Genomic DNA, 72089 nt, shown 5'->3' with positions numbered 1-72089 from the left:
TGATCAAATTCTTCAAGGTGAATGAGAACCACCAATTTTTGTAGCTCCCTGGTTTGCTTTTTTCTGCATCTGTCAGGTACCACCTCTCACTAAAAGTGCTCTATCTCCTTCAAATCTTATCCAAATTCAAAAATTTTTGAATCAAAAGTTTAGCAACTCATAGGACTCTACTTGTACCAAAGGAATTAGGCCAATTTGATATAGACAAGGATTAATGCCTTGATTAAAAATGCTCTGTTTCTGGACAGACTTTCTGCAAACCTACACACCTCTGATAAATGACTTCAATGAGCTCCAAATACATCAAATGAGCTGCAACCAAGCATCACAAGGCCTTAGCAATGTCTTTGCTAAACTCCCCAAGCTTTGAATGGCATCACATGGAGTAGTATTGAGTGAATTACATGAGTTTTATTGAAAACTGTCAGGACTTCAGCTCCAAAATGCGCCGCCTGCTTGTAGGGGTCCTGGGGAGAGGGCTTTACACCATTGACATGATAGGCCTCTTAGCAATGACCTAATGCATCATGGGTATAAGGGGTTTGGCTCAATTCTTCCTCTAACATCTGCAATCGATCCTCCACGGGGGGTATGTCCACTGTTTGTGTAAAAAACCAAAACCTTTTGCATAAATTCACTTCCACTTGATTTTGTTCAAATATGTATGCATCAATCTGCTTCAAGATTCTGTATGTTGCTTGTGCCCACTTTGCTAATACATGTGCTAGTTCAAATACACATGCCTTTGTGTATACATTTGCCAAGAGTACATTCACTTCAAGCTTTCCATGAAAGCTTAGAGAAAAAACCAGAAATTTTTTGCTTGCTTTATGCACTTCAATCTTCACTGAACCTTCTCTTTGTCACCTGGAATCCGCTCAAGGGAGTTTTGCTACTCTTACCAGTTAGGCCAAGCTTCAGATCTGTAACCGAGGTGAGCTCCACAACTTCTCCTTTGCTCCAACCTCCAATGGCTTCCTTCACAGCTTTTTCTTCTTCTTCCCTCTTCTCTCACTCATTCTCACAACACAGCTAATGAGCTCTAGGCTCTGATACCATGATAAAAAACAGAAGCAGGAAGGAGCACACACAAGAGAAGCAAACCCTAATCCATATCCATCAATCATAAAGAAGGAGAGAAGCCATAGTCACCATCTCTCTACACACACAAAGGAGGACACAACATAGTGTTATGTCCACACTACAAAGTAAACCTAATGTAATGTCCACACCACACATGACCAGCTGGACGCGGTCATAAATACACCACACGATATCTATCTACCATACTGTCACTCTGTCAGCACCCATGTGCTATCCTCCAGCTGTATACGAGCTTGACATTTCAACAAGGATATGGGACCCCATCAAAAAACAGACCACACCGACTTGTGCTAGGGAAGCTGCTCTATGTCCACATCACTCTGTGTATGGATTTGGGCACCACAATCAATTCTCCCAGCGCGTCAAAGTTGGGTCCTGCGAGACGAAGATAGTGCAAAATTGCCATAACAAAGTTTCGGATCCAAAATGAGTCCGAATCGCATCTAACACAACAAGAAAGATCCGGGTTGCTTGCCACACATTTGCATGATTCAAATTTCATGCCTCTTTGGCACCGTTTGGGCCACTGTTGGAAGTTTCTGCCATATGCCACGCTCGTGCATCTTTTTCTCGAGAACCCGGATTCACACAGTTAGAAGTTGAGGATCTGGGACCCCATCAGAGAACGTACCACACGGACTTGTGCTAGGGAAGTTGCTCTATGTCCACATCACTCCGTGCATGGATTTGGGCATCGCAATCACTTCTCACAATGCGTCAAAGTTGGGTCCCAGAGCGAAGATAGTGCAAAATCGCCATAACAGAGTTTCGGGTCCGCAATGAGTCCGAATCGCATCTGAACACAATAAGAAAGATCCGGGTTGCTTGCCGCACAATTGTCCATGCATGATTCGAATTTCATGCCTCTTCGGCACTGTTTGGGCCACTGTTGGAAATTTCTGCCATATGCCACGCTCGTGCATCTTTTTCTCGAGAACCCGGATTCAGACATTTAGAAGTTGAGGATTCGGGACTCCATCATAGAACGTACCACACGGAATTGTGCTAGGGAAGTTTCTCTATGTCCACATCACTCCGTGCATGGATTTGGGCATCGCAATCACTTCTTGTAGCGCATCAAAGTTGGGTCCCAACAGCGAAGATAGTGCAAAATCGCCATAACAGAGTTTCGGGTCCGAAATGAGTCCGAATCGCATCTGAACACAACAAGAAAGATCCGGGTTGCTTGCCACATATTTGTCCATGCATGATTTGAATTTCATGCCTCTTCGGGGCTGTTTGGTGCACGATTGGAAATTTTTGGCCATTTGGCACTCTCGTGCATCTTTTTCGAGAATTTGGATTCGGATAGTTAGAAGTTGAGGATCCGGGATCCCATCAGAGAATGGACCACACGGACTTGTGCTAGGGAAGTTGCTCTATGTCCACATCACTCCGTGCATTGATTTGGGCATCGCAATCAGTTCTCCCAGTACGTCAAAGTTGGGTCCCGGGGCGAAGATAGTGCAAAATCACCATAATAGAGTTTCGGATCCGAAATGAGTCCGAATCGCATCTTAACACAACAAGAATGATCTCGGTTGCTTGCCACACATTTATCCATGCACGATTCGAATTTCATGCCTCTTCGCCACTGTTTGGGCCACGGTAGGAAATTTTTGCCATTTGGCATGCTCATGCATGTTTTTCGAGAACGCGGATTCGGACAGTTAGAAGTTGAGGATCCGGGACCCCATCAGAGAACACACCACATGGACTTGTGCTAGGGAAGTTGCTCTATGTCCACATCACTCCGTGTATGGATTTGGGCATCACAATCAATTCTTCCAACGCGTCAAAGTTGGGTCCTGATGACAAAGATAGTGCAAAATCGGCATAACAGAGTTTCAGATCCAAAATGAGTCCGAATCGCATCTGAACACAACAAGAAAGATCCAGGTTGCTTGCCACACAATTGTCCATGCATGATTCGAATTTCATGCCTCTTCAACACCGTTTGGGCCACTGTTGGAAATTTCCGCCATATGCCATGCTCGTGCATCTTTTTCGAGAACCCGAATTCGGACATTTAGAAGTTGAGGATCCGGGACTCCATCAGATAACGTACCACACGAACTTGTGCTGGGGAAGTTGCTCTATGTGCACATCACTCCGTGCATGGATTTGGGCATCGCAATCACTTCTCGCAGCACGTCAAAGTTGGGTCCCAGCAGCGAAGATAGTGCAAAATCGCCATAACAGAGTTTCGGGTCCGAAATGAGTCTGAATCGCATCTAAACACAACAAGAAAGATCCTGGTTGCTTGCCACATATTTTTCCATGCATGAATTTCATGCCTCTTTGGCGCCGTTTGGCCCATGGTTGGAAATTTCTGCCATTTGGCATGCTCGTGCATCTTTTTCGAGAACCCGGATTCGGACAGCTAGAAGTCGAGGATCTGCGACCCCCTCAGAGAACGGACCACACTGACTTTTGCTAGGGAAGTTGCTCTATGTCCACATCACTCCGTGCATGGATTTGGGCATCACAATCAATTCTCTGAGCGCGTTGTCGTACCATGGCACGCCTATGGTGTGAAACCATGCATATGAGACCATTAAATGCAAATCCAGATGTATGGGATTAAGTGCCGTGACTTGAGTCATTATATGATTCCTAAGTACATATGTTCATATTGTAAATGAGGTTCAATAAGACGAGCTGAGGCTGAGTCAAGACTTGAAGCTTCTGTACATAATCGTGGTGTGAATTATGGAGCTTTATGCTTATGGAAGACCTTGTAATAGGGAACACCCTTCTCAACATGTATGGAAATGTGAAAGCATGTATGATGTGAGGATTGTTTTGAAGAATGCTCCTTTTAAGACATTGTGTCTGAGAATGCCATGATTTCTGTTCTTACTCGGATTGAGCAAAACAAGGAGGACTTCAATAAGATGCTGCTCTTACAATCCTTGCCTTGATGATCATCAGATACCTCGATAGTAGCAAAGAAAATAACTAAGCATAAAGAAAGGATGCTTCATTGTGATTCTATCTTAGAGAGGGCATCTCTGGTACCTCCTTTACCAAAGGCTCAAAGCAATATGATGGCAAAGTTAATCAAAACAAAAACCCCATGTTAGGATGGGAGAAAGAATCAAGAGAAGATTGTGAGGGGGCGGGAATATTCCATCCCCAGTCAGATAGAATATCCCCCTATCCTCACAAGCCCACCGGATCATTGCTTTGGCCGTTGGGTCTACAAAATCATGAAGGTTGACTATCTGCACATGCTCAATGTTAATCGATGGTTTAGCTGGGCTTCGGTTACGCTGTGTGTATGAAGGCAAAGCAATGAGGTTGGGAGTGTGCAGGGGCTGCTGCATGAGAAATTGCGAGAGAGCGTCTAAATCAGCCATGCTCATGATCATGGTAGAGGGAAAGGAGGAGGACGATGCGATCAATGATGTGCTTGCTGCTGCGGCTGTTGAAGTTAATGAACCTTGGCTAACTCTGACCTGGAAGCTGAGGGAACTCCGGCTATAACACAATCCAGTGCACCTTAGCGCAGACGTAAGGTGGCAGCCTACGTGGATTTTTTAAAAAAAAGGAATACCCGATTAATGAGCCAAAATAATGGAGGCCCAGTGTATTCGAATCGGAGGAAACTCGAAATAATAGCTGCAAAAGTAGAGGGCTCCCGAATCTCTTGCGGGAAGAGTAAGAAAAACTGGAAGGAGCGCAATCGAAGACTAGAGGTGTGCAGAAATCATAACCAGGAGGGGATACGACCAGAGTTTTTTATTTCTTGAGGGTGGCAACTGTTTAGGGTGTCTTGGATCTCGATTTGAAGAGGAAATGAAGAGCAATCTGGTGATATGATTTTTATCAAACCTCACGCTACGTGAAGAATTATGAATCCTGCGCTTACAGCAAGGAAGCGAATAAAGAGAAAAGCGAAAATCATAAATTCGCTTCTTTTTTCTTTAAAAAGATAAGTGATTTTTTTTTTTTGTTCAACACTTACGATATTCAAAATCGTAAAGCTTTTAAAAAAAATTACACTATCTTTAAAAGCTTTGGACAAGGCCTTGAGTAAGCTTTTTCTTATTGTTTTGGAGAATCTTGGGGCTTGGATTTAAATTTCTACTCAGCTGGGTTTTGGAATGCTAGATATGGAATTTTCAAAAATCACATGATTATGTGGTACATATGCTGCATGTCATCTTTTGTTTGTGAGTTGTTGGAATTTTAAGGCAGATTTTCAGGTGATAAAGAACATTATGAGATGATGGGAATGGTGACACTGGTGGATGTATGGAGTGTAAAAGGTCACATGTATGTTGGAATTATTTGAAGGTTAAGCTATGCCTACATGTGATTGGCTTGAAGGATTTGGAAAAAGGAGACAGTGAATCTATGCTTGGAAAGGGACAAGCACTGGTACACAGTTTTGTGCAATCATCAGGATGAATTCAAGGATGTATTGAGGTGAATTGATACATGTATATGTCATTAAAAATGGAGATGTCCTATACTCCTTGGGGAATTTTGTGTGTGAGTTTCCTTGTTAGATTTGGTACCTACTCTCACAGCTAGAAGTCTCGTACTTTCCTGGCTATACCGCACACGTCACGATAGCTCTTTGGTGAACCGGATGTGAAACTGCTGGGGTGAGAGTGTGGTGAAATATACAGGGAAGCTATGGCTGAGAATTCTGAGGGTCAGGGGGTTCATTTTGACCCCGGAGTTATGCAGATGTTTCAGATGTTTACCATGTACATGCAACAGCAACAAGCTGCTGAGAGGGGACAAATTTCCACGACCAAAGCATTACAATCAATTGTGAAAAAGGTGGATCAATTTGATGGGAAGGATATCACAAAGTACCTGCGCAATTACATAAAGGAAATGGAGCTAAACAGGGTGACTGAGGAGGATATGGTTCGAAGTTTCGAGCTAGTATGTGTTCCTGAAATAAGAGAGCGCATAAGAGGATTGCAGACAGCACATGGTGGCAGAAATTGGGAGGAGTTCAAGCTTGCTTTAAAGGACGAATATTTCATGGAGGATTCTGAGCGAGTGACCAAACAAACTTTCTTGGAATGGGTCACAAAACCTAAAATGGGAATTTCTGCCACAGAATTGCTAAGAGAGTTTGAGAAGCGCTATGCCCAGCTGTCAAGGATAGAGCGTACAACTTTGGACAGAGAAAAAACAGAGCTCTTCTTACAAGCAGCTGGGAAAGATCTCCAAGAGAAATTGGAAATCCTCCTTGAGGATAAGGATACAGAGCAGGGATTAAAGAGTGATTGGAATGATGTTGAGGATGCAGTCACCATGTTAGCAAAGCGGCAGCGAAGGAGGGATAAAATGGTGATGGGCTCTGCAACCCCCATAACTGCTGTTACCCCTGAGAATCTACCAAAACCAGCTGCTACAATCCCAAAGGTAGAAGGGCCGATGGATGAGCTTATTAAGGGTATGCGTGACCTAAAATTGAAGATGTCCAGGATTGAAGAAAAGGGACTACCATTAGGGCAAGCTTCTATGCAAAGGCCTCAAAGCACAGAAGGGTTTACATACAGATGCATATGGTGTGATGACCCAGAACATGCAAAGAAAGATTGTGTTAGCTATAAAGAGGCTCTTAAAAATCAACTTGTGTTTTTCAAGGATGGGAAAATCCATCTTACAGAGACTGGTCTTCCATTGAGTACAAACTTTGGGAAAGGAGGGATGAAAAAGCTGGTTGAGGATATGGCTGCTAGTCATGCCATCACTATGGTTGAGGCAGCAACCTATGGATTAAAGGCTGGTCAATTAAAGCAGGGATTTGAGAATGATGAAGATTATGAGAATGAGGATTTTTGGCCATCAACAATGGAATTAATTGCGTCAAAGAAGGTGTCTAAGCAAGCTTTGCATGAGGCAGTTGATTGTATACGTCTTGAGACTGGCTGGGAGGAGCCTGTGGATTCTTTATCTGTTCATGCCTACATTGCTAAATGACAAAATAATGAGGCACAGGTAGAGGAGAAGCGAAAAAGGAAAAATGAGGAAGGAGGGCCATCAAAAAGAGTTACACGTGGAAGTGAAAAGAAGGATTCTGGGCCATCACAAATGCCTCCACCGCATAGCAGACCTCCACAGGAAGTATCAATGGAAGAAGTGCCAGCAAAAATGAAGCATGAGAAGGAGAAGGGTAAAGGGAAAAGTCCACTCTACAAGCTTCAATCTGATATTGAAGCTGCAACAGATCTCAAAAAGGTGCTTGAAGAGAGGATTCTAAACAGCAGGGTGGAATTTACACTAAGGGAAGTCTTGGGGATTGCAAAGAAAGAATTTCATGATGAGATAATTGATATTATACGAAGGAAAAGGCAGTCCATAATTGAATCTATTCCATCACAAGGGGAGGCAAGCACTTCCAAGACTCATGGAGTACAGGTACAGAAAAAGGAAGAGAGAGAAAATGTGGTGGAATGTAATCACTCTGCTGATGGGGCACGACAAGTGCGCTTTGTGGAAGAGGATGATGAAAAAGAAATTCTTACAAAGAGTCATTACTCCAGGAGCCATTGGGCAGGAGCAACTACTGAAACCCTTGTCAAGATAGGTGATTTGGAAGAGCCATATGTCACTCTAATTGATCATGGGTCTGAAATAAATCTTATGGCTAAAAATCTCTACAACAAATGTAAGTGGCCAATGGATGTGGATCATGGGTGGATGATTAAAGCAGCTAATAACTCATCTGGAGAGCTCTATGCAGCATGTCCAAATGTAAGGGTAACTATAGGAGATGTGAAAGATGATCAGAACTTCTTTGTTCAGGAGATGTCATCATATCCCCTTATCCTTGGGCAACCCTACATTACAGCTGTAAGGATGGAAACAAAGGTTTTGGATGATGGCTCGGCATATGCGAGAATAAGGAGTAAAGATGGCAAGAAAGCTGTTCAGTTCTTGACAGTTTGCATTAACCATGAAAGGAATCGTGAGTCTCTTCGAGTACAGTCACTCCCAAAGATAAATAGAGAATTTATGAATTACAGGGAGATGAAGGATTTTGGCCAGGTGCCATTGTAAAGCGGGATTCCAATGGTACAAAGGAAAATGAGTTCTCGCAGGACTCAATCAATGTAAATAACTTTTCAGCAAATTTTCAGGGATTCTCTAGCTATGGGTCACTGGTCTTTGTTGAAAGCAAGGATTTGAAGCATGGCATGCGTAGACATGTACAAAATGAACAAAAAAATCTTGAGCAGTGTGGTCTTTTGGAGAAGAATGAGTTTATTTCAGGGGTGCTTGATGAGGTGTCATTTGTAGATACTATGGATGTGCTTTTTGATATGGGAAGAGCATGTTTACAGGGTGGAAATGAGATGATAGAGGTGTCATCTTTGGAGATGTATGATATAATCCGGGAATTTGAGGGGGTGGAATGTAAAAACATGAATTGTGAGATGGATGCTCATGTTGATACAAAGTACAAAACAGTTGCAAAGAAGGTAAGACCAGTTGCCTTGCCTTTGCCGTCAGGAAGCAAAGAGAAATTGGATGAAGCTTCTATGCAACCAAATCTTAGAGATCCGAAGAAAATTGGACATAAGTTTACACAGGAAACTCTAAAAGAGCTGAAGATTGGTGAGAAGGATTTTCTGTTGCCAGTTGAAAAGAAATGCTTTGAGGAAATGCTTGTGAGACATGGGAAAGCCTTTGCTTTTCAGCCACATGAGATAGGCTGTGTTGATCCAAGTGTAACAGCACCAATGGTGATCTTTACTGTTCCACATGTGCCCTGGAACCTGCGGCCAATTCCAGTGCCAAAGGCTCTCTTGCCAAAGTTGATGGAATTACTAAAAGAAAAGATCAAGATGGGAATTTTGGAGCCATCATGTGCTCCATATTCCAACAGATGGTTTACTGTGCCAAAGAAAAATGGGACATTGCGCTTTATTCAAGACATGCAACCTGTAAACAAAGTCACAATCAAGAATGTGGGAGCAGGTCCGATTGTGGATGAATTTGCAGAAGCGTTTGTAGGGAAAGCTATATACTCTATGGGTGATCTGTATTCGGGATATGATCAGTTCCAGCTGGATATACAAAGCAGGGACTTGACCACAATGAGAACTCCTTTGGGATTAGTAAGGAAGTGTACCTTACCACAGGGAGCCACCAACTTGGTGGCACATATGATGAATGGAATGAATAAACTCTTACGAGACTTCATACCACAAATAACTATGCCATTTTTGGATGATGTGCCAATAAAAGGCTGTGATGAGAAAGACAAAGATGAGGATTTGGATTCAAAGAGGTGCCGCAAGTTTGTGGCAGATCATATAAAGGATTGTGATATGATCCTATCCAGACTTGAAGAAGTGAATCTACTTTATCTGGGCTGAAATCAGTATTTGGGGTTGGTGAAGTGCTAATAGTGGGACATCTTTGTAGTACTAGTGGACGCCGACCTTGTCCAGCCAAGATAGATGCAATACAAAGAATGAAAGAGACATGCATTAATGTTACAGAGCTGAGGAGATTTCTTGGAGCATGTGTCTTTTATATTATTTGGATCCCACATTATGCGCATGTAGCAGATCCTCTTTATCAACTCTTGAGGAAGAATCAAAAATTTTTGTGGAATGTAGCACATACTAAAGCTATGCAGAAGCTGAAATATCTGCTTCAATCATCCACATGCTCAATGTTAATCGATGGTTTAGCTGGGCTTCGGTTACGCTGTGTGTATGAAGGCAAAGCAATGAGGTTGGGAGTGTGCAGGGGCTGCTGCATGAGAAATTGCGAGAGAGCGTCTAAATCAGCCATGCTCATGATCATGGTAGAGGGTAAGGAGGAGGACGATGCGATCAATGATGTGCTTGCTGCGGCTGTTGAAGTTAATGAACCTTGGCTAACTCTGACCTGGAAGCTGAGGGAACTCCGGCTATAACACAATCCAGTGCACCTTAGCGCAGACGTAAGGTGGCAGCCTACGTGGATTTTTTTAAAAAAAAGGAATACCCGATTAATGAGCAAAAATAATGGAGGCCCAGTGTATTCGAATCGGAGGAAACTCGAAATAATAGCTGCAAAAGTAGAGGGCTCCCGAATCTCTTGCGGGAAGAGTAAGAAAAACTGGAAGGAGCGCAATCGAAGACTAGAGGTGTGCAGAAATCATAACCAGGAGGGGATACGACCAGAGTTTTTTATTTCTTGAGGGTGGCAACTGTTTAGGGTGTCTTGGATCTCGATTTGAAGAGGAAATGAAGAGCAATCTGGTGATATGATTTTCATCAAACCTCACGCTACGTGAAGAATTATGAATCCTGCGCTTACAGCAAGGAAGCGAATAAAGAGAAAAGCGAAAATCATAAATTCGCTTCTTTTTTCTTTAAAAAGATAAGTGATTTTTTTTTTTTGTTCAACACTTACGATATTCAAAATCGTAAAGCTTTTAAAAAAAATTACACTATCTTTAAAAGCTTTGGACAAGGCCTTGAGTAAGCTTTTTCTTATTGTTTTGGAGAATCTTGGGGCTTGGATTTAAATTTCTACTCAGCTGGGTTTTGGAATGCTAGATATGGAATTTTCAAAAATCACATGATTATGTGGTACATATGCTGCATGTCATCTTTTGTTTGTGAGTTGTTGGAATTTTAAGGCAGATTTTCAGGTGATAAAGAACATTATGAGATGATGGGAATGGTGACACTGGTGGATGTATGGAGTGTAAAAGGTCACATGTATGTTGGAATTATTTGAAGGTTAAGCTATGCCTACATGTGATTGGCTTGAAGGATTTGGAAAAAGGAGACAGTGAATCTATGCTTGGAAAGGGACAAGCACTGGTAGACAGTTTTGTGCAATCATCAGGATGAATTCAAGGATGTATTGAGGTGAATTGATACATGTATATGTCATTAAAAATGGAGATGTCCTATACTCCTTGGGGAATTTTGTGTGTGAGTTTCCTTGTTAGATTTGGTACCTACTCTCACAGCTAGAAGTCTCGTACTTTCCTGGCTATACCGCACACGTCACGACAGCTCTTTGGTGAACCGGATGTGAAACTGCTGGGGTGAGAGTGTGGTGAAATATACAGGGAAGCTATGGCTGAGAATTCTGAGGGTCAGGGGGTTCATTTTGACCCCGGAGTTATGCAGATGTTTCAGATGTTTACCATGTACATGCAACAGCAACAAGCTGCTGAGAGGGGACAAATTTCCACGACCAAAGCATTACAATCAATTGTGAAAAAGGTGGATCAATTTGATGGGAAGGATATCACAAAGTACCTGCGCAATTACATAAAGGAAATGGAGCTAAACAGGGTGACTGAGGAGGATATGGTTCGAAGTTTCGAGCTAGTATGTGTTCCTGAAATAAGAGAGCGCATAAGAGGATTGCAGACAGCACATGGTGGCAGAAATTGGGAGGAGTTCAAGCTTGCTTTAAAGGACGAATATTTCATGGAGGATTCTGAGCGAGTGACCAAACAAACTTTCTTGGAATGGGTCACAAAACCTAAAATGGGAATTTCTGCCACAGAATTGCTAAGAGAGTTTGAGAAGCGCTATGCCCAGCTGTCAAGGATAGAGCGTACAACTTTGGACAGAGAAAAAACAGAGCTCTTCTTACAAGCAGCTGGGAAAGATCTCCAAGAGAAATTGGAAATCCTCCTTGAGGATAAGGATACAGAGCAGGGATTAAAGAGTGATTGGAATGATGTTGAGGATGCAGTCACCATGTTAGCAAAGCGGCAGCGGAGGAGGGATAAAATGGTGATGGGCTCTGCAACCCCCATAACTGCTGTTACCCCTGAGAATCTACCAAAACCAGCTGCTACAATCCCAAAGGTAGAAGGGCCGATGGATGAGCTTATTAAGGGTATGCGTGACCTAAAATTGAAGATGTCCAGGATTGAAGAAAAGGGACTACCATTAGGGCAAGCTTCTATGCAAAGGCCTCAAAGCACAGAAGGGTTTACATACAGATGCATATGTGAAAAGATGCAGGGGGGAAGAGAGCTTGAGCTCTTGCAAGCACACACACACACTCACAAACCCTAATAGAGAACACACAAGGTGAGATGCTGAAAATCTTCTTCTTCTCTACTCAACACTCAACACACCATATACAAGAATAAGAGTACACAATAATATGAAAGGTACTCAACCAATACATACACAGGTTCTCTATAGTGTGAACCCGACTAAATGAGCTGGCGCTATAACTATGCCAGTCTCTAGAGTGGCTGTCACACAGCCTGTCATCCCACTGGCCGCATATCACCCAAGATCTCACCAACCATGCCAGTGGTGTAAGTGTGGGGCCTATCCCCCAGGCGGGTCATCAGTGTCCACCGCCTCACTAGAGCTCGATATCTCAACACTCCCCCTCGAGCTCAACTCCATCTCATGTACACCAAGCGAAGCCCTGAATCTGCGGAGCTTCTCTGTACCCAATGCTTTGGTGAAGATGTCAGCTACCTGATCCTCTGTGCTGACATAAACAAGATCAAGGTCTCCTGCCAAGACCTTCTCTCTCACGAAGTGGTAGTGGACCTCTATGTGCTTCGTACGAGCATGAAAGACTGGGTTCCTGGCTAACTGTATACTACTAATGTTGTCACAGAAAATGACAACTTGTCTATCCACTGATAGACCCAAATCTCCAAGTAGCTTCCTCAACCAAGCTACCTCACATGCTGCCATAGCAGCTCCTCTGTACTCGGCCTCTGTACTCGATAGAGCAACCGTAGGTTGCTTCTTGCTGCTCCAAGTCACAGCAGCACTCCCCAAAGAAAACATGAATCCACTGGTAGATCTTCTATCTGAGATACTACCAGCCTAATCAGCATCTGTGTACCCATGTACACATATCTCTGTCCCAGTCTCATAGAATAGTCCACAATGCAAAGTAGACCTCACATACCTCAGTATGCGTCTCAGTGCATCCAAATGCGGTTTCCGTGGAACCTGCATAAACTGACTCACCAACCCAACAGCATAGCTCAAATCTGGTCTGGTGATCGTCATGTAGATCAAACTTCCTACTATGCTCCTATACATAGTAGGATCCTCCAAGATCTCTCCTGAGTCTGCACTCAATTTGCCATTCTGATCCAATGGCACAGAAATAGGCTTACAGCCTGTCATACCATACTTGGACAACATGTCCAAGCCATACTGTCTCTACAGTAATCCAATGCCATGTGGTGACCTAATCACCTCAATGCCCAAGAAATATCTGAGCTCCCCCAGATCCTTCATCTCGAACTTCTGTCTAAGCAAGATCTTTACTTCAAAGATCTCTGCATCATGGTCCCCCGTAATGATCAAGTCATCTACATAGATGACAACAAGCACAACCCCTCTATCACCATGTCTCACATACAATGAGAAATCTGCATTGGCTACATGAAAGCCAATAGTGACAAGATATTCAGAAATCTTGTCAGACCATGCTCTTGGTGCTTGCTTTAAGCCATACAAGGCTTTCTTCAACCTGCAAACATGCTCAGGGTGACCCACATCCTCATAACCAGGTGGCTGCAACATATACACCTCTTCTTGCAAATCCCCATGCAAGAATGCATTCTTTACATCCATCTGATGTAAAGACCATTGCTTTGATGCAGCCACTGCTATCACAACTCTCACCGTTGCCATCTTGGCAACTGGGCTGAAAGTTTCCTCATAATCAATCCCATATGTCTGCGCATATCCTTTGGCTACTAATCTAGCCTTGTACCTGTTTATGCTTCCATCACTGTTATGTTTAACTTTGTACACCCACTTGCATCCAATGGCTTTCTTGCCTTCAGGCAATTGCACTAAATCCCAAGTTTCATTTCCATATAGTGCATCCATCTCCTCATCCATAGCTTTCTCCCAATTCACATTTCCAACAGCCTCATCAATGCATGTGGGCTCAACGACCTGCACAACCTTTGCCATATATGCATAGTGATGTGCCACATAACCATCATATGTAAATCTCTGCACAGGGTTCTTCACTCTCCCTGATCTTCGTAGCTTTTCATTCATGGCTTCCATAGCCTTCTTTACACCAGGTGTTCTCATAGCTGGGATCCCAAGCTCCTCATCAAGGCTCATATCTGAGCCACTAGACTCTCCATCAACATGAGAATGCCCTGCAGAAATGTCAGGCATACCAAGGGGCTCAACCACTTTCTCTTTTCCTTTTCGTGGTGTAGTAATCACATTTGCAGGACTGGTATTATGACGCAGCCTGCCACTCCATGGTCTATCAACAGACCCACTAGATGAGGACTCTCCTGGTCCACTCAAAGACTGTGATTGCTGACCTGCATTTTGTGCAACCACACTTCCACTCACATCAGCCCCAATAGCTTCTTTCCCAGCAGCATACCAGTTGCTCATCTCATCAAAGACAACATCCCTGCTTACCCTCAACTCACGTGTAGCAGGGTTATAACACCTGTATCCCTTTTGCTCAAGGGAATATCCAATAAACACACATTTTTCTGCTTTTGGATCCAGCTTAGTTCTCAGCTCATCTGGCACATGCACATATGCAATGCATCCAAAGACTTTCAGATGAGACAAATCTGGTTTTCTGCCAGTAAACTTCTCCTCTGGAGTTACATCATGTATGGCTGCAGTTGGAGTCCTGTTCATGATGTATACTGCTGTAGAGACAGCCTCAGCCCAATAGCAATGCGGCATATTCTTCTCTTCCATCAATGCTCGCGCAATCTCTGCAATGTGCCTGTTTTTCCGCTCAGCAACTCCATTTTGCTGCGGAGTGTATCTGCAGGTAAACTGTCTCCGAATACCATTCTTCTTCAAGAATTCAGAGAACTCATTGGAGAAGTACTCTCCCCCTCCATCTGACCTTAGGCACTTTACATATTTTCCTGTTTGCTTTTCAACCAAAAACCTGAAATTCTGAAAGTGAGTGAACACCTCACTCTTCTCCTTCATGAAATATACCCACACTTTTCTTGTGTGGTCATCAATGAAAGTGACATAGTACCTGCAGCCTCCCATAGACACAGTCTTCGTAGGACCCCATACATCTGAATGCACAACATCTAGTGCATTTCTGCTCACATATCTGTTACGTGGAAACACATGCTTTGTTTGCTTCCCAAATTGGCATGCTTCACAGATTTTCTGCATACCTTCCACTTTAAATTTTGGCAGCCCTGTCACAATTCCTTTTGTCTGCATAGACTTCAATCTCTGCACATTCACATGACCAATCCTTTTATGCCATATGTCTGTGTCTGCAACAACTCCTGAACCATTTGCAAACATTGCAGCACTCATTTCAGGCATGTCTACATCCAACGTAAACATTCTGCCCACTCTGTTGCCTTTTGCAACCAACCTGCACTTGTCTTTGAAATCTTCAACATAACACCCATCAGGGTTAAACCGAACCTGCAAACCCTGCTCAATCATCTGGCCAACTGAAACCAGATTCTTTGTTATGTTCGGTACATGAAGTACATCTGCAAGGTACTTCACTTTGCCATCCTGCATAGACAATGGCACATCTCCAACGTGGGCAATTGGATGAGCAGTGTCATCCCCTGTTTCCACAAAACCTAGTCTTTCCGGGTTTTTCATCTCCTTGAACCACTCCCCATGACTCGTCATGTGGTTCGAAGCGCCTGAATCCACATACCATACATTATCTTTTTGTGCTGCATCAACATTTTCAGACATGGCATTCACAACATGCTGCATAACAAACAACCTTTCATTATCCTCATTATTTCTGCTTGAGGATGCATAGTTATTTTGCTGCACTTTCCCATTTTGCATGTCAGCTTGCTTCTTATAACATTCTGACTGCACATGTCCAGGCTTACCACAATAATAGCATTCACGTGCATCATTGTACTGCCTTTGCCAATTTCCACGGCCTCTTTGACTCCCCCTGCCTCTGAATCTGCCTCTTCCACCTGCGTGTTGTTGTTGTTGTTGTTGATTCTGGGACTGTTGTTGTTGTTGCTGCTGCTGGCCATAATTCTGATTACCTGTTCGGCCACCTCCTTGACCGCGTCCACGGCCTCCTCTACCTCGTCCCCTTCCTGAACTCGTGTAGAAGGCCTGTTGCTCTGAACTGTTTTTGCTTTGTGAAGACTGTTGGTCTTCACCCAAGTTCTTCTCTTCGATAATCAGCATAGACACCAAATCTGTAAAGTTGGGAATGTTTTCCCGAGTCTGAATAGACGTCTTGAACGCCTTGTATTGTGGCCCGAGACCACGTAGACAGACTTCCACTTTGTCATCATCATCTACTGACACACCAATAGATGCAAGGGATTCCATAATACCCTTTATCTTCAATGCATAGTCATTCACAGACATGCTCTTTTTCTCCACAGTATGAAGCTCATTCTTCAACTGTATCTTACGTGCCTTGGTATTTGTTTCATAAAGCTTTACCAAGGTGTCCCACGCCTCCTTGGGCGACTTGGCATCCTGAATATGCCCAATCATGGTGTCCTGTATACTAATGGAAAGCCAATACATTACTTTCCTGGCTCCTTGGTTCCAGTCTTTAAACTCTTTCACATCTGCAGCAGTTGGATTTATATCCGGTATCTCCGGTGCCTCTTCATGCTCACCTTCTATGTAGTCCCAATAGCCTTTTCCCATCAGGAAATTTGTCAACCTGAACCTCCAAGCATGGAAGTTATTCTTATCCAGCTTCTCAGCCACAATCTGTGTTATGCCATCATTAGACATCTTGCCAAACACACAATTTCACCAGAACTGCACTCTGGTTTTTCCTGCACAAATGCTGTATTTTCTGCACAGCGGTACTGTTGTACTCTCAAATGTCACAACCAGTGACTTCAATGTGCATACATACACCCAATGGCAATTGTAGACCTCTTTGCAGCACCCACAGTGTCTGCACAGTCAATCTGTCTTCCTGCAGTTCTTAAAACAGAGTTCTGCAGAGAATCGATGACTTACCCGCAGTGCTCGAAATAGCCTGCTTTCTAAAAAACGGAGGTCCAGACGCGCCCGAAACGCGTTTCCGGCCCGGAATTTCAGTCCGAAGGACTGCAGTCCGAAGGACTGTATAGTTGCCCTGTAGCTTCACTCCCGCGAAGAAAGCTCCTCAATCGGAGATCGTTTGCCGGTGCCTCCCGTAGAGCTCCCGACAAGGGTGTAGTCACCAACACAATAGGGAAGAGTAGTTGAAGCTCTTACCCTCGTACCGCTTCCTGTGGTTCTCTTACTTGCAGCTCAGCCCTTAGCACGAACCAGGCTCTGATACCATGAAAAGATGCAGGGGGGAAGAGAGCTTGAGCTCTTGCAAGCACACACACACACTCACAAACCCTAATAGAGAACACACAAGGTGAGAGGCTGAAAATCTTCTTCTTCTCTACTCAACACTCAACACACCATATACAAGAATAAGAGTACACAATAATATGAAAGGTACTCAACCAATACATACACAGGTTCTCTATAGTGTGAACCCGACTAAATGAGCTGGCGCTATAACTATGCCAGTCTCTAGAGTGGCTGTCACACAGCCTGTCATCCCACTGGCCGCATATCACCCAAGATCTCACCAACCATGCCAGTGGTGTAAGTGTGGGGCCTATCCCCCAGGCGGGTCATCAGTGTCCACCGCCTCACTAGAGCTCGATATCTCAACAATATGGTGTGATGACCCAGAACATGCAAAGAAAGATTGTGTTAGCTATAAAGAGGCTCTTAAAAATCAACTTGTGTTTTTCAAGGATGGGAAAATCCATCTTACAGAGACTGGTCTTCCATTGAGTACAAACTTTGGGAAAGGAGGGATGAAAAAGCTGGTTGAGGATATGGCTGCTAGTCATGCCATCTCTATGGTTGAGGCAGCAACCTATGGATTAAAGGCTGGTCAATTAAAGCAGGGATTTGAGAATGATGAATATTATGAGAATGAGGATTTTTGGCCATCAACAATGGAATTAATTGCGTCAAAGAAGGTGTCTAAGCAAGCTTTGCATGAGGCAGTTGATTGTATACGTCTTGAGACTGGCTGGGAGGAGCCTGTGGATTCTTTATCTGTTCATGCCTACATTGCTAAATGCCAAAATAATGAGGCACAGGTAGAGGAGAAGCGAAAAAGGGAAAATGAGGAAGGAGGGCCATCAAAAAGAGTTACACGTGGAAGTGAAAAGAAGGATTCTGGGCCATCACAAATGCCTCCACCGCATAGCAGACCTCCACAGGAAGTATCAATGGAAGAAGTGCCAGCAAAAATGAAGCATGAGAAGGAGAAGGGTAAAGGGAAAAGTCCACTCTACAAGCTTCAATCTGATATTGAAGCTGCAACAGATCTCAAAAAGGTGCTTGAAGAGAGGATTCTAAACAGCAGGGTGGAATTTACACTAAGGGAAGTCTTGGGGATTGCAAAGAAAGAATTTCATGATGAGATAATTGATATTATACAAAGGAAAAGGCAGTCCATAATTGAATCTATTCCATCACAAGGGGAGGCAAGCACTTCCAAGACTCATGGAGTACAGGTACAGAAAAAGGAAGAGAGAGAAAATGTGGTGGAATGTAATCACTCTGCTAATGGGGCACGACAAGTGCGCTTTGTGGAAGAGGATGATGAAAAAGAAATTCTTACAAAGAGTCATTACTCCAGGAGCCATTGGGCAAGAGCAACTACTGAAACCCTTGTCAAGATAGGTGATTTGGAAGAGCCATATGTCGCTCTAATTGATCATGGGTCTGAAATAAATCTTATGGCTAAAAATCTCTACAACAAATGTAAGTGGCCAATGGATGTGGATCATGGGTGGATGATTAAAGCAGCTAATAACTCATCTGGAGAGCTCTATGCAACATGTCCAAATGTAAGGGTAACTATAGGAGATGTGAAAGATGATCAGAACTTCTTTGTTCAGGAGATGTCATCGTATCCCCTTATCCTTGGGCAACCCTACATTACAGCTGTAAGGATGGAAACAAAGGTTTTGGATGATGGCTCGGCATATGCGAGAATAAGGAGTAAAGATGGCAAGAAAGCTGTTCAGTTCTTGACAGTTTGCATTAACCATGAAAGGAATCGTGAGTCTCTTCGAGTACAGTCACTCCCAAAGATAAATAGAGAATTTATGAATTACAGGGAGATGAAGGATTTTGGCCAGGTGCCATTGTAAAGCGGGATTCCAATGGTACAAGGGAAAATGAGTTCTCGCAGGACTCAATCAATGTAAATAACTTTTCAGCAAATTTTCAGGGATTCTCTAGCTATGGGTCACTGGTCTTTGTTGAAAGCAAGGATTTGAAGCATGGCATGCGTAGACATGTACAAAATGAACAAAAAAATCTTGAGCAGTGTGGTCTTTTGGAGAAGAATGAGTTTATTTCAGGGGTGCTTGATGAGGTGTCATTTGTAGATACTATGGATGTGCTTTTTGATATGGGAAGAGCATGTTTACAGGGTGGAAATGAGATGATAGAGGTGTCATCTTTGGAGATGTATGATATAATCCGGGAATTTGAGGGGGTGGAATGTAAAAACATGAATTGTGAGATGGATGCTCATGTTGATACAAAGTACAAAACAGTTGCAAAGAAGGTAAGACCAGTTGCCTTGCCTTTGCCGTCAAGAAGCAAAGAGAAATTGGATGAAGCTTCTATGCAACCAAATCTTAGAGATTCGAAGAAAATTGGACATAAGTTTACACAGGAAACTCTAAAAGAGCTGAAGATTGGTGAGAAGGATTTTCTGTTGCCAGTTGAAAAGAAATGCTTTGAGGAAATGCTTGTGAGACATGGGAAAGCCTTTGCTTTTCAGCCGCATGAGATAGGCTGTGTTGATCCAAGTGTAACAGCACCAATGGTGATCTTTACTGTTCCACATGTGCCCTGGAACCTGCGGCCAATTCCAGTGCCAAAGGCTCTCTTGCCAAAGTTGATGGAATTACTAAAAGAAAAGATCAAGATGGGAATTTTGGAGCCATCATGTGCTCCATATTCCAACAGATGGTTTACTGTGCCAAAGAAAAATGGGACATTGCGCTTTATTCAAGACATGCAACCTGTAAACAAAGTCACAATCAAGAATGTGGGAGCAGGTCCGATTGTGGATGAATTTGCAGAAGCGTTTGTAGGGAAAGCTATATACTCTATGGGTGATCTGTATTCGGGATATGATCAGTTCCAGCTGGATATACAAAGCAGGGACTTGACCACAATGAGAACTCCTTTGGGATTAGTAAGGAAGTGTACCTTACCACAGGGAGCCACCAACTCGGTGGCACATATGATGAATGGAATGAATAAACTCTTACGAGACTTCATACCACAAATAACTATGCCATTTTTGGATGATGTGCCAATAAAAGGCTGTGATGAGAAAGACAAAGATGAGGATTTGGATTCAAAGAGGTGCCGCAAGTTTGTGGCAGATCATATAAAGGATTGTGATATGATTCTATCCAGACTTGAAGAAGTGAATCTACTTTATCTGGGCTGAAATCAGTATTTGGGGTTGGTGAAGTGCTAATAGTGGGACATCTTTGTAGTACTAGTGGACGCCGACCTTGTCCAGCCAAGATAGATGCAATACAAAGAATGAAAGAGACATGCATTAATGTTACAGAGCTGAGGAGATTTCTTGGAGCATGTGTCTTTTATATTATTTGGATCCCACATTATGCGCATGTAGCAGATCCTCTTTATCAACTCTTGAGGAAGAATCAAAAATTTTTGTGGAATGTAGCACATACTAAAGCTATGCAGAAGCTGAAATATCTGCTTCAATCATCACCTACTCTAAGGAAGGCAGATTATGAGTGTGGCAGGCCTGTGATTGTTACAGTTGATACTAGTCCTACTGGGATAGGATGGGCAGTAGGTGATGATTGAAGCTGAAATATCTGCTTCAATCATCACCTACTCTAAGGAAGGCAGATTATGAGTGTGGCAGGCCTGTGATTGTTACAGTTGATACTAGTCCTACTAGTCCTACTGGGATAGGATGGGCAGTAGGGCAAGATGATGAAGATGATCACAGGTATGTAATCAGATTTGGAGCAAAAGTATTAAGCTTTCGACAACGAAAATATCCACATATCAAGAGAGAGTTATGGGGAATAGTCACTGCTCTAAAATGTGAAAAAGAATATCTTATTGGGGCATCTGTACTTGTGGAAACTGATTGCTTGCCACTTCTTGGGATGATAGCAAGTTGTACCACTCCAGATATTGCTATGCTTAGGTGGATTGCCTATATCAAGTCACTAAATCCTGAGTTTGAGCATATTGTGGGAAAAGATAATCCAGTTGCAGATATGCTATCAAGAGCCAGGTATGAAGATGAAAAAGAAATGATTAGTGACATTGATGATGTGGGTACAAAGTTCTACACTGCTGCATTTGCAAAGGGAGACCATATTTGCCTATCAAATACACTTGAGTCTTTTACTGAGGAAATGTATGAAGGAGATTGGTTGCTTATTGGTCAATACTTGAGTACTCTGACAAGACAGGGAAATTGGTCTGACTCAGAATTTAAGAGGATCCGCAGAAAAGCATATGGTTATTTCCTAAAGGATGGGTACCTCTGGAAGCATCCTAAGCAGAGGAATGCTATGCCACAGAGAGTCATATATGATAAAGAGACTCAAGGAAAGCTTGTGAAAGAATTCCATGAGAGTCTCTGGGCTGGACATAGAAGTGTGTGGGCCACCTTTACCAAAATAAAGGAAAAATATTGGTGGAAAGGAATGTACAAGGATATTTCCCAATATGTGGAAACATGTATGGTATGTCAAATGTACTCAAATGTGCGACATCGTGATGGATTGCAACCAACCTACCCACCTGCCACCATGCACTATAAATGGGTAGTGGATCTAGTTACAATGCCTTTGGAAATTTGGCAGATGCGGTATATAGCACTTGCAAGAGAAGATTTGACAAATCAGGTAGAGGGGCGTGCTCTTAGAACAAAGAGTATGGAAACAGTATGCAAATTTCTCTTGGAAGATGTGATCTGCCGGTATGGTTGTGTTGGGAAAATAATAGCTGATAGGGGTGAGCTAGATGTTGAAGAAGCAAGGGAATTCTTCTCTAGAATTGGTATCAAACTGTCCCTAACATGTGCTTACAATCCTGAGGGCAATGGAAAAAGTGAGCGAGGACATCCTCCAATCATTAAAGCTTTGGCTAAGGCATGCAGAGAAAGAATGCGAGAGTGGCCAAAGCTGCTACCATATGCCTTGTGGGCTGACCGTACAACTCATAGCTCAGTGACAGGATACATGCCTGCAGAATTAATGTATGGTCAGAAGCCAGTGATGCCAGTTGAAGAAGTAGTTCTAACTTGGAATGTATCGCCCTGGGTGGAAGGATTGAGCAGAGAAGACCTCCTTGCATTGCGAATAAGACAGTTGGAGAAGCCAGTGATGCCAGTTGAAGAAGTAGTTCTAACTTGGAATGTATTGCCCTGGGTGGAAGGATTGAGCAGAGAAGACCTCCTTGCATTGCGAATAAGACAGTTGGAGAGGAGGCCTGAAGATGTAGAGCTCCTCGCTTGAAAGATGCAAGGTTGAAAAATAAAGAAAGATTTGATAGAAGACACAGACTCCGGCCAAAACCTATTGAAGAAGGTGATTGGGTTCTAATGTATGATAGTAGCCTTGACAACCAATTCACTATTCAAAGAAAATTTGCAAAAAGATGGTTTGGCCCTTACATTGTCAAGCATGTGCATGGAAATGCCACGTATACTCTATGTGAGCTTGATGGAACAGAGATAAAGAATCTTGTGGCAGGCAAAAGAATCAAGATGTTTAAAAGAAGGCATGATAGTGATCCTTTTGATTTGCAGGAGACTCAGGATGAGAGGCTTGACATTGGTAGTATGGATATGGTTGAAGAGGAAGAGGATGATCTTCCTGGTAATGTAGAAGATGAAGACGACATCCAGTTATATGTGAATCTTAATGATGATTTGGCACATACCAGAGGATGTGCAGGTTTAGAGGGGGTGGATGTCGTACCATGGCACGCCTATGGTGTGAAACCATGCATATGAGACCATTAAATGCAAATCCAGATGTATGGGATTAAGTGCCGTGACTTGAGTCATTATATGATGCCTAAGTACATATGTTCATATTGTAAATGAGGTTCAATAAGACGAGATGAGGCTGAGTCAAGACTTGAAGCTTCTGTACATAAGCGTGGTGTGAATTATGGAGCTTTATGCTTATTGTGAGATCCCTGTTCCCACCGAGCAACGGATTCGGGGTACTAGCAACGGAAGTAGCACTTCATGCGCGGGGCAGGGACCCACACTCGGGGCCTCGCCCACGGATATCCGGACAAGAGACTAATCCGTCGATTTGTCCAAAACCGAAACCGGAAGAACTTCCTTTACCCGGAAAGCATGGGCGATTCCACCAGGATAACTCTTTACTCTAACGTAGTCAAGATCATTACGGATCAACTGATCTGACTGCACCTTTAACGGTACTTGGTCAATTCAAGGAAGAAACTTGCACTTGGATCATTGGGATCAACGCTTTTTTCCCCATCAAGAGGCACAGCCGTTGATTCCTATCCATAGAACAATTTCTATCCGGGATTTACTTCATCTATCGTAATAATAGAAATTAAATCTCGATTTACGGATCCATCAGTCCAGCCTAACCCCATCCGATCCCATGGGTTAGCCAACCGCCCAACCACTATAGTGATGGGATCCAATTTGGAATTTGGTTAGGTTTTGTCCCGGGTACCAAGGAAAAGTGTTCCAAGGCCCCCTAGCCGGAAGTTCATGCAAACATAAAACTAGCCACACCACTTACACACCCAATATGAAATTGCCTTTTTCTTAGCATCAGCTAACTTTAAAACAATTCTTTAATGAAACCATAGTACCACTGATCACAATCTTCCAATTTATCCGGTTGATTCATAATTTTCCATCATTCCTTCATCAGAGTATCTATGGCATCATTGGCAACTAGAATGCTCACCACCTGTCCACACAGGGGCCTTTTCAATAGTTCCTAGCCCATAATACTTGGCAATATAATCACTTATAAAAATCAAGATGGACTCTCGTTGAAGATCAGCAAGATCAACCAACAGATCCATATAAAGAGCCATGGACTCATCCATTGAAGACCAGCAAGGTCAATCAACCAGATCCATGCCCGGTTTCACAAAACAACTCTTACTTCTTGTTCCAATATCTTCCACGACGCACGTGTGGGTATCTTCGGCGACCCAGAGCCCGAGCACCGTATGGTCAGCACCCTCTAGGATCCTTCGCAGGTGACCTAGCGCTTCACTCATAGGCCGCTTCCTTGGTCCCTCATCCACCGTACCGGAAGCTCACCATTTAAATCGAACCGAGGCTGGTCAAGACCTCGGTCGACCTTGCTACGCGAGACGTCCTCCATTGACTCTCCGTCAGCAGTTGCAACTTTAACAGTTAGGTCTTCATGACCTTAATCCATAAGACGGTCAAAATGCTTCCCCAGCATTCTTGACATAAAACAGTCATTTACAAACAGTCACAAAATATAGTTTCTAAATCGAACTCTCATCTTTCCACATTATCCCTCCTTAGTCCACATTACTTATTCCACATTCCATTCAATGTGTACTCATTCTCATCCATTTCCTCATATCGACGACACATTAATTCACATACACATTCACCTTCACATCCATACATCCACATTTACATGTATACATCCATTTTCACATCCTCATTTATACGTCCACATCCCATATCCACATTCATACATACACATCCATATCCACATCCAACATCCACATCCACATCCACATTCACATTCACATCCACATTCACATCCTCATTTATACATCCACATCCACATCCACATTCACATCCATACATCCACATCTACATGCATACCTCCATTTTCACATCCTCATTTATACATCCACATCCCTTATCTACATTCATACATACACATCCATATCCACATCCACATCCACATTCATATTCACATCCATATATCCACATCTACATGCATACATCCATTATCCCGTCCTCATTCATACATCCACATCCACATACATACATACATCCACATCCACATTCTCATTCACATCTATACATCCACATCTACATCCACATACATACATACATCCACATCCACATTTCCATTCACATCTATACATCCACATTCATATACATCCACATCCACATTCCCATTCACATCTATACATCCACATCTACATCCACATACATACATACATCCATATCCACATTCCCATTCACATCTATACATCCACATCTACATCTATATCCACATTCACATCTATGCATATACATCTTCATGCATACATCCATTTTCACGTTCATATATCCATTTTCACATTCATACATCCATACTCCCATCTCCACATCCACACATCCACATACATACATCCATTTCCACATTCCCATTCATGTAACCCCATATGCCTTCACATCTAATCTTTTACATCACATCCATTCTCGTCCTATCACAACCCATATGCATCTTATCCTATCACATACACTTCTTACCTCATCCCATACACATCTTATCACATCTTAATTCATCTTATCACCTCTTATCACCTCTTATCATCTCTTATACACCTCTTATCACATCCTATCACATCTCATATCTATTTATAGAATACAAGAGAACTCTTATATTTGATATAAGATTTCTTTACACATTTACTTATGCATAAATTCCATTTAAGGAGATTAATACTTCCGAAGAAAAATCAATCTTTTATGCATCTTCCTATGCATAAATTCATTTTAAATGAAAATGACACTTTTGAATTAAAATTCAATCTTTTATGCATCTTCCTATGCATAAATTCAATTTAGATGAGAATGACACTTTTAAATTAAAAATCATTTTTTTTTAAAATGCATCTTCTTATGCATAAAGTCAATTTGGTAGGAATTACACTTTTAGAATAAAAGAATTTCTCTTATGCATCTAAGTTATGCATAAAATCCATTTATGATGAAAATCACACTTTTAGTATAAAAAGAATATCTTTTATGCATACCTCCATGCATGAATTCCAATTATTATAAAAGTTACACTTTTATAATAAAATAATCAATTTTTATGCATACCTCTATGCATGAAATTCAATTGTGACAAAAGTAACACTTTTTACATTAAAATAATCATCTTTTACCCATACCTCTATACATGAAATCCAATATGATAAAAGTATCACTTTTGATATAAAAAAAATTATCCTTTATGCATACTTCTATGCATGAAAATTAAAAATGATAAAAGTAACACTTTTGATATAAAAATTTTCCTTTATGCATACTTCTATGCATGAAAATTAAAAATGGTAAAAGTAACACTTTTAATATAAAAAAATTATCTTTTATGCATACTTCTATGCATGAAAATTAAAAATGATAAAAGTAACACTTTTGATATAAAAATTTTCCTTTATGCATACTTCTATGCATGAAAATTAAAAATGGTAAAAGTAACACTTTTAATATAAAAAAATTATCTTTTATGCATACTTCTATGCATGAAAATTAAAAATGATAAAAGTAACACTTTTGATATAAAATTTTTTCCTTTATGCATACTTCTATGCATGAAAATTAAAAATGATAAAAGTAACACTTTTGATATAAAAATTTTCCTTTATGCATACTTCTATGCATGAAAATTAAAAATGATAAAAATAACACTTTTGATATAAAAATTTATCCATTATGCATACTTCTATGCATGAAACAAAAATGGTAAAAATAACACTTTTGATATAAAAATTTATCCATTATGCATACTTCTATGCATGAAACAAAAATGGTAAAAATAACACTTTTGATATAAAAATTTATCCATTATGCATAATATTAAAATTCAATTTCTCCATGATTGTAATGAAATTCTTTCAATTAATCTAGGATGATAATTCCTAGAATATGGTAGGAAGTCCTCTTTTTATGCTTTGAATGAGATTATTTTATGCATAATTTTTATAAAAATTTTGCCATAGCTCCGCTGCTATGACTGATAAATCTCAATTTTTCTAAGGGATAATGCTTATCATTAAGAAAATAATTAAAATAATCTCTAATTGGATTATCAATCCATAATGGATTGAATCATTAATATACATAAACTAAAAGCATAGAAAAAAGCCATTAATTTGGCCTCAAGCATAGCTTAATCTTGGGTTAAGAAAAAGCTTTATGAAAAGCTTGATTTGGATTGAGAATGGTTCATGAGTATGACCATTTCTTGAGTGAGAGAGAGAATTTACATAAAAATCATTAGAATTTAAACATAAATGAAAATTAACTTCAATAGAATTATGTAACTCTTCACTACTATTCAAACTTCAATAGCATTAAAAAAAACCATACCAATTAAACTTCTCAAGCTTGAGAGGGGTTGAGAAGAGAGAAACATTGAGAAATTATAGAAAGATCAATATTCACTAATTACCTTACAACTTGCTTGATTCTTTGTTCACGGTAGAGGCCCCCAACCAATCAATTGGTTAAGTATATTGATGGAGCCACTAATGGGGATTGAAGAAAGAGGGAAGCTCCAAAAACTAGTGAATTATTAAATGAATTCACAGTTTCTGGCTTAGGTGGAGTAGAGTAACGATGCATAAACACTATATATTTTTCAACAAGGGGGAGGCTTCTATTTATAGGAAAAATTGAGCTCCTAACCAAACAAACTGATTCTAGAATTTTCTAAATCAGTTTGGTCAATATTTGACCATTTTAAGATCAGTTAAGCTAACTTTTTGGAACTAGACTTGAATGAGGAGAGAGGAGAGATGAAATATCTCAATTTTTATGAGTTTAAAACTCATTCAAGCATGTGAAATATGCACCTCCTTTAAAGAACTCCCCTTCCTTACATATGTGTCAAAATAGAATCATTATACCCAAAATATCTCATATTTTTAATATTGCTCATAGTTTTTTACTAATAAACCTTGTACATTTTCAACTCTTCATCTTATGTGAAATATGCACCTCCTTTAAAGAACTCCCCTTCCTTACATATGTCATACTTTTAATATTGCTCATAGTTTTTTTTTCTAATAAACCTTGTACATTTTCAACTCTTCATCTTATGTGAAATATGCACCTCCTTTAAAGAACTCCCCTTCCTTACATATGTCATACTTTTAATATTGCTCATAATTTTTTACTAATAAACCTTGTACATTTTCAACTCTTCATCTTATGTGAAATATGCACCTCCTTTGAAGAACTCCCCTTCCTTACATATGTCATACTTTTAATATTGCTCATAATTTTTTACTAATAAACCTTGTACATTTTCAACTCTTCATCTTATGTGAGCATTTACTCATTTTTGGGTATCTTCTTTTACAAAATTAGATTTATCTCCTCTCTACACATGGATTGATGCTATTGGCCCATAGGAACCTTAATTGGACCATAGTCTAAAGATTTCTGAAAATCTAGACCCTTAGGCTAAGGTTCTTTATAGCTATTTTCAATTAATTCCAATTGCACATTGGAAAATTCTTTTTGAATTTATGATTCAGGGGAACTCATCTGAATTAGAAGAGATATTTTTCTATCCAAAAATATTCAAAATCTGAATATTCTCTCTCTAGAATATTTTTCTCTCTCTAGGCTAAAACAGATAGAAACAAGGTCTTTATATTTCTGAAGAGGGATTGATTACAGGGAAAGATACTAGACATCAAAAAGGGGGTGGGGGAGGAATCTTACACTTATGGAAGACCTTGTAATAGGGAACACCCTTCTCAACATGTATGGAAATGTGAAAGCATGTATGATGTGAGGATTGTTTTGAAGAATGCTCTTTTTAAGACATTGTGTCTGAGAATGCCATGATTTCTGTTCTTACTCGGATTGAGCAAAACAAGGAGGACTTCAATAAGATGCTGCTCTTACAATCCTTGCCTTGATGATCATCAGATAACTTGATAGTAGCAAAGAAAATAACTAAGCATAAAGAAAGGATGCTTCATTGTGATTCTATCTTAGAGAGGGCATCTCTGGTACCTCCTTTACCAAAGGCTCAAAGCAATATGATGGCAAAGTTAATCAAAACAAAAACCCCATGTTAGGATGGGAGAAAGAATCAAGAGAAGATTGTGAGGGGGCGGGAATATTCCATCCCCAGTCAGATAGAATATCCCCCTATCCTCACAAGCCCACCGGATCATTGCTTTGGCCGTTGGGTCTACAAAATCATGAAGGTTGACTATCTGCACATGCTCAATGTTAATCGATGGTTTAGCTGGGCTTCGGTTACGCTGTGTGTATGAAGGCAAAGCAATGAGGTTGGGAGTGTGCAGGGGCTGCTGCATGAGACATTGCGAGAGAGCGTCTAAATCAGCCATGCTCATGATCATGGTAGAGGGTAAGGAGGAGGACGATGCGATCAATGATGTGCTTGCTGCGGCTGTTGAAGTTGATGAACCTTGGCTAACTCTGACCTCGAAGCTGAGGGAACTCTGGCTATAACACAATCCACAAGTGCACCTTAGCGCAGACGTAAGGTGGCAGCCTACGTGGATTTTTTTAAAAAAAAAGGAATACCCGATTAATGAGCGAAAATAATGGAGGCCCAGTGTATTCGAATCGGAGGAAACTCGAAATAATAGCTGCAAAAGTAGAGGGCTCCCGAATCTCTTGCGGGAAGAGTAAGAAAAACTGGAAGGAGCGCAATCGAAGACTAGAGGTGTGCAGAAATCATAACCAAGAGGGAATACGACCAGAGTTTTTTATTTCTTGAGGGTGGCAACTGTTTAGGGTGTCTTGGATCTCGATTTGAAGAGGAAATAAAGAGCAATCTGGTGATATGATTTTCATCAAACCTCACGCTACGTGAAGAATTCTGAATCCTGCGCTTACAGTAAGGAAGCGAATAAAGAGAAAAGCGAAAATCATAAATTTGCTTTTTTTTTCTTTAAAAAGATAAGTGAATTTTTTTTTTTGTTCAACACTTACGATATTCAATATCGTAAAGCTTTTTAAAAAAATTACACTATCTTTAAAAGCTTTGGACAAGGCCCTGAGTAAGCTTTTTCTTATTGTTTTGGAGAATCTTGGGGCTTGGATTTAAATTTCTACTCAGCTGGGTTTTGGAATGCTAGATATGGAATTTTTAAAAATCACATGATTATGTGGTACATATGCTGCATGTCATCTTTTGTTTGTGAGTTGTTGGAATTTTAAGGCAGATTTTCAGGTGATAAAGAACATTATGAGATGATGGGAATGGTGACACTGGATGTATGGAATGTAAAAGGTCACATGTATGTTGGAATTATTTGAAGGTTAAGCTATGCCTACATGTGATTGGCTTGAAGGATTTGGAAAAAGGAGACAGTGAATCTATGCTTGGAAAGGGAAAAGCACTGGTACACAGTTTTGTGCAATCATCAGGATGAATTCAAGGATGTATTGAGGTGAATTGATACATGTATATGTCATTAAAAATGGAGATGTCCTATACTCCTTGGGGAATTTTGTGTGTGAGTTTCCTTGTTAGATTTGGTACCTACTCTCACAGCTAGAAGTCTCGTACTTTCCTGGCTATACCGCACACGTCACGACAGCGTCAAGGTTGGGCCCCGGCGACGAAGATAGTGCAAAATCGCCATAACAGAGTTTTGGATCCGAAATGAGTTTGAATCACATCTGAACACAACAAGAAAGATCCGGGTTGCTTGCCATATATTTTTCCATGCATGACTCTAATTTCATGGCTCTTCGGCACCGTTTGGACCACTCTTGGAAATTTCTGCCATTTGCCATGCTCGTGCATCTTTTTCGAGAACCCGGATTCGGATAGTTAGAAGTTGAGGATCCGGGACCCCATTAGAGAACGGACCACACGAACTTGTGCTAGGGAAGTTGCTCTATGTCCACATCACTCCGTGCATGGATTTGGGCATCACAATCACTTCTCCTAGTGCGTCAAAGTTGGGTCCCGATGAAGATAGTTCAAAATCGCCATAACAGAGTTTCAGATCACTCCGTGCATGGATTTGGGCATCACAATCACTTCTCCTAGTGCGTCAAAGTTGGGTCCCGACGAAGATAGTTCAAAATCGCCATAACAGAGTTTCAGATCCGAAATGAGTCTGAATCGCATCTGAACACAACAAGAAAGATCCAAGTTGCTTGCCACACATTTGTCCATGCATGATTTGAATTTCATGCCTCTTCGGCGCCGTTTGGGCCACGGTTGGAAATTTTTGCCATTTGGCACGCTGGTGCATCTTTTTCGAGAACCTGGATTCGAACAGTTAGAAGTTGAGGATCCAGGACCCCATTAGAGAACGGACCAAATGGACTTGTGCTACGGAAGTTGCTCTATGTCCACATCACTCTGTGCATGGATTTGGGCATCGCAAAATCAGTTCTCCCAGCCCGTCAAATTTGGGTCCCGGCAAAGATAGTGCAAAATCGCCATAACAGAGTTTCGGATCCGAAATGAGTCCGAATCGCATATGAACACAACAAGAAAGATTTGGGTTGATTTCCACAAATTTGTCCATGCATGATTCGAATTTCATGCCTCTTCCGCGCCGTTTCGGCCACGGTTGGAAATTTTCGCCATTTGGCATGCTCGTGCATCTTTTTCGAGAACCCAAATTCGGACAGTTAGAAGTTGAGGATCCGGGACCCCATCAGAGAACGGACCACACCGACTTGTGCTAGGGAAGTTGCTCTATGTCCACATCACTCCGTGCATGGATTTGGGAATTGCAATCACTTCTCCCAGCACGTCAAAGTTGGGTCCCAGCGCCATTCAACACACTTGTTTATCTCCTTGGTTCTCGTCAGGGTCTCTTCTTGCAGTAATTGGTTTTGTTGATTTGCATGGTACACAGCTCGATCAATGCATTCTAGCTCTACCACATGGTAGACCTAGGTCTCAAATGCAATTCTAGCTCCACCACATGGTAGAGCTAGACCTCAAAGCATTCTAGCTCTACGATGTGGTCTAGGTTGGATACAGCTCTACCACGTGTGGTAGAGCTAGATCAAATGCAATTCTAGCCTCTTGGTTCTTGTCATGTGAAGTAGATCTCTTCTTGGAGTGATTGATTTTGTTGATCTGCATGGTACACAGCTAGATCGATGCATTCTAGCTCACCACATGGTAGAGCTAGATCGAATGCAATTGTAGCCTTGGTTCTCGTCATGTGATGTAGGTCCTTCTTAGAGTAATTGGTTTTGTTGATCTGCATGGTACACAGCTAGATTGGGGTTGCTTGCCACACATTTGTCCATGCATGATTCAAATTTTATGCCTCTTTGGTGCCATTTGGGCCACGGTTGGAAATTTTCACCATTTCGCACGCTCGTGCATCGTTTTGGAGAACCCAGATTTGAACAGTTAGAAGTTGACGATCCGGGACCCCATCAGATAACGGACCACACGGACTTGTGCTAGGAAAGTTGCTCTATATCCACATCACTCCATGCATGGATTTGGCCATCGCAATCACTTCTCCCAGCGCGTCAAAGTTGGGTCCCGGCGGTGAAGATAGTGCAAAATCGCCATAACAGGGTTTTGGATCTGAAATGGGTCCGAATCGCATCTGAACACAACAAGAAAGATTTGGGTTGCTTGCCACACATTTGTCCATGCATGATTCGAATTTCATGCCTCTTCGGCGCCGTTTGGGCCATGGTTGAAAATTTCTGCCATTTGGCACACTCGTGCATCTTTTTCGAGTACCCGAATTCGGACAGTTAGAAGTTGAGGATCCAGGACCCCATCAAAGAACAGACCACACGGACTTATGCTAAGGAAGTTGCTCTATGTCCACCTCACTCTGTGCATGGATTTGGGCATCACAATCAATTCTCCCAGTGCGTCAAAGTTGGGTCCCGGCGGTGGCAAAGATAGTGCAAAATCGCCATAACAGAGTTTCGGATCCGAAACGAGTCCGAATCGCATCTGAACACAACAAGAAAGATCTGGGTTGCTTGCCACACATTTGTCCATGCATGATTCCATTTTCATGCCTCTTCCGCGTCGTTTGGCCACATTTGGAAATTCTGACCATTTGGCACGCTCGTGCATCTTTTTCGAGAACCCGGATTCGGGACCCCATCAAAGAACGGACCACGCTGACCGTTTGGCCACGGTTGGAAATTTCCAACCGTTTGCCCATGGTTGGAAATTTCCGCCATTTAGCACGCTCGTGCATCTTTTTCGAGAACCCGGATTCGGACAGTTAGAAGTTGAGGATCCGGGACCCCATCAGAGAACGGACCACACTGACCTATGCTCTATGTCCACATCACTCTGTGCATGGATTTGGGCATCGCAATCGCTTCTCCAAGCATGTCAAAGTTGGGTCTCGGCGAGAGGATAGTGCAAAATCGACATAAGAGAGTTTCGAATCTGAAATGAGTCCGAATCGCATCTGAACACAACAAGAAAGATTTGGGTTGCTTGCCACACATTTATCCATGCATGATTTGATTTTCATGCCGCTTCGGCGCCGTTGGGCCACGGTTGGAAATTTTTGCCATTTGGCATGCTTGTGCATCTTTTTCGAGAACCCGCATTCGGACAGTTAAAAGTTGAGGATCCGGGAACCCATTAGAGAACGGACCACATGGACTTGTGCTAGGGAAGTTGCTCTATGTCCACATCACTCCGTGCATGGATTTGGACATCGCAATCAGTTCTCCTAGCATGTCAAAGTTGGGTCATGGAGAAGATAGTGCAAAATCTGAACACAACAAGAAAGATGCGAGTTACTTGCTACACATTTTTCCATGCATGATTCAAGTTTCATGCCTCTTCGGCGCCGTTTCGGCCACGGTTGGAAATTTCTGCCATTTGCCAGGCTCGTGCATCTTTTTCGAGAACTTGGATTCAGACAGTTAGAAGTTGAGGATCTGGGACCCCATCAGAGAACGGACCACACGGACTTGTGCTAGGGAAGTTGCTCTATGTCCACATCACTCCGTGCATAGATTTGGGCATCGCAATCACTTCTCCCAGCGCGTCAAAGTTGGGTCCCAGCGCCATTCAACACACTTGTTTTATCTCCTTGGTTCTCGTCATGGTCTCTTCTTGGAGTAATTGGTTTTGTTGATTTGCATGGTACACAGCTCGATCAATGCATTCTAGCTCTACCACATGGTAGAGCTAGGCCTCAAATGCAATTCTAGCTCCACCACATGGTAGAGCTAGATCTCAAAGCTTTCTAGCTCTACGATGTGGTCTAGGTTGGATACAGCTCTACCACGTGGTAGAGCTAGATCAAATGCAATTCTAGCTTCTTGGTTCTTGTCATGTGAAGTAGATCTCTTGTTGGAGTAATTGATTTTGTTGATCTGCATGGTACACAGCTAGATGGATGCATTCTAGCTCCACCACATGGTAGAGCTAGATGGAATGCAATTGTAGCCTTGGTTCTCATCATGTGATGTAGGTCCTTCTTAGAGTAATTGGTTTTGTTGATCTACATGGTACACAGCTAGATTTGGGTTGCTTGCCACACATTTGTCCATGCATGATTCAAATTTCATGCCTCTTCGGTGCCGTTTGGGCCACGGTTGGAAATTTCTGCCATTTGACACGCTCGTGCATATTTTTCGAGAACCCGGATTCGAACAGTTAGAAGTTGACGATCCGGGACCCCATCAAAGAATGGACCATACGGACTTGTGCTAGGAAAGTTGCTCTATGTCCACATCACTCCATGCATGGATTTGGCAATCGCAATCACTTCTCCCATCGCGTCAAAGTTGGGTCCCGGCGAAGATGTGCAAAATCGTCATAACAGGGTTTTGGATGTGAAATAAATCCGAATCGCATCTGAAAACAAGAAGAAAGATCCGGGTTGTTTGCCACACAATTGTCCATGCATGATTTGAATTTCATGCCTTTTCGGCATCGTTTGGGCCATGGTTGAAAATTTTTGCCATTTGGCACACTCGTGAACCCGGATTCGGACAGTTAGAAGTTGAGGATCCGGGACCCCATCAGAGAACGGACCACACGGACTTATGCTAGGGAAGTTGCTCTATATCCACATTACTCCGTGCATGGATTTGGGCATCACAATTAATTCTCCCAGTGCGTCAAAGTTGGTTCTCGGCAGCGGCGAAGATAGTGCAAAATCGCCATAACAGAGTTTTGGATCCGAAATGAGTCCAAATCGCATCTGAACACAACAAGAAAGATCCGGGTTGCTTGCCACACATTTGTCCATGCATGATCCCATTTTCATGCCTCTTCGGCGCCGTTTGTTCACGGTTGGAAATTTTTGCCATTTGGCACGCTCGTGCATCTTTTTTGAGAACCTGGATTCGGATAGTTAGAAGTTGAGGATCCGGGACCCCATCAGAGAACGGACCACACTAACCGTTTGGCCACGATTGGAAATTTCTGCCATTTGGCACGCTCGTGCATCTTTTTCGAGAACGTGGATTTGGACAGTTAGAAGTTGAGGATCCGAGACCCCATCAGAGAACGGACCACACTAACCTGTGCTAGGGAAGTTGCTCTATGTCCACATCACTCCGTGCATGGATTTGGGCATCACAATCAATTCTCCCAGCGAGTCAAAGTTGGGTCCTGACGAAGATAGTGCAAAATTGCTATAACAGTGTTTCGGATCTGAAATGAGTCCAAATCGCATTTGAACACAACAAGAAAGATCCGGGTTGCTTGCCACACATTTGTCCATGCATGATTCGAATTTCATGCCTCTTCGGCACCGTTTGGGCATGGTTGGAAATTTCCGTCATTTGGCACGCTCGTGCATCTTTCTCTCAAGAACCCGGATTCGGACAGTTAGAAGTTGAGGATCGGGGACCCATGAGAGAACGGACCACACGGACTTGTGCTAGGGAAGTTGCTCTATGTCCACATCACTCCGTGCATGGATTTGGGCATCGCAATCACTTCTCCGAGCGTGTCAAAGTTGGGTCCCATCGAGGATAGTGCAAAATCGACATAACAGAGTTTTGGATCCGAAATGAGCCTGAATCGGATCTGAACACAACAAGAAAGATCCGGGTTGCTTGCCACACATTTGTCCATGCATGATTCAATTTTCATGCCTCTTCGGCACCGTTTGGGCCACAGTTGGAAATTTCTACCATTTGGCACGCTCGTGCATCTTTTTCGGAAACCCGCATTCGGACAGTTACAAGTTGAGGATCTAGGAACCCATTAGAGAACGGACCACATCGACTTGTGCTAGGGAAGTTTCTCTATGTCCACATCACTCGGTGCATAGATTTGGGCATCATAACAATCAGTTCTCCCAGCGTGTCAAAGTTGGGTCATGGTGAAGATAGTGCAAAATCGCCATAACAGTTGATCTCGGTTGCTTGCCACACATTTGTCCATGCACGATTCGAATTTCATGCCTCTTCACCACTGTTTGGGCCACGGTAGGAAATTTTCGCCATTTGGCATGCTCCTGCATGTTTTTCGAGAACGCGGACTCGGACAGTTAGAAGTTGAGGATCCGGGACCCCATCAGAGAACACACCACGCGGACTTGTGCTAGGGTAGTTGCTCTATGTCCACATCACTCCGTGTATGGATTTGGGCATCACAATCAATTCTTCCAGTGCGTCAAAGTTGGGTCCTGATGACGAAGATAGTGCAAAATAGCCATAACAGAGTTTCAGATCCAAAATGAGTCCGAATCGCATCTGAACACAACAAGAAAGATCCGGGTTGCTTGCCACACAATTGTCCATGCATGATTCAAATTTCATGCCTCTTCGGCACCGTTTGGGCCACTGTTGGAAATTTCCGCCATATGCCATGCTCGTGCATCTTTTTCGAGAACTCGGATTCGGACATTTAGAAGTTGAGGATCCGGGACTCCATCAGATAACGTACCACACGAACTTGTGCTGGGGAAGTTGCTCTATGTCCACATCACTCCGTGCATGGATTTGGGCATCGCAATCACTTCTCGCAGCATGTCAAAGTTGGGTCCCAGCAGCGAAGATAGTGCAAAATCGCCATAAAACACCATATTGGGGAATATGGGAATTTCCCATAAGTTTGGGACATGTGGTCAAATCTTTGGATTAATCATAACTTGAACACCGTTACTCCAAATTGAGTGCTCTATAGCTTACTAGATTCCATTTTCCAAGCGCTTTCCAACAATAGGTCACATGATATGGTTTCAAAAAACTTAAAGGCATGTTATCCAGGTCCCACCTTTTTAGTATTCAAAAAATGGGAGTTGGGAAATTCCCAAACTCACGAATATAGTGTTATAACAAAGTTTCGGGTCCGAAATGAGTCTCAATCGCATCTAAACACAACAAGAAAGATCCTGGTTGCTTGCCACATATTTGTCCATGCATGAATTTCATGCCTCTTTGGCGCCGTTTGGCCCATGGTTGGAAATTTCTACCATTTGGCACGCTCGTGCATCTTTTTCGAGAACCCGGATTCGGACAGCTAGAAGTTGAGGATCTGCGACCCCCTCAGAGAACGGACCACACAGACTTTTGCTAGGAAAGTTGCTCTATGTCCACATCACTCCGTGCATGGATTTGGGCATCACAATCAATTCTCCGAGCGCGTCAAGGTTGGGTCCCGGCGGCGACGAAGATAGTGCAAAATCGCCATAACAGAGTTTTGGATCCGAAATGAGTTTGAATCACATCTGAACACAACAAGAAAGATCCGGGTTGCTTGCCAGATATTTTTCCATGCATGACTCTAATTTCATGGCTCTTCGGCACCGTTTGGACCACTCTTGGAAATTTCTGCCATTTGCCATGCTCGTGCATCTTTTTCGAGAACCCGGATTCGGATAGTTAGAAGTTGAGGATCCGGGACCCCATCAAAGAACGGACCACACTGACTTGTGCTAGGAAAATTGCTCTATGTCCACAGGACTCCGTGCATGGATTTAGGCATCACAATCAATTCTCCCAGCGCGTCAAAGTTGGGTCCGGGCGAAGATAGTGCAAAATCGCCATAACAGAGTTTCGGATCTGAAATGAGTCCGAATGGCATCTGAACACAACAAGAAAGATACGGGTTGCTTGCCACACATTTGTCCATGCATGATTCAAATTTCATGCCTCTTCGGCGCCGTTTGGACCACTGTTAGAAATTTCCCCCATTTGCCACTCTCGTGCATCTTTTTCGAGAACCCGGATTCGGCCAGTTAGAAGTTGAGGATCCGGGACCCCATCAGAGAACACACCACACAGACTTGTGCTAGGGAAGTTGCTCTATGTCCACAGCACTCTGTGCATGGATTTGGGCATCGCAATCACTTCTCCCAGCATGTCAAAGTTGGGTCCGGCGGGGGCGAAGATAGTGCAAAATCGCCATAACAGAGTTTCGGATCCGAAATGAGTCCAAATCGCATTTGAACACAACAAGAAAGATCCGGGTTGCTTGCTGTCAGGCGTTTTTTTGAGAGGTCTTTTTGGTCAGTGTATATATGGTGTGCATGGCAGTTGTGAAGGGTTGGCTTTGAAATGCGTCTTCAGGTGTTCAGGGTGAACAGTTTGGTGTTGAGCTTGTTGCAGGCTTGTCTGGTGAAAGGTCAGATGGAGGTGGTATCAACCATTTGGCAGCTCTCCGTGTGTACGTGTCCCCAAGGATCGTGGGTTGCATTTGGAATGAGTATGGAGGCATGGGCATTAAAAACTGAAGGGGCCGGTGTTACCTTGAGAAAGAGGTGTGTGGAGCATCGGCGAGCAATTGATGAGCTGGCCTTTAGTTTGGTGTAAAAAGGAAAGTATGGCCATTTTGTAGGCCTTGGGAATTAAATAAAGATAATATTAACGTGCCAGCTGGTAACGAAAGCGTGGAGCGCTAAAGGGCTGCCAGCGTATACCCTCCAGAAGACGGTCGAAGGTGGCGAAGTCGGCAGCTGCAGATAGAAAAAGGTGAGAAGGTTGCGTTGAACAGTGGGGGGTTCCCAGGCGCAGCTGCAGTTTCAAGCCAGAGGGTGCACGGCTGGAAGACAGAGCAAAAGGGGGCTCTGATTGAATGGAAGTGTAGCTGGCGACGCTGCAGGACCAGGGCAAAGAGTGGCTGGCGCAAGGTGAGGCCCCCCTTTGGTGACTGGGTGGCGGCTGCTGGAGCGCACGCGTGTGTGAAAAGGTGAGCAAGGCGTGTGAAGGCGAGTGGGCAGCCGACGGGCTGGTGTAAAGAGTAGCTGACTGTTAGAGCGCTGGTGGCAGAGGAGCCGCCAGCGCATGGTTAGCAGATAGGGGAGCGGAGTTGTATGAAGGAGAGCTAGCTAAGTCAGGCCGTCGTGGGAAGAGCTGCAGCTGAGGCAGTCGGGCTGACAGAGATGGGTCAAGTGGAAGCCGCCGATGGGCAAGGTAGGTGCTGAAGGCAAACACGGAGAACATGTGTGCAGGAGAAGGCAGAGGTTGGTGGGGCGCTGCCTGTGGGAAAGAGACGGGTGCTGGCATCAAAGGGAGCTGCTAGCGAGGACAAGAGGGATGCAGATAAGCTGCAGGTGACAGGCTGGCTGGTGTGGGCCACCTAGGAGACAGGACAGAGGATAGAGTGGGTGCCGAGTGAAGCAGAGAGAGATAAAGTGTTGCTGCTTGGTGGTGGGCCGGTAGCAGGGCAGATAAGCTGCCTGGGTTTGTTGCGAGCTGACATAGGATCAGCACAGAGAGTGAGAGAGATGTTTGGGTAGCTGCTGCTGACGACACATGCAGAAGTGATGGGCTGCAGAGGACTCGAGGGTTAGCTGGTGTGGGCGCCTTCTGGAGCGAGAGTGGCCGGGTTCATTCTGATGTGATTGGTACAGCAGGCAGACGAGTGGATTTCGTGGTGGTGGTGTATCCTCGGCTGACAGGCCTGAGTGAGTTTTTTTATGGTTGTGTGAGTAAGGCTTCTGTGTCGAGAGAAGCTTGTATGAAATGTTTTGATTTGGGAATATATTGCTGGGTGTTTATCTTTGTCTATGGTGCCCCTGTTTGGTGTTGTCTGTCTGGCGTGGGTTGGGTGGTGAAGTGCGAGAATTGTTCCAGCCGGTGGCTGGTGGTGCCCCCGTTCGTGTGTGTTATTCCAAGTTTGCGAGGTGGAAGGGCTATAGAGGCAGGTCTTTCTTTCCTTTTTTCACCTCACATCCTTCTGGTGCCCCCATAGAGGATTGCTCAAGGATTGTGCAGAGGAGCAGGCTGGCGAGGACAAGCGGGGGCCTCCGTGTAAAGAGCCGCGGGCTGGTGTGAAGAGAGGTGGAGCGTGGAGCGCACAAGCCGACGTGTAGATGGCTGGCAACAATTGGGGAGCAGCGTAAGGTAGCTGGCGGCGACCAAGTGAAGAGAAGGCCGCCTGTGGGGCTGGTGTATTGAAGATACAACAGCCCACTGTTATTAGGCGACAAGGGCTGAGTTACGGGCTATGCAGAGTGTGGCCGGTGGGCGACTGGAGACTGTAAAGATGGCCGCCCTGGGGTACGAGAACTGGTGAGTGTGGAGGACACACACAGAGAGACAGGTGGGCAGTGACCTTGAAGGCAGAGGGAGCCTGTGAAGTGAGGAGCAGATAAGCTGCATTGAAAAGGTGGCTGGTGTGGGCCGCCTAGGAAACAGGGTTATGGACAGAGAGGGTGCCGAGTGAAGGCAGAGACAGAGAAGTGTTGCTGTGGTGGGCCGGTAGCAAGGCAGATAAGCTGCCTGGGTTTGTTGCGAGCTGACAGAGGATCAGCACAGAGAAAGAGAGAGAGAGCGTGGTCGAGCTGCTGCTGACGACACATGCAGAAGTGATGGGCTGCAGAGGACTCGAGGGTTAGCTGGTGTGGGCGCCTTCTGGAGTGAGAGTGGCCGGGTTCATTCTAGTGTGTATTGGTACAGCAGGCAGGCGAGTGGATTTCGTGGTGATCAGGGATGTGGTGTATCCTCGGCTGATAGGCCTGAGTGTTTTGTTTGTGAGTTGTGTGAGTAAGGCTTCTGTGTCGGGAGAAGCTTGTATGAAGTGTTGACTGGAAATATATTGCTGGGTGTTTGCTTTGGTCTATGGTGCCCCTGTTTATGCTGTTTATCTGGCGTGGGTTGGGTGGTGAGTGCGAGAATAGTTCCAGCCGGTGGCTGGTGGTGCCCCCGTTCGTGTGTGTTATTCCAAGTTTGCGAGGTGGAAGGGCTATAGAGGCAGGTCTTTCTTTCTTTTTTTCACCTCACATCCTTCTGGTTCCCCCACTGAGGATTGCTCAGGCGTTGTTCTTTGCCTAGAAGGGCGTGTGTTCCACTGAGGAGAGCTCAGGGACTGGTGTACAGGTTGTCATGATGTGGTCCTATCCGGAATTTCATGGCAGGAAAGGTGAAGATGTGTGTGACTTTTTGTTGGAGCAGATGGAATTGGCATGCATTAGCAATCATGTGACAGATGAAGTGCACGTTCTGAGGCTGATAAGGATTTTTTTGAAGGGAGATGCCCGAAGTTGGCTGAAGGGTTTTGAAGCACAGGATGCTGGTGTCTTGACTTTAGACAGGTTGAAGGAAGGCCTTTTGGAGCATTTTCAGCAAGTGGAGGATTCTAGTGTGCTTTGGCAGGAGTTGAGCATCTTGAAGCAGGTACATGGGCAATCATTGGATAATTTTGTGAAGGTATTTACATGTTTGTGGAGTAAGTGGTGTATGACATTAAAGCAGGAAGTTCCTCCAATGTTTTTGAAGAAGAGCTTGTTTATTGATGGTTTGCTACCCCATTTGAGAGTCAAGGTTGAGTTGAAGAATCCCAGGTCATTTGATGATGCTGTTAGGGTTGCTAGGGAAAAGGAAGGCAAGGTTTTGAAGCAGATGGAGATGGGTATTTATCCGTATGAAGGGGTTGTGTCTGCAAGAGATAAGCAGGTAAATTTGGTTGAGGTGGATAAGAGTCCTATGCAAAGCTGGATTAGACAGGAACCTCAAAGGCCGATACAGGTGCAAAGGGGGATGTTCTATATGCCTTCTAATTTTTTTCCAAAGTTTGAAAAGCATGTGCAGGTGGATGAGAAGCAGGTGAAGCTGGATGAGAAGCAGGTGAAGGAGAAAAGTGCAGATGAGGAGTTGCTAGTGGATTCTTCTTTGGATTTGGTGGTGGCTGTACATGATAGTGATCTGGATGATATGCATGCACAGGGAAGCAAAGAGGATGATGCCTTGGGATTGGCTGATAAGAAGGAAGAGGAGCTGGATACAGGATGCTTTGAAGATTCTTTGTCAGATTCTACAGGGGAGGAGGATGGGGTAGAGACTTCTGATGAAGTGAAGACGGTTTGTGATGCGGATGTGGAGAGCGTGGAGGAAGATCCTATTATCATGGATTTTCTGGGACAGCTTGATGGTGATTTGGTACCTGCAATGGATGATGTGGATGTTATTCCATTGGATGCATTATGTGCTAGGGAGTCTTTGGACGATGATACCAGGGGGGTTGGCAACACTGAAGAAGGTATGCATGAAGATTTGGCTGATGAAGAGCGTTGTGAGGTCAGTGTTGTGTTTGAGGATGATATCTGGGAAATTGCTAGCCTGGATGAACAGGAACCAGAGGTGGAGATGGATGCTGATATGGCTGAGAGTGTAGCAAAGGCTTCAATGCGGATTGCTGAAATGCTGAAGGCAAAGTCCCTGGAAGACAAAGATTCTGAGCCAGTTGAGCTGTATGGTTGTGAAGAGATGCCTGAAGTGCAGAAGCTGGAAGTGCTGGTGGACACTCCCATTGGAGAAGATGTGGATTTTGGTGTGCAGAAAAGTCAAAATGCTAGAACCTGGCCTTCACAGGTGTTGATGGATGGAATGCTAAATGTTGGAATGCCACAAGTTTTGAAGACGAGGAGGTTGGTTGTGGGTGAAGTGCATGGAAATGATTTGGTGGTGCAAATGATGGATGTTTGGTATGCAGTGATGCAGCCATGGTGTTTAACAGATGCTGGGGAATGGGATGGTGAGTTGCTGTTTCCTTTTGATCCTGGTGGATAGCTATCGGACTATGCTGAATGCTGCTGACCATGAATGCTCTAGCAGATGGGGGGGTTGGCAAAGTATGTCAGGCGTTTTTTTGAGAGGTCTTTTTGGTTAGTGTATATATGGTGTGCATGGCAGTTGTGAAGGGTTGGCTTTGAAATGCGTCTTCAGGTGTTCAGGGTGAACAGTTTGGTGTTGAGCTTGTTGCAGGCTTGTCTGGTGAAAGGTCAGATGGAGGTGATATCAACCATTTGGCAGCTCTCCGTGTGTACGTGTCCCCAAGGATCGTGGGTTGCATTTGGAATGAGTATGGAGGCATGGGCATTAAAAACTGAAGGGGCCGGTGTTACCTTGAGAAAGAGGTGTGTGGAGCATCGGCGAGCAATTGATGAGCTGGCCTTTAGTTTGGTGTAAAAAGGAAAGTATGGCCATTTTGTAGGCCTTGGGAATTAAATAAAGATAATATTAACGTGCCAGCTGGTAACGAAAGCGTGGAGCGCTGAAGGGCTGCCAGCGTATACCCTCCAGAAGACGGTCGAAGGTGGCGAAGTCGGCAGCTGCAGATAGAAAAAGGTGAGAAGGTTGCGTTGAACAGTGGGGGGTTCCCAGGCGCAGCTGCAGTTTCAAGCCAGAGGGTGCGCGGCTGGAAGACAAAGCAAAAGGGGGCTCTGATTGAATGGAAGTGTAGCTGGCGACGCTGCAGGACCAGGGCAAAGAGTGGCTGGCGCAAGGTGAGGCCCCCCTTTGGTGACTGGGTGGCGGCTGCTGGAGCGCACGCGTGTGTGAAAAGGTGAGCAAGGCGTGTGAAGGCGAGTGGGCAGCCGACGGGCTGGTGTAAAGAGTAGCCGACTGTTAGAGCACTGGTGGCAGAGGAGCCGCCAGCGCATGGTTAGCAGATAGGGGAGCGCAGTTGTATGAAGGAGAGCTAGCTAAGTCAGGCCGTCGTGGGAAGAGCTGCAGCTGAGGCAGTCGGGCTGACAAAGATGGGTCAAGTGGAAGCCGCCGATGGGCAAGGTAGGTGTTGAAGGCAAACACGGAGAACATGTGTGCAGGAGAAGGCAGAGGTTGGTGGGGCGCTGCCTGTGGGAAAGAGACGGGTGCTGGCATCAAAGGGAGCTGCTAGCGAGGACAAGAGGGATGCAGATAAGCTGCAGGTGACAGGCTGGCTGGTGTGGGCCACCTAGGAGACAGGACAGAGGATAGAGTGGGTGCCGAGTGAAGCAGAGAGAGATAAAGTGTTGCTGCTTGGTGGTGGGCCGGTAGCAGGGCAGATAAGCTGCCTGGGTTTGTTGCGAGCTGACAGAGGATCAGCACAGAGAGTGAGAGAGATGTTTGGGTAGCTGCTGCTGACGACACATGCAGAAGTGATGGGCTGTAGAGGACTCGAGGGTTAGCTGGTGTGGGCGCCTTCTGGAGCGAGAGTGGCCGGGTTCATTCTGATGTGATTGGTACAGCAGGCAGACGAGTGGATTTCGTGGTGGTCAGGGATGTGGTGTATCCTCGGCTGACAGGCCTGAGTGAGTTTTTTTATGGTTGTGTGAGTAAGGCTTCTGTGTCGAGAGAAGCTTGTATGAAATGTTTTGATTTGGGAATATATTGCTGGGTGTTTATCTTTGTCTATGGTGCCCCTGTTTGGTGTTGTCTGTCTGGCGTGGGTTGGGTGGTGAAGTGCGAGAATTGTTCCAGCCAGTGGCTGGTGGTGCCCCCGTTCGTGTGTGTTATTCCAAGTTTGCGAGGTGGAAGGGCTATAGAGGCAGGTCTTTCTTTCCTTTTTTCACCTCACATCCTTCTGGTGCCCCCACTGAGGATTGCTCAAGGATTGCGCAGAGGAGCAGGCTGGCGAGGACAAGCAGGGGCCTCCGCGTAAAGAGCCGCGGGCTGGTGTGAAGAGAGGTGGAGCGTGGAGCGCACAAGCCGACGTGTAGATGGCTGGCAACGATTGGAGAGCAGCGTAAGGTAGCTGGCGGTGACCAAGTGAAGAGAAGGCCGCCTGTGGGGCTGGTGTACTGAAGATACAATAGCCACTGTTATTAGGCGACAAGGGCTGAGTTACGGGCTATGCAGAGTGTGGCCGGTGGGCGACTGGAGACTGTAAAGATGGCCGCCCTGGGGTACGAGAACTGGTGAGTGTGGAGGACACACACAGAGAGACAGGTGGGCAGTGACCTTGAAGGCAGAGGGAGCCTGTGAAGTGAGGAGCAGATAAGCTGCATTGAAAAGGTGGCTGGTGTGGGCCGCCTAGGAAACAGGGTTATGGACAGAGAGGGTGCCGAGTGAAGGCAGAGACAGAGAAGTGTTGCTGCTTGGTGGTGGGCCGGTAGCAAGGCAGATAAGCTGCTTGGGTTTGTTGCGAGCTGACAGAGGATCAGCACAGAGAAAGAGAGAGAGAGCGTGGTCAAGCTGCTGACGACACATGCAGAAGTGATGGGCTGCAGAGAGCTCGAGGGTTAGCTGGTGTGGGCGCCTTCTGGAGTGAGAGTGGCCGGGGTCATTCTAGTGTGTATTGGTACAGCAGGCAGGCGAGTGGATTTCGTGGTGATCAGGGATGTGGTGTATCCTCGGCTGACAGGCCTGAGTGTTTTGTTTGTGAGTTGTGTGAGTAAGGCTTCTGTGTCGGGAGAAGCTTGTATGAAGTGTTGACTGGAAATATATTGCTGGGTGTTTGCTTTGGTCTATGGTGCCCCTGTTTATGCTGTTTATCTGGCGTGGGTTGGGTGGTGAGTGCGAGAATAGTTCCAGCCGGTGGCTGGTGGTGCCCCCGTTCGTGTGTGTTATTCCAAGTTTGCGAGGTGGAAGGGCTATAGAGGCAGGTCTTTCTTTCTTTTTTTCACCTCACACTTGCCAAACATTCGTCCATGCATGATTTGAATTTCATGTCTCCCAGTGCATATATTTGGGCATCGTAACCACTTCTTGCAGTGCGTCAAACTTGGGTCCTGAGCTAGTGCAAAATAGCCATAACAGAGTTTCGGGTCCTAAATGAGTCCGAATCGCATCTGAACAGAACAAGAAGGATCCGGCTTACTTGCTAGACATTTGCCCATGCATTATTCGATTTTCATGCCTTTCGGCGCCATTTGGGCCACGGTTGGAAATTTCTACCATTTGGCACGCTCGTGCATTTTTTTCGAGAATCGGGATTCTGACAGTTAGAAGTTGAGGATCCGGGACCCCATGAGAGAACGGACCACACTGACTTGTGCTAGGGAAGTTGCTCTATGTCCATAGCACTCCGTGCATGGATTTGGGCATCACAATCACTTCTCCCAGCATGTCAAAGTTGGGTCCGGGCGAAGATAGTGCAAAATCGCCATAACAGAGTTTCGGATCCGAAATGAGTCCGAATCGCATCTGAACACAACAAGAAAGATCCGGGTCGCTTGCCAAACATTTGTCCGTGCATGATTCTATTTCATGTCTCTTCGGCACCGTTTGGGCCACGGTTGAAAATTTCTGCCATTTGCCACGCTCGTGCATCATTTTCGAGAACCCGGATTCGGACACTTAGAAGTTGAGGATCCGAGACCCCATCAGAGAACGGAACACACGAACTTGTGCTAAGGAAGTTGCTCTGTGTCCACATCACTCTGTGCATGGATTTGGACATCGCAATCACTTCTCTCAGCGCGTCGAAGTTGGGTCCCGGTGAAGATAGTGCAAAATCGCCATAGCAGAGTTTCGGGTCCTAAATGAGTCTGAATCGCATTTGAATAGAACAAGAAAGATCCGGCTTTCTTGCCAGACATTTGTCCATGCATGATTCGATTTTCATGCCTTTCGGCGTCGTTTGGGCCACGGTTGGAAATTTTTGCCATTTGGCACGCTCATGCATCTTTTTCGAGAACCCGGATTCGGATAGTTAGAAGTTGAGGATCCGGGACCCCATCAGAGAACGGACCATACTAACTTGTGCTGCTAGGGAAATTGCTCTATGTCCATAGCACTTCGTGCATGGATTTGGGCATCGCAATCACTTCTCCCAGCATGTCAAAGTTGGGTCCGAGCGAAGATAGTGCAAAATTACCCTAACAGAGTTTCGGATCCGAAATGAGTCCGAATTGCATCTAAACACAACAAGAAAGATCCGGGTTGCTTGCCAAACATTTGTCCATGCATGATTTGAATTTCATGTCTCTTCGGCGTCGTTTGGGCCACGGTTGAAAATTTCTGCCATTTGTCACGCTCGTGCATCTTTTTCGAGAACCCGGATTTGGACAGTTAGAAGTTGAGGATCCGAGACCCCATCAGAGAACGGAACACACGGACTTGTGCTAAGGAAGTTGCTCTGTGTCCACATCACTGTGTGCATGGATTTGGACATCGCAATCAGTTCTCCCAGCGCATCAAAGTTGGGTCTCGGCGAAGATAGTGCAAAATCGCCGTAAACAGAGTTTCGAGTCCTAAATGAGTCCAAATCGCATTTGAACACAACAAGAAAGATCCGAGTTGCTTGCCACACATTTTCCCATGCATGATTTGATTTTCATGCCTCTTCGGCACCAATTGGGCCACGGTTAGAAATTTTCGCCATTTCGCATGCTCGTGTATCTTTTTCGTTGAGAACTCGGATTCGGACAATTAGAAGTTGAGGATCCAGGATCCCATTAGAGAACGGACCACACAGACTTGTGCTAGGGAAGTTGCTCTACGTCCACATCACTCGGTGCATGGATTTGAGCATTGCAATCACTTCTCGCAGCGCATCAAAGTTGGGTCTTGACGAAGATAGTGCAAAATTGCCATAACAGAGTTTCGGATCCGAAATGAGTGCGAATCGCATCTGAACACAACAAGAAAGATCCGGGTTGCTTGCCACACATGTGTCCATGCATGATTCGATTTTAATGCCTCTTCGGCACCGTTTGGGCCACGGTTGGAAATTTTCGCCATTTGGCACGCTCGTGCATCTTTTTCGAGAATTTAGATTCGGACAGTTAAGAAGTTGAGGATCCGGGACCCCATCAGAGAACGGACCACACGGACTTGTGCTAGGGAAGTTGCTCTATGTCCACATCACTCCGTGCATTAATTTGGGCATCGCAATCAGTTCTCCCAGCGCGTCAAAGTTGGGTCGCGGCGGCGAAGATAGTGCAAAATCACCATAAGAGAGTTTCGGATCCGAAATGAGTCCGAATCGCATGTTAACACAACAAGAAAGATCGGGGTTGCTTGCAACACATTTGTCCATGCAGGATTCGAATTTCATGCCTCTTCGGTGTTGTTTGAGCCACGGTTAGAAATTGTCGCGATTTGGCATGCTCGTGCATCTTTTTCGAGAACGCGGATTTGGACAGTTAGAAGTTGAGGATATGGGACCCCATCAGAGAACAAGCCACACCGACTTGTGCTAGGGAAGCTGCTCTATGTCCACATCACTCTGTGTATGGATTTGGGCACCACAATCAATTCTCCCAGCGCGTCAAAGTTGGGTCCTGCGAGACGAAGATAGTGCAAAATTGCCATAACAAAGTTTCGGATCCGAAATGAGTCCGAATCGCATCTAACACAACAAGAAAGATCCGGGTTGCTTGCCACACATTTGCATGATTCAAATTTCATGCCTCTTCGGCACCGTTTGGGCCACTGTTGGAAGTTTCTGCCATATGCCACGCTCGTGCATCTTTTTCTCGAGAACCCGGATTCACACAGTTAGAAGTTGAGGATCTAGGACCCCATCAGAGAACGTACCACACGGACTTGTGCTAGGGAAGTTGCTCTATGTCCACATCACTCCGTGCATGGATTTGGGCATCGCAATCACTTCTCACAATGCGTCAAAGTTGGGTCCCAGAGCGAAGATAGTGCAAAATCGCCATAACAGAGTTTCGGATCCGCAATGAGTCCGAATTGCATCTGAACACAACAAGAAAGATCCGGGTTGCTTGCCGCACAATAGTCCATGCATGATTCGAATTTCATGCCTCTTCGGCACTGTTTGGGCCACTGTTGGAAATTTCCGCCATATGCCACGCTCGTGCATCTTTTTCTCGAGAACCCGGATTCGGACATTTAGAAGTTGAGGATTCGGGACTCCATCAGAGAACGTACCACACGGAATTGTGCTAGGGAAGTTTCTCTATGTCCACATCACTCCGTGCATGGATTTGGGCATCGCAATCACTTCTTGTAGCGCGTCAAAGTTGGGTCCCAACAGCGAAGATAGTGCAAAATCGCCATAACAGAGTTTCGGGTCCGAAATGAGTCCGAATCGCATCTGAACACAACAAGAAAGATCCGGGTTGCTTGCCACATATTTGTCCATGCATGATTTGAATTTCATGCCTCTTCGGGGCTGTTTGGTGCACGATTGGAAATTTTTGCCATTTGGCACTCTCGTGCATCTTTTTCGAGAATTTGGATTCAGATAGTTAGAAGTTGAGGATCCGGGACCCCATCAGAGAATGGACCACACGGACTTGTGCTAGGGAAGTTGCTCTATGTCGACATCACTCCGTGCATTGATTTGGGCATCGCAATCAGTTCTCCCAGTACGTCAAAGTTGGGTCCCGGGGCGAAGATAGTGCAAAATCACCATAATAGAGTTTCGGATCCGAAATGAGTCTGAATCGCATCTTAACACAACCAGAATGATCCCGGTTGCTTGCCACACATTTGTGCATGCACGATTCGAATTTCATGCCTCTTCACCACTGTTTGGGCCACAGTAGGAAATTTTCGCCATTTGGCATGCTCATGCATGTTTTTCGAGAACGCGGACTCGGACAGTTAGAAGTTGAGGATCCGGGACCCCATCAGAGAACACACCACATGGACTTGTGCTAGGGAAGTTACTCTATGTCCACATCACTCCGTGTATGGATTTGGGCATCACAATTAATTCTTCCAGCGCGTCAAAGTTGGGTCCTGATCACGAAGATGGTGCAAAATCGCCATAACAGAGTTTCAGATCCAAAATGAGTCCGAATCGCATCTGAACACAACAAGAAAGATCCGGGTTGCTTGCCACACAATTGTCCATGCATGATTCGAATTTCATGCCTCTTCGGCACCGTTTGGGCCACTGTTGGAAATTTCCGCCATATGCCATGCTCGTGCATCTTTTTCGAGAACCCGGATTCGGACATTTAGAAGTTGAGGATCCGGGACTCCATCAGATAACGTACCACACGGACTTGTACTGGGGAAGTTGCTCTATGTCCACATCACTTCGTGCATGGATTTGGGCATCGCAATCACTTCTCGCAGCACGTCAAAGTTGGGTCCCAGTAGCAAAGATAGTGTAAAATCGCCATAACAGAGTTTCCGGTCCGAAATGAGTCTGAATCGCATCTAAACACAACAAGAAAGATCCTGGTTGCTTGCCACATATTTGTCCATGCATGAATTTCATGCCTCTTTGGCACCGTTTGTTCACGGTTGGAAATTTTCGCCATTTGGCACGCTCGTGCATCTTTTTTGAGAACCTGGATTCGGATAGTTAGAAGTTGAGGATCCGGGACCCCATCTCAGAGAACGGACCACACTAACCGTTTGGCCACGGTTGGAAATTTCTGCCATTTGGCACGCTCGTGCATCTTTTTCGAGAACCTGGATTTGGACAGTTAGAAGTTGAGGATCCGAGAACCCATCAGAGAACGGACCACACTAACCTGTGCTAGGGAAGTTGCTCTATGTCCACATCACTCCGTGCATGGATTTGGGCATCACAATCAATTCTCCCAGCGCGTCAAAGTTGGGTCCCGACGAAGATAGTGCAAAATCGCTATAATAGTGTTTCGGATCTGAAATGAGTCCAAATCACATTTGAACACAACAAGAAAGATCCGGGTTGCTTGCCACACATTTGTCCATGCATGATTCGACTTTCATGCCTCTTCGGCACCGTTTGGGCCACGGTTGGAAATTCCCGTCATTTGGCACGCTCGTGCATCTTTTTCTCAAGAACCCGGATTCGGACAATTAGAAGTTGAGGATCGGGGACCCATCAGAGAACGGACCACACGGACTTGTGCTAGGGAAGCTGCTCTATGTCCACATCACTCCGTGCATGGATTTGGGCATCGCAATCACTTCTCCGAGCGCGTCAAAGTTGGGTCCCATCGAGGATAGTGCAAAATCGACATAACAGAGTTTTGGATCCGAAATGAGCCTGAATCGGATCTGAACACAACAAGAAAGATCCGGGTTGCTTGCCACACATTTTTCCATGCATGATTCAATTTTCATGCCTCTTCGGTACCGTTTGGGCCACAGTTGGAAATTTCTGCCATTTGGCACGCTCGTGCATCTTTTTCGGAAACCCGCATTCGGACAGTTACAAGTTGAGGATCCAGGAACCCATTAGAGAACGGACCACATGGACTTGTGCTAGGGAAGTTTCTCTATGTCCACATCACTCGGTGCATGGATTTGGGCATCGCAACAATCAGTTCTCCCAGCGTGTCAAAGTTGGGTCATGGTGAAGATAGTGCAAAATCGCCATAACAGAGTTTCGGGTCCGAAATGAGTCCGAATCGCATCTGAACACAACAAGAAAGATCCGGGTTGCTTGCCACACATTTTTCCATGCATGATTCGAATTTCATGCCTCTTCGGCGCCGTTTCGGCCACAGTTGGAAATTTCCGCCATTTGCCACGCTCATGCATCTTTTTCTAAAACTCGGATTTGGACAGTTAGAAGTTGAGGATTTGGGACCCCATCAGAGAACGGACCACACAAACTTGTGCTAGGGAAGTTGCTCTATGTCCACATCACTCTGTGCATAGATTTGGGCATCGCAATCACTTCTCCCACCGCGTCAAAGTTGGGTCCCAGCGCCATTCAACACACTTGTTTATCTCCTTGGTTCTCGTCATGGTCTCTTCTTGGAGTAATTGGTTTTGTTGATTTGCATGGTACACAGCTAGATCAATGCATTCTAGCTCTACCACATGGTAGAGCTAGACCTCAAATGCAATTCTAGCTCCACCACATGGTAGAGCTAGACCTCAAAGCATTCTAGCTCTACGATGTGGTCTAGGTTGGATACAGCTCTACCACGTGATAGAGCTAGATCAAATGCAATTCTAGCTTCTTGGTTCTTGTCATGTGAAGAAGATCTCTTCTTGGAGTAATTGATTTTGTTGATCTGCATAGTACACAGCTAGATCGATGCATTCTAGCTCCACATGGTAGAGCTAGATCGAATGCAGTTGTAGCTCCTTGGTTCTCGTCACTCATGTGATGTAGGTCCTTCTTAGAGTAATTGGTTTTGTTGTTCTGCATGGTACACAGCTAGATCCGGGTTTCTTGCCACACATTTGTCCATGCATGATTCGAATTTCATGCCTCCTCGGCCCCGTTTGGACCATGGTTGGAAAATTCCGCCATTTGGCACGCTTGTGCATCTTTTTCGAGAACCCGGATTCGAACAGTTAGAAGTTGAGGATCCGGGACCCCATCAGAGAATGGACCACATGGACTTGTGCTAAGGAAGTTGCTCTATGTCCACATCGCTCCGTGCATGGATTTGGCCATCGCAATCACTAATTCTCCCAGTGCGTCGAAGTTGGGTCCCGACAGCGGCGGCGAAGATAGTGCAAAATTGCCATAACAGAGTTTCGGATCCGAAACGAGTCCGAATCAGATCTGAACACAACAAGAAAGATCCAGGTTGCTTGCCACACATTTGTCCATGCATGATTCCATTTTCATGCCTCTTCGGCGCCGTTTGGCCACGGTTGGAAATTTCTGCCATTTGGCATGCTCGTGCATCTTTTTTGAGAACCCGGATTCGGACAGTTAGAAGTTGAGGATCCGGGACCCCATTAGAAGTTGAGGATCCGGGACCCCATTAGAGAACGGACCACACTGACTTGTGCTAGGGACTTTGATCTATGTCCACATCACTGCGTGCATGGATTTGGGCATCACAATCAATTCTCCCAGCGCGTCAAAGTTGGGTCCCGACAAAGATAGTGCAAAATCGCCATAACAGAGTTTCAGATTCGAAAAGAGTCGGAATCGCATCTGAACACAACAAGAACGATCCGGGTTGCTTGCCACACATTTGTCCATGCATGATTCGAATTTCATGCCTCCTCAGCACCGTTTGGGCCACGGTTGGAAATTTCCGCCATTTGGCACGCTCGTGCATCTTTTTCGAGAACCCGAATTCGGACAGTTAGAAGTTGAGGATCCAGGACCCCATCAGAGAACGGACCACATGGACTTGTGCTAGGGAAGTTGCTCTATGTCCACATCACTCCGTGCATGGATTTGGGCATCGCAATCACTTCTCCGAGCGCGTCAAAGTTGGGTCCGGTGAGGAATTGACCTAACAGAGTTTCGGATCTAAAATGAGTCCGAATCGCATCTGATCACACAAGAAAGATTGCGGTTGCTTGCCACACATTTGTCCATACACGATTCGATTTTCATGCCTCTTCGGCGCCGTTTGGGCCACGGTTGGAAATTTCCGCCATTTGGCACGCTCGTGCATCTTTTTCGAGAACCCGTATTTGGACAGTTAGAAGTTGAGGATCCGGGACTCCATTAGAGAACGGACCACATGGACTTGTGCTAGGGAAGTTGCTTTATGTCCACACCACTCATTGCATGGATTTGGGAATCGCAATCAGTTCTCCCAGTGTATTAAAGTTGGGTCACGGCGAAGATAGTGCAAAATCGCCATAACAGAGTTTCGGGTCCGAATCGCATCTGAACACAACAAGAAAGATCCCGGTTGCTTGCCACACATTTTTCCATGCATGATTCGAATTTCATTCCTCTTCGGCGCCATTTGGACCACGGTTGGAAATTTCCACCATTTGCCACGCTGTGCATCTTTTTTTCGCGAGAACTCGGATTCCCCCATTAGAGAACGGACCACACGGACTTGTGTTAGGGAAGTTGCTCTATGTCCACATCACTCCGTGCATGGATTTGGGCATCGCAATCACTTCTCCCAGCACGTCAAAGTTGGGTCCCAGTGCCATTCAACACACTTGTTTATCTCCTTGGTTCTCGTCATGGTCTCTTCTTGGAGTATTTGGTTTTGTGGATTTGCATGGTACACAGCTAGATCAATGCATTCTAGCTCTACCATATGTTAGAGCTAGACCTCAAATGCAATTCTAGCTCCACCACATGGTAGAGCTAGACCTCAAAGCATTCTAGCTCTACGATGTGGTCTAGGTTGGATACAGCTCTACCACGTGGTAGAGCTAGATCAAATGCAATTCTAGCTTCTTGGTTCTTGTCATGTGAAGTGGATCGCTTCTTGGAGTAATTAATTTTGTTGATCTGCATAGTACACAGCTAGATCAATGCATTCTAGCTCCACCACATGGTAGATCTAGATCGAATGCAATTGTAGCTCCTTGGTTCTCGTCATGTGATGTATATCCTTCTTAGAGTAATTGGTTTTGTTGATCTCCATGGTACACAGCTAGATCCGGGTTGCTTCCACACATTTATCCATGCATGATTCGAATTCCATGCCTCTTCGGTGCCGTTTGGGCCACGGTTAGAAATTTTCACCATTTGGTATGCTCGTGCATCTTTTTCAAGAACCCGGATTCAAACAGTTTGAAGTTGAGGATCCGGGACCCCATCAAAAAATGGACCACACAGACTTGTGCTAGGAAAGTTTCTCTATGTCCACATCACTTCGTGCATGGATTTGGTCATCGCAATCACTTCTCCCAGTGCGTCAAAGTTGGGTCCCGACGGCGGCGAAGATAGTGCAAAATCGCCATAACAGAGTTTTGGATCCGAAATGAGTCCGAATCGCATCTAAACAAAACAAGAAAGATCCAGGTTGCTTGCCACACATTTGTCCATGAATGATTCCATTATCATGCCTCTTCGACGTTGTTTGGCCACGGTTTGAAATTTTTGCCATTTGGCACGCTCGTGCATCTTTTTCGAGAACCCGGATTCAGACAGTTAGAAGTTGAGGATCCGCGACCCCATCAGAGAACGGACAACACTGACTTGTGCTAGGGAAGTTGATCTATGTCCACATCACTCCGTGCATGGATTTGGACATCAACTCTGTTATGGCGATTTTGTACTATCTTAGTTGGTTCCCAACTAAGATAGTACAAAATCGCCATAACAGAGTTTCGGATCCAAAATGAGTCCGAATCGCATCTGAACACAACAAGAAAGATCCGGGTTGCTTGCCACACATTTGTCCATGCATGATTCGAATTTCATTCCTCTTCAGCGCTGTTTGGGCCATCACGCTCGTGCATCTTTTTCGAGAACCCGGATTCGGACAGTTAGAAGTTGAGGATCCGGGACCCCATCAGAGAACGGACCACACGAACTTGTGCTAGGGAAGTTTCTCTATGTCCACATCACTCCGTGCATGGATTTGGGCATCGCAATCACTTCTCCGAGCGCGTCAAAGTTGGGTGCCGACGAGGATAGTGCAAAATTGACCTAACAGAGTTTCGGATCCGAAATGAGTCCGAATCGCATCTGATCACAACAAGAAAGATGGGGGTTGCTTTCCACACATTTGTCCATGCATGATTCGAATTTCATGCCTCTTCGGCGCCGTTTGGCCCACGGTTGGAAATTTCTACCATTTGGCACACTCGTGCATCTTTTTCGAGAACCCACATTCGGACAGTTAGAAGTTGAGGATTCGGGACCCCATCAGAGAGTGGACCACACCGACTTGTGCTAGGGAAGTTGCTCTATGTCCACATCACTCTGTGCATGCATTTGGGCATCACAATCAGTTCTCCCAGAGCATCAAAATTGGGTCCCGACGAAGATAGTGCAAAATCGCCATAACAAAGTTTCGGGTCCGAAATGAGTCGAAATCGCATATGAAAACAACAAAGATCCGGGTTTCTTGCCACACTTTGTCCATGCATGATTCAAATTTCATGCCTGTTTGGTGTGCCTATTGGGCCACGCTTGGAAATTTCCACCATTTGCCACGCTCGTGCATCTTTTTTGACAACTCGGATTCGGACAGTTAGAAGTTAAGGATCCAGGACCCCATCAGAGAACGGACCACACGGACTTGTGCTAGGGAAGTTGCTCTATGTCCACATCACTCCGTGCATGGATTTGGGAATCGCAATCACTTCTCCTAGCGCGTCAAAGTTGGGTCCCAGCGCCATTCAACACACTTGTTTATCTCCTTGGTTCTCGTCATGGTCTCTTCTTGGAGTAATTGGTTTTGTTGATTTGCATGGTACACAGCTCCATGAATGCGTTCTAGCTCTACCACATGATAGAGCTAGGCCTCAAATGCAATTCTAGCTCCATCACATGGTAGAGCTAGATCTCAAAGCTTTCTAGCTCTACGATGTGGTCTAGGTTGGATACAGCTGTACCACGTGGTAGAGCTAGATCAAATGCAATTCTAGCTTCTTGGTTCTTGTCATGTGAAGTAGATCTCTTCTTGGAGATTCATTTTATTGATCTGCATGGTACACAGCTAGATCGATGCATTCTAGCTCCACCACATGGTGGAGCTAGATCGAATGCAATTGTAGCCTTGGTTCTAGTTATGTGATGTAGGTCCTTCTTAGAGTAATTGGTTTTGTTGATCTGCATGGTACACAGCTAGATTCGGGTTGCTTGCCACACATTTGTCCATGCATGATTCAAATTTCATGCCTCTTCGGTGCCGTTTGGGCCACGGTTGGAAATTTTTACCATTTAGTACGCTCGTGCATCTTTTTCGAGAACCCGGATTCGAACAGTTAGAAGTTGAGGATCCGGGACCCCATGAGAAAACGGACCACACGGACTTGTGCTACGAAAGTTTCTCTATGTCCACATCACTCCGTGCATGGATTTGTCCATCGCAATCACTTCTCCCAGTGCGTCAAAGTTGGGTCCCGACTGCGGCAAAGATAGTGCAAAATCACCATAATAGAGTTTCGGAACGGAACTGAGTCCGAATCCCATCTGAACACAACAAGAAAGATCTAGGTTGCTTGCCACACATTTGTCCATGCATGATTCCATTTTCATGCCTCTTCGGTGCCGTTTGGCCATGGTTGGAAATTTCTGCCATTTGGCACGCTCCTGCATCTTTTTCCAGAACCCGGATTCAGACAGTTAGAGGTTGAGGATCCGGGACCCCATTAGAGAATGGACCACACTGACTTGTGCTAGGGAAGTTGATCTATGTCCACATCACTCCCTGCATGGATTTGGGCATCACAATCAATTCTCCCAGCGCGTCAAAGTTGGGTCCCGACGAAGATAGTGCAAAATTGCCATAACACAGTTTCGGATCCGAAATGAGTCCGAATCGCATCTCAACACAACAATAAAGATCCGGGTTGCTTGCCACACATTTTTCCATGCATGATTCGAATTTCATGCCTCTTTGACGCCCTTTGGGCCATGGTTGAAAATTTCCACCATTTGCCACGCTCGTGCATCTTTTTCACGAACTCGGATTCGGATAGTTAGAAGTTGAGGATCTGGGACCCCATTAGAGAATAGACCACACGGACTTGTGCTAGGGAAGTTGCTCTATGTCCACATCACTCCGTGCATGGATTTGGGCATCGTAATCACTTCTCCCAGCGCGTCAAAGTTGGTTCCCAGCGCCATTCAACACACTTGTTTATCTCCTTGGTTCTTGTCATGGTCTCTTCTTGGAGTATTTGGTTTTGTGGATTTGCATGGTACACAGCTAGATCAATGCATTCTAGCTCTACCACATGTTAGAGCTAGACCTCAAATGCAATTCTAGCTCCACCACATGGTAGAGCTAGACCTCAAAGCATTCTAGCTCTATGATGTGGTCTAGGTTGGGTACAGCTCTACCACGTGGTAGAGCTAGATCAAATGCAATTCTAGCTTCTTGGTTCTTGTCATGTGAAGTAGATCTCTTCTTGGAGTAATTGATTTTGTTGATCTGCATAGTACACAGCTAGATCGATGCATTCTAGCTCCACCACATGGTAGAGCTAGATCGAATGCAATTGTAGCTCCTTGGTTCTTGTCATGTAATGTAGGTCCTTCTTAGAGTAATTGGTCTTGTTGATCTATATGGTACACAGCTAGATCCGGGTTGCTTGCCACACATTTATCCATGCATGATTCGAATTTCATGCCTCTTCGGCACCGTTTGGGCCACGGTTGGAAATTTCCGCCATTTGGTACGCTCGTGCATCTTTTTCGAAAACCCGGATTCAAACAGTTAGAAGTTGAGGATCCGGGACCCCATGAGAAAACGCGGACCACACGGACTTGTGCTAGAAAAGTTGCTCTATGTCCACATCACTCCGTGCATGGATTTGGGCATCGCAATCACTTCTCCCAGTGCGTCAAAGTTGGGTCTCGGCGAAGATAGTGCAAAATCGCCATAATAGGGTTTCGGATCCGAATTGAGTCGGAATCGCATCTGAACACAACAAGAAAGATCCGGGTTTCTTGCCACACATTTGTCCATGCATGATTCGAATTTCATGCCTCTTCGGCCCCGTTTGGGCCACAATTGAAAATTTCTGCCATTTGGCACGTTCGTGCATCTTTTTCGAGAACCCGAATTCGGACAGTTAGAAGTTGAGGATCTGGGACCCCATCAGACAACCGACCACACTAACTTGTGCTAGGAAAGTTGCTCTATGCCCACATAACTCCGTGCATGGATTTGGGCATCACAATCAATTCTCCCAGCGCGTCAAAGTTGGTTCTCGGCGGCGAAGATAGTGCAAAATCGCCATAAGGGTTTCGGGTCCGAAATGAGTCCGAATCGCATCTAAACACAACAAGAAAGATCCGCGTTGCTTGCCACACATTTGTCCATGCATGACTTGATTTTCATGCCTCTTCGGCGCTGTTTGGGACACGGTTGGAAATTTTCGCCATTTGGCATGCTCGTGCATCTTTTTCGAGAACCCGAATTCGAACAGTTAGAAGTTGAGGATCTGGGACCCCATCAGAGAACGGACCACAAAAACTTATGCTAGGGAAGTTGCTCTATGTCCACATCACTCGGTGCATGGATTTGGGCATCACTATTAATTCTCCCAGCACGTCAAAGTTGGGTCCTGACGAAGATAGTGCAAAATCGCCATAGAAGAGTTTCGGATCCGAAATGAGTCCGAATCACATCTGAACACAACAAGAAAGATCCGGGTTGCTTGCCACCAATTGTCCATGCATGATTTAAATTTCATGCCTCTTCGGCGCCGTTTGGGCCACGGTTGGAAATTTCCGCCATTTGGTACACTCGTGCATCTTTTTCGAGAACCCCGATTCAGACAATTAGAAGTTGAGGATCTGGGACCCCATCAGAGAACGGACCACACTGACTTGTGCTAGGGAAGTTGCTCTATGTCCACATCACTCCGTGCATGGATTTGGGCATCACAATAAACTCTCATAGTGCGTCAAAGTTGGGGTCGCGGCGAAGATAGTGCAAAATCGCCATAACAGAGTTTCGAATATCCGAAATGAGTCTAAATCGCATCTGAACACAACAAGAAAGATCCGGGTTGCTTGCCACACATTTGTCCATGCATGATTCGAATTTCATGCCTCTTCGGCGCCGTTTGGGCCACTATTGGAAATTTCTGCCATTTGCCATGCTCGTGCATCTTTTCCGAGAACCCGGATTTGGACAGTTAGAAGTTGAGGATCCGGGATCCCATCGGAGAACGGACCACACGGACTTGTTCTAGGGAAGTTGCTCTATGTCCACATCACACCGTGCATGGATTTGGGCATCGCAATCACTTGTCATAGCGATACCAGCTGTGAGACCCTGCCCCCCTCCCGCGGTGCCCCCTCCGAGGGCGCTGACGGCGGAAGCAGCGTCAGCCTCTCGCGTGGGGCTAGGATCCACACTCCGGACCTCACCCGCAGATGTCAGGACAAGAGACTAGTCCGGCGGTTCCTCCAAAACCGAACCTAAAAAAAATTTCCTTTCCTGGAAGGCACAAGCAATTCCTTCAGGGAAAATCTTCGAACGGGAGAATTAATCTAACGGGGCAAAGTCTCAACTATTCAAAGTGATCCAACCAAACCTGAAGTCACATGGTCAAATCGAAGAAGACTTGCACTTGGTCTATAGAATCACTGCTTTTTTCCTCCTTTAAAATGAGGCACAACCGTTGATTCCATCCCATAGAACAAGGGTCTTCTAAGGACTTAATCTAAGTAATGTAACGAATCATAACTTAATGGTATCACGAGAATCCCCCCCGATGCAGCCAACCGGCGCATGGGTTAGCCAACCACCCGCCGACCACTGTATTGGTGGGATTCCTTTATAAAGATTTGGTTATGTTTTGCCCGGGTACTGAGGAAAAGGGTTCCCAGGCCCCCTAGCCGACGTTTCATGCAAAAATTAAGGTAGGCATACCACGTACGCACCCAATATAAAATTGCCATTTATAACAAATTTGACTGTCTTTAAAAAAATAATCCTTCAATGAGAAATCATAGTATTGCTGATCATAATCCTCCAAAACTCTGAATCCATTGTATTGTCATCTAGACTCTCCATTGAAGACCAGCTTACCAACCAATGAGATCCAGATCGAGAGATGGACAAGTAGATTTATTGACCATCCCTCTCGTGGTTTAGTTCTAACAAGGATTTTCTTTAGTTGACCAACCAATGAGATCCAGATCGAGAGATGGATAAGTAGATTTACTGACCGTCCCTCTCGTGGTTTAGTTCTAACAAGGATTTTCTTCAGATTTACTGACCATCCCTCTCGTGGTTTAGTTCTAACAAGGATTTTCTTCAGATTTACTAACCAAAATCATTCGGTTTAGTTCTAAAAGGATTTTCTTCAGATTTACTGACCAAAATCATTCCGTTTAGTTCTAAAAGGATTGTCTTCAGATAAACATCTACTAAATTTCTAATCGTAAGGAAGTTTCAACTTTGTGAATTTCATTCCTTCTTTTTCATTGTGGATTAAGAAATGGTTTTATTAGAGAATATTGGATTTTAATGAAAATACTCCTCTTCCATTTAATCTAATTTTGGGTAAATACCAATTTGGTGATTTAACCACATAAAATATCTAAAGATATTCTTTCTTCCAATCTTAATTTATCAACCTCGATTTTGTAGGAGGAGTTATGGTGAAAATTCCTCTTTTGTCACCAAAATTTAATTCGATTCTTTCTCTATTTAAATACCATAAAAATTCTTCTTTTAACTAAATACCAATATCCATTTTTTTTAAATAAGCTTAAAATTCCTCTTTTCCTCATTTAATGATTGGCTTTCAATTATCATGGGAATTCCTCTTTTATCATAAAATGAATTTATCTAAAATTTCTCTTTAAATTAAATAAAAATATGCATTATTTCAAATATACCAAGAATTCCACTTTTACCATTTAAATGATTGAATTCCAAATATGATGGAAATTCCTCTTTTATCATTTAAGTTGTTTCATGCATAAAAATAAATTTAACTAAAATTTCTCTTAAAATTAGCTAAAAATATCCATTATTTTAATATATCAAATTTTCTCTTTCTCCATTAAAATACATGGAATTCCTCTTTTTGCATAAAAATGAAATTACTAAAATATCCTCTTTTTCTCTAATTAATTATTTATGCATAAACATTAAAAATTAATTTTCCATGGATGTGATGAAAATTATTCTTTTAGCATAGGATGACTAATCCTAGAATATGGTAGGAAGTCCTCTTTTCACATTATGCATAAAAATGATTTGTGTATTAATTTTCCAAAAATTTTACCATAGCTCTGCTGCTATTATTGATACTCATCTACATGTGTGAAATATGTGCCTACCTCAAAGCCTCCCCCCTCCTTACCAAGGTGTCAAAAATGTATCATTATTCCAAAATATCTCATTTTTTTAGTAATATCTCATAGTTTTTAACTAATAAACCTTGTACTCAGTCAACTCTTTATCTTATGTGAGCATTAACTCATTTTTAGGTATTTTCTTTTATTCATTAGATTTATCTCATCCCAACACTTGGATTAATCTTATTGACCTATAGGAACCTTAATTGGACCATAATCCAAAAATTTTAAAAAATCTTGATCCTTAGGCTAAGGTCTTTTAAATCATTTTTAATTGATTCCTAATGCACCTTGGAGAATTTATTTTGAACTTCTGTTTCACGAAAATATTATTTTGATATTAGGAGAATTTGTTTATCCAAATATCTCAATATTGAATTACCTCTCTCTAAAATTTTTTATCTCTCTAGGCAAAACAAGGAAAAATAATATTTTCTTGTATTCAGAGACAGGGAATGATTACAGGGGATTGAAGTAAAGCTTATTCATTATTCAGGATGAGGAGGAATCTTACAAATACATCATCATACTCATCATCTCTATCATAATACAATGAATGAGTCGATCTAAGTTAATGAGAATCAATGAGATTATGGCTAGTCGATGTCATGGGTGAGTTGTAGCTATCAAGGCCCATGCAAACACCACTGTTATAAAGCAACGAAAGTGAAAGCATCATTAATACACATCCTCCGGTGAAATGATATGGATCAAACCCATACTGTCACGTATACCACTCCTCCCCAAAGTGTTGGTATGTGCAAAGGGTCAAAAATCAACTAATGAAATCCACATAGGACACATAGATCCTCGTTTGATCCCATACAAAGGGATGGAAAGATGCACACATGTACATAACATTGTGCTCATTAGATTAATATGATAATTTTGCCTACTCATCCAAGATAAACATATGATAATCATGATATGCATATAGCTCGCCTTCATGACATACATATGCAATGCTACACCTAGGTGCCATACAAGCATCCAAAATACACAAAGTATGAGGCATGTGTGAATAAACTCACCAAATCCCCAAACGTGTGAACAATGTACTAAGACCTCACACAATGCACGTGAATAATTCCCAATGTAAGGTCGAAGCATGCGAACACCTCACACAAATGTACTCATGTGTGAACAAGTCTCACAATGCGTAAAATCATGTGATCAAACCCAAAAAAACCAAAAAACATGTGAACACACTCCACGAATGCTAAGTGTATGAATCACACCTCACACGTGTGAAAAATCATCAATGAAGTCCAAGGCATGTGAGTAATGCTCACAATGAGGTAATGCGTACAAACATGCCACCCCAAGACAAGTGTGGATGGCCATATCATTTAAATGGCATGGCAAAGGTCAAAGGTTAAAAGAATGAGCAAGGGTCTATGGAATGTTATAGAAGGTGGACCAAGGGTGTGGAGTCACCAAAACTTAGGAAGTGTGTACACACAAACCGTAAAGTTGGGATAAAGAAAAATAAGTGTTTTGCCTCTCCCTTTTTATTCTCACATACATTTTGCCTCTCCCCTTTTTTATTCTCTCATAGGTGGCCTGCAATGGAATCTCTTCCTCTTCCTCTGCACATGATGGTGGCAAAACAAGTTGAAAGCTCAAAGAGCTCAATGATGTCTAGCTCTTGGCCTTCTCAAACATTACAAATGCCTGAGCCTGCAGAAGCGACGATGGCTACTATTTTATTTTTTTCTTATTTTTTTTAATGATATACTTGACAATTTGAAACACGAGTAGTTGCACCTGTTGTGATAACGTGGAGTTGTTTACTATTTTGATGCTATGACAATGTGTCACTGCTTTGCTGATTGTTAACCAATTTGCTGCCCCTGGTGATTTTCGAATTGCCAACACTTTTGCACCAATGTCCATGATAATCCTTAAAACACTATAGCAAAACTGTTTGCTTTACCTGTGTTTGAGCCTGGGAAATGATGATTTGGAGCTGTTTGTTAGAACTGCTTGCAGATGTATGTGCTAACACTGTACTGTGCTTCAAGGATTTCTTGATACCAATGCCATCTCCACGGATCTGTTTATTGAAGTATAAGGTACTAAAACCTTGAATGTGGGTCTGATGTTGAAGTACTAGTAGGTACCAAAAAACTCGAATGTGATCTTTGCTTCTCAGATTGTTGCATTGTATCAGGCCTAGAATTTGAAGGGCACCCCTATTTTTTCTTTTGAAGGGCTTTTTTAACTAGATTTTCTTTCTGAAGAGATTGGAAGGGCATATAACTAATTTTCTCAAAACCCTTCCTTTCTTATGAAGGGTAATTGTGTTTTCACCCTTCTTGTGAAGGTTTTGACCCCTTTGGAAGGGTACTGCAACGTTCAAATTCTAGCGTTGCTTTGTATGCCCAACCTAACAAAGATTCAAAAGCTCCCAATCTTTGGAATTGGTATCACTTTATTATGGGTGGGGTGGTTCTCTTATGGTTGGCAGCAACTCAATATAGCCAGTGCAAGCCATTCTTGAAGGGTAGGTTATTGCAAGAAAGTTGGCTGATAGTCGTGCTATGCCAAACACACTGATGATGATCAAGTCACCTACACTCGTTGTGCACTGCTATCTTTTTGGAAACTCTTGCACTGCATAGGAAATGTAGTCAGCCTGAGAAGAGCATTTTGAAGTGTCAGTGCTGGCTATGCACTGCTGGGGTGGAACTATAGAGAACGATGTGGGTGCAAGCTGCCTGAAAGTAACTGAAATTTTGCTCTTTTTTTTTAATTGTTTGCTACTGAGCCTTCACGATGCACACAAAAGCGTGCTGTGACTAGCTGGCTGTGTTGGTGTGCCTATGCTGCAATAGATCTATGCTTTAAATTTTGATTTCTATAAAGTTGTCCATGCTATGAAGGCTATGAAAGCTGTTGTTTCTATGCTCTGCCATAGATGGCTATAGCGTATGCTCTTTATCCTTATGCAATTATAGTATACCTTGCACCTTTTAGTCTTATGCTATTGGACCTTGCACCTTTTAGTCTTTTGCTATTGTGAATAAACCTTGCATGATTAGCCCATGATGGCTGCTTTCAATACATGATAGTGTTCTTATTTAACAACCTGTGAGCCTTACATGTATGACAATGTGCCACCGCTTTGCTGATTGTTGTTGCCATTTGATTTGTTGGGGAATTTCTAATTGCCAACACTTTTGCAACACTCTCCATGATAATCCTCAAAAAAAAAATATAACAAACCTATTTTCTTTACCTCCATTCGAGCCTCGGAAATGATGATTTCAAGCTGTTTGCTAGAATTGATTGACGTATGTGCTAACACTGTACTGCGCTTCAACGATTGCTTGATACCAACGCTATCCACGGATCTATAGTTAAAATATTAGTTTACTAAAATCTTAAATGTGGGTCTGATGTTAGGTACTAAAAACTTGAATGTGATCTTTGCTTCTCAGATTGTTGCATTGTGTGCCCAACCTAACAAAGATTCAAAAGCATGCAATATTTGGAGTTGGTATCACTTTATTGTGGGTCGGGTGGTTCTCTTATTGTGGCAGCAACTCAATCTAGCCGGTGCATGCCATTCTTGGAGGGCATGCTCACTTGAAAATGCTTTGCTGGTCACAATTTAGTCCCCATGAACTGCCATGTATGGAGAGACATCACCAAACCATAAAGTGTGCTCTCTAAAAAAATGAAGGTTTGTCAAGCTCACCCTGCACATAGCTAGCAAATTAATCTTCTCTAAACGAAACACAACTATCCTTCATTTCAAAGAGAATAATGCCTTCCTTCATTCATCACCCAACTTTTCATCCAAAACATTCAAGATGTGTGAAAGCAAAAGCAATATTCAAATCTAGGGCGACAAATTATTTTCCAGACATCCATTGCAAGATAGAAGCTAAAGAAATTATACCTTCCCTATTTCATCTGAGTACTTCCAAATGAGGTTTCACTTTCTTTTTTCTCCAACTTAGCAAACTCCTCGTTGAACCTTTGAAATGACCAAGCTTCTTCTCCAATGCATTTTGATATTACACCTACATTTTGATATTACACCTACATTGACCAAACAAGTGCACTCAACATGATACATGACATAATCCATACACTAGCAATCTAACAATGCACATGGAAACCTACATTATGCACAAGCTTTCCAAGATAACCTCGTGTCAAGGGTGCATATCCCATGTTGCTTGGAAGACCGTGGCTTAGGAATGGAAAAATCAAATAAAAGACAATTACTCTTATCTTGACAAGAAGAGAAATTGAGTTTGTGTTACGAAGTTGAGCTTATGTTGCAAGGGCAATCTAAAAGTTTAAGCCATTCACATTTACCCATATCCACATCACATCACATCCATCCACATTGCATCTCATCCACTCACATCTATCCCAATTCACATCACATCTCATCCATTCACATCTATCTCGATTCACATCACATCACATCTCATTCATTACATCACATCACATCCATTTCACATCACATCACATCCATTCACATCACATCTCGTTTACCATAATTTTATTAGCATAAAAGCATAAAAAATACCATTTTCATAATGTCTAGCTTAACAAGCTTAGAGATTGATTTTGAAATAAGAATTTATCAATGAGAAGCATTCATTTGCTAAAGAATTAGTCATAGGAATGACTATTCCTTTGGGAAGAGAGAGATGTACACAAAAAGCATCCTAATTAAGCATAAAAAGCATCCTAATTAAGCACAAAAACTAACTTTTTTGTGATTAATCATTAGAACTCTTATAGAAAGCTTGATTTGCATTGAAAATAATTAATTTGAAACTGCTCGAGCTTGAGAGGGGTTGAGAAGTGAAATCTTTTGAGAATATTAATGAGAACCATGAAATTACTTTTTACCTCTTGATTTGGCATGCTTCTTTATCTTAGAAGGAAGCTCCCAACTAATCAATTGGTTTAGTATGTTAAGAAGAAAGCTCCAAGGATTGTTGAAGAGAGAAAGAAGCTCCAATAACTCCAAAAGTAGAGAAGTTTAATAGAAAATATCATTGTTTTAATGTAATACTAGCATGGTATAGTTCACATACTTTTTTACAAAAGACTAAGGATCTATTTATAGGTGAGGGAGGCCACTAACCAAGTCCAACTAGGTTCTAGAATTTTCCAGGTTTAGTTTGACTCAATTTGGACAAGATTTGCACCAATTTGGCTCCCTTTTGCTTTGGTTTCATCCAGGAGAGAGTAGAGATAAAAATATCACAATGTTTTTCAATTAAAAACTCTTCCACATGTGTTAATTAGGCGCCTACCTTAAGAGTCCCCCTCTCCTTATACCAAGGTGTCAAAAATGCATCATTATTCTAAAATATCTCATTTTTTTAGTAATATCTCATAGTTTTTAACTGATAAACCATGTACTCAGTCAACTCTTCATCTTATGTGAGCATTTACGTATTTTTGGGTATTTTATTTTATTCTTTGGATTTATCTCATCCCAACACTTGGATTAATCCAATTGGCCCATTGGAACCTTGATTGAACCATAATCTAATTTTTTTTGAAAATTTAGACCCTTAGGCTAAGGTCCTTTATACACATTCTCAATTAATTCCAAATACACATTGGAAAATTCTTTTTGAATTTCTATTTTAGGGGAATCCATTTTAAACACTAGGAGGATTTTTATATCCAAAGATATCTTAATTTAGGATTATCTCTCCTAGACCTTTTCTCTCTCTATGCCAAAACAGGGTAAAACTAGATATTTCTTCTATTTCAGAGAGGGGAATAATTACAAGAATAAAAGGGGAGGTTTTTACACCTTTACACCTTAAAATCTGGAGGGAGAAATCTTACATCCTACCCCACTCAAAAAATGCGAGATGTCCTCATCTCGTAGGTGGAGTATAATCTCTTTTATCTTCTGCTTCTTCAATCACTTCCAGCATTACTGCCTTGGAAGTGGACGGCCGATTTGGGAACGTCTCTATTTGACTTCCCCTATTCTGGCAGAGATCTTGCATTACTTTGGATTGAAACTGAGGGTTGGTTAGAGGGTCTCCCTCTGGGATTTCCCTGATTTTGGCGGAAAGAAACCTGATGACTCTAGAAGGAAGGAGCTGGAATCTGGAATCTTGGTCCTTGATTTTTCCACCCCAAAAATCTTGATCCAAAAGGAGTTGGGCAACCCATACTGTAATGTCCAAATCCTTGAGAGTTATAGCATTTCACTTCTTTGTTTAAGGGTGGAACTTCTGAAGTTGAATTCCATGGGATTGAGTTCCGAGAAAAAGGACCTTTCTTCCATTTTGAAACTTTCCATATTCTGAGCTTGACCTTGTTGTCTCTTAGACGGTGGAAGGTTGGAATCACCTTCTGGAGCTAGAAATCTTTTGAAAGATGATGGTGCTGGCTTCGGCGAGACCTTGACATCAAAGGCCTTGGTAGAATCCTCGCCATCCACGCTGCTTTGGCCATCCACACTGCTTCGGCCATGGAAACTGGCTTGGCATTCTTCACTAGGATATTCAAAGGTTCCTTCAATCCCCGAATGAACCTAGCCATCAGTTATTCTTCATCCACTGGCGACGAGTACTTGAGGAGGAGAGCAAATGCTTGGTGATACACTTCAATAGTTCTGCTCCCCTGGGTTAATTCTAAGAATTCGTTCATCTTGGCTGGGAGGATAGAATCTCTTCCTTAGGTAAATTTTGAGATCATTCCATATCTGGGTGTTTTGATCCAGACGGTTTGTCTCGCAGTGGTTTCTCCATGCCACTCTAGCCGTTTCTACGTGCAAGAGCCATTTTACTCTTCTCATTATACCTGGTGACATTGAAGTATTCTTCCATTGCTTCGATCCACTTCTCCACAGCCTCGCCCAAGTTTTCCCCTTCACCCTTGAAAGGTCCACGCTGTGATCTATGAAGAGTTTTACGAACATCCAAGTCGAGCTCTTTCTTATCGAGTTGGGGGTTATCATTCCTACCACAACGATCTCGATCCATGATCCTATCAAGACAAAAATTCTTGTTAAGTCCCTTTATTTACAATTCAAATCGGACTTTAGATCCAACTGATTCTGGGGTTCTTTAGATCAGTCAGCCCCCCATTGAATCATGGCTTAAAGATCCATTCTACAAGAAGAACATATAGAACTCATTATCAGAGAATAATTTGTTCATATTCTTAACACAGTAATGGTCCATCAGACCGAAAATTTTATCTGATCATTCCTCTATGGGAGTTCTTTATCTTAGAAGGAAGCCCCCAACCAATCAATTGGTTTAGTATGTTGAGAAGAAAGCTCCAAGGATTGTTGAAGAGAGAGAGAAGCTCCAATCTCTCCAAAAGTATAGAATTTTTAAGGGATAATAGAAAATATCATTATTTTAATGTAATACTAGCATCGTATAGTTCACAGATTTTTCTACAAAAGACTAAGGATCTATTTATAGGTGAGGGAGGCCACTAACTAAGTCCAAATGGGTTCTAAAATTTTCCAGGTTTAGTTTGACTCAATTTGGACAAGATTTGGACCCGTTTGGCTCCCTTTTTTATTTGATTTGATCCAAGGAGGAGAGATAAAAGTATCACAATGTTTTTCAATTAAAAACTCATCCACATGTGTGAATTAGGCGCCTACATCAAGAGTCTCCCTCTCCTTTACCAAGGTGTCAAAAATGCATCATTATTCCAAAAATATCCCATTTTTTAGTAATATCTCATAGTTTTTAACTAATAAATCTTGTACTCAGTTAACTCTTCATCCTATCTGAGGATTTACGATTTTTGGGTATTTTATTTTATTCTTTGGATTTATCTCATCCCAACACTTGGATTAATCCAATTGGCCGATTGGAACCTTAATTTGACCCATAATCTAAATTTTTTTGAAAATGTAGACCCTTAGGCTAAGGTCCTTTATACACATTTTCAATTAATTCCAAATGCACATTGGAAAGTTCTTTCTGAATTTTTGTTTCAGGGGAATCCATTTTAGACACTAGGAGGATTTTTATGTCCAAAGATATCTTAATTTATGATTATCTATCTCTAGACTTTTTCTCTCTCTAGGCCAAAACAGGGTAAAACAAGATCTTTCTCCAGAGAGGGGAATAATTACAAGAGTAGAAGGGGAGGTTTTTACACCTTTACACCTCAAAAGCTGGAGGGAGGAATCTTACATTCTACCCCACTTAGAAAACACGAGATGTCCTGAGTCTCGCAGGTGGAGTATAATCTCTTTCATCTTCTGCTTCTTCAACCACTTCTAGCGTTAATGCCTTGGAAGTGGATGGCCGATTTTGGAACATCTCTTTGACTTCCCCTATTCTGAGGCAGGGGTCTTGCATTACTTTGGATTGAAACTGAGGTTTGGTTAGAGGGTCCACCTTTGGGATTTCCCTGATTTTGGCACAAAGGAACCTGATTACTCTGGAAGGAAGGAGCTCGAGTCTGGAATCTTGGTCCCTGATTTCCCCACCCCGAAAACCTTGATCCAAAAGAAGTTGGGCAATCCATACTGTGATGTCCAAATCCTTGACAGTTATAGCATTTCACTTTTTTGTTCAAGGGTGGAACTTCTAAAGTTGAATTCCAAGGGATTGAGTTCCAGGAAAAAGGACCTTTCTTCCATTTTGGAGCTTTCCATATTCTTACCTTGACCTTGTCTCTTAGGAGGTGGAAGGTTGGAATCACCTTCTGAGCTAGAAATCTTTTGAAAGATGATGGTGCTAGCTTCGGCGGGACCTTGACATCAAAGGCCTTGGTGGCAAAATCCTTTGCCATCCGCACTGCTTCGGCCATGGAAACTGGCTTGGCATTCTTAACTAGGATATTCGAAGGTTCATTCAATCCCCGAATGAACCTGGCCACCATCAGCTGTTCTTCATCCACTGGTGCTGGCGAGTACTTGAGGAGGAGAGCGAACACTTGGTCATGCACTTCAATAGTTCTGCTCCCTTAGGTAAACTCTAAGAATTCGTTCATCATGGTTTTCAAAAAGCCGGGAGGATAGAATCTCTTCCAGACGAATTTTGAGATCATTTCATATCTGGGTGTTCTAATCCAGATGAATTTTCTCGCAGTGGTTTCTCCATGCCACTCTAGCTGTTTCTACTATCTTCAGTCTTGCAAGTGCCATTTTACTCTTCTCATTGTACTCGGTGACATCGAAGTATTCTACCATTGCTTCGATCCACTTCTCCACAGCCTCACCCAAGTTTTTCCCTTCACCCTTGAAAGGTCCAGAGGCAGTGATCTTTGAAGAGTTTTACGAACATCCCAGTCGAGCTCTTCCATCAAGTTGGGGGTTATCATTCCTACCATGAGGACCTCGATCCATGATCCTATCAATACAAAAATTCTTGTTAAGTCCCTTTATTTACAATTCAAATCCGACTTTAGATCCAACTAATTCTAGGGTTCCTTAGATTGGTCAGCCCCCCACACAATCATGGGATAAAGATCCCTTCTACAAGAATCACATACAAAACTCATTATCAGATAATATTTCGTTCATATTCTTAATAAAGTAATGGTCCATCAGACCAAAAATTTCATCTAATCATTCCTCTATAAGAATTTTAGTTATGTAGGTTCTCAATTTGTCATCCCTTAATTAGATCTACTAGGTCAAAGGTTAACAAGGCAGCAATCTTTCAGCACAATCCACTAATCTCAAAATGATTTGCTGAACTCATAATTATCCTTCCAGTTACCAATATCATCACTGGGATTTGTCCCATTCATCCTCATTGTGGCTTTGTTCAACTTATCTCTTTTCAACCATAATTCAGGAATCATCATCTTTCAATCAAAATCCAAATCAACTCATCAATTTTCAACCACGATTCTAAAATCATATCAACGAGCATTCGAATTCATCATCATGATAGCATTTTTGCCTATAATTTGAAGGTCTTAGATTTACTTGTATATATTTTCAGTAAAGAGCTGCAGATATACCCACAGTATATACGAGTAGTCATGGTCCTTAGAATTATAAGGTAAATACCATCATATCTAGGCCTCAAGCAAGTCAGGGATTCCATACATTTGTCGTATTTTCATCTGAGGACTCAATTACCAATTTATGAATTTTTATTTTGAATATCAATTTGTATGAATTTCATCACAATTATAATCTTTTTCTAGTACTTCATAAAAGTTTGACATTTCTTGCTTCTCGGTTGATCCACTTTAGCCAATTCACTCTGATACCAGTTGAAAGATCCCCGCCCCCTTCGTGCAACGAATTCGGGGGTGCTAGTAGAAGAAGTAGCACTTCTTGCGCAAGGCAGAGCCTCTCACTCGGGGCCTCACGCCCATGGATATCTGGACAAGA

This window comes from Cibotium barometz, chromosome 50 (genome assembly GCF_041138505.1).
Source record: "Cibotium barometz isolate CiBa-2024 chromosome 50, ASM4113850v1, whole genome shotgun sequence".
In the NCBI taxonomy this organism is placed as follows: domain Eukaryota; kingdom Viridiplantae; phylum Streptophyta; class Polypodiopsida; order Cyatheales; family Cibotiaceae; genus Cibotium; species Cibotium barometz.
The sequence above is the reverse complement of the archived record's forward strand: the minus strand, read 5'-3'. Positions refer to the sequence as shown.